Raw genomic sequence first — 72,089 nt, forward strand, 5'->3', positions numbered from 1 at the left:
GTTTAGTGTGCATAATGTATTCCATATTTCCATGTTGAGGATGTATGTATCAGATGGAACTCACGTACTGAGTTATGAGGATTTGGAATTGGAGGCAGACTTGTCTTATGAAGAACAACCAGTTCAGATTCTTGACAAAAAGGACAAGGTCCTGAGGAACAAGACCATACCTTTGGTTAAAGTATTATGGAGGAACAGCAGGGTCGAGGAAGCGACTTGGGAGCTGGAGGCAGATATGCAAGCTCAGTTTCTCGAGCTGTTCAGGTAAAATTTCGAGAACGAACTTTCTGTAAGGAAGGGATAGTTGTAACATCCCAAAATTACCTAATAAGGCTTAGGGCCTTGATTAGGAGGCCGGGATGGCCATATGTGAAAATATGTGTTTAATTTCTATGTTAATTTTAATTATGTGAATTACCTGATAATATGACTAGATGTGCATATTTAGGGGTATTGAATATGCATGTGGGCCGCTTCTTATTAGAAAAGCGACTTTGGTAATTTGGCCCGTTGTGGGCATAATTGCGTATTTATGTGCATATATGTGATATATGTGAGAGACCACATTATTATGTGGGTTAATTTGGGTTACTCGGCACGAGGCGATCCTAGGGAGCAAGTTAGCGGGAAAGTCACAACAGGACCCGATACCCGACTCGGGGCGAGTCCAGGGGTATTTTGGGTAATAGACATTTATTTGGGTAATTGGGTTATGAAAATAAATATTTGGAGATATATTTGGAGTTAGAGTGTTTAGGAGGGAATATTGGGGAAACTTACCATTTTTCCCTCGGGGACGTTTTTGGTACCCCGAGCCTTGGGATTAACTTAAGTAACTTAAGTTAGATAAGAAAAAACAAAAAGAAACACTTAGAAGCTCTGCCTAAAATCGACCTTCTCCCTTTTTCACTCTATTTTTCTCGTCAAAACTCTCTCAAGCCAACCATTGGAAACTAAGGGGATTTTGGGCTAAGACCACTTGAATTGAAGCTAAGGATTTGGGAAAGAACTCAATAGCAACTTGGTGGATTCATTCTTCAGTAGAGGTAAGCTTTTAACTATGGTTTAGCATTTAAATTATGGAAATTGCTGGCTGTTTTAAGGTGTTTATGAGCTTTTGAGTTTCAAAGATTGAATTGGAGTTTTGATGAGTTTTGAGTTTAGTTTTCTGTTGAGTTTTATTGCTGGGATCATATTAGAGCTTTTATGTTGGTTGAATTGTGTTGTTGGGATGATTTTGGGTTAAATTGGATAGGTTTTGGCTGCTGAAAGTGGAGAAATTTCTGGGTTCGAGGGGTCAAGTCGCGACCTTATTCTTGACAAGTCGCGACTTAGCCTGAACCAGGCACCTTGGGAGGTCTCTGCCTGGGGGCCGCGCTGCGACTTGATATGCCAAGTCGCGGCCCATGCCTCTGGACAGAGAGGGGGAAAGAGCCTATCCAGGGGGTGTGCCACGACCCACATGGGGCCAAGTCACAGCCCTTAGGGAGTTTGTTTTAGAATGAATTTTTTACTTAGTGCTCGAGATTGTTTTCACTACCCGGTTTGGTGGAACTTGAGGCGCCAAAGGCTAGGACTTGGTCCGGAAGCCTTTGATCGCTCGATATTAATAGAATCCTATTTTATGGTTGTGGCTTAGGGTATCACTAAGGGCTCGGAATTGGGATCGTGCTCGAAGGTCGTTCTTAGTTACACTTGCTTGGACCTAAGGTAAGAAAACTGCACCCAAAACGTGTTGTATGTGATTAGGGCTTGGCCCGTTTGTTATATATTAATATGATTAGGGCTTGGGCCCCAGAATTGGTTATGTTAGGATATTGTTCTAATTGCTTACTGATAAATGCTTAAGTGCTTATATTCGTTACATGAATTCTATGGTTAGGGCATGTGGTCCCGTTATATGAATATGCTTGGTCTTATGAAAATGGTTATCCAATGGGATTATATGATTAGTGTGAGTATGTGCTTAAGTATTGTAGGGATGCGTCTATTCACATCTGTTCCTTATAAGTAAGGTATGAAATCCTGGATCAGGGCTTGATTTATGAGTCAAGGACGACAATAGCACATGGTTATTTTAAGTTATAATTTCTGTTGTCGCGTGTTCTGTTTTCTTGTTGAGCCTCAGCTCACGAGTGCTTTGTGGGGCAGGTAAGGGAAAGGGAAAGCTTGACTAGCCATGAGTTGGAGAGCTTCAGTGGCGGCATGTACATATGCAGCTGCTCGACCGCCACAACCGGGATTATCTCAGAGGAACTAGGGTTGTAGCCCTATTTTGCCGCTTAGGCCGGCTGATGTAACTTTTGATATGTATCTATCCTTTTTAACAGTTGAGTTGTAATATTTTTGGATCCCATGTTATGTAAAACTTTTGGTGTAAAAGTCAATGGCTCTTTGACCAATTTTTTTTAATCCTAACCCTTGTCACTAACCTTAGTTACACGTGTTAAGCCAAATGATCTGATTAGCAGGTCTGACACAACAGTGTAACGGTCCTGGATTAGGAGGGCGTTACAGACTTGGTGTATCCATCTACTATCACCCACACCGAGTCATGTAGCCCCACTGTCGTGGGTAAACCTCCCACAAGTTCCATTGTAATATCCTCCCATTTCCAAAGGTTGTAGCAACCCCGCTGGTCGCTGATGCTCAGCCTTCACCTGCTGGCAAGTCAAACACTTGGTCACGTACTCTACCACATCCTTCTTCATCCCAGGCCACCAATAAAACGTCCGCAGATCCTGATACATCTTCGTGGTGCTTGGATGAAGTGAGTACGGCGTAGAATGGGATTCATCCAGTATCTCGTGTCTAATCCCCACATCAGTCGAAACACAGATCTGACCTTGATATCATAGCAAACCAACCTCAGAAATGGAATAGTCTTTAGCCGCTCCCGCTAAGACATTCCCTCTAACTTCTTGTAACTGCGTATCTACCAACTAACCCTCCTTAATCTGCTCTAGCAGTGTCGAATGCAAAGTAATATTGGCCAACCGGCCCACCACCAACTCTATCCTCGCTCTGGACATCTCTTCTGCCAACTCTCTCGATATTTGAGTAGAACTAAACAACTGTCCCGAGCCTCTCTGGCTCAAAGCATCTGCCACTTCATTGGTTTTCCTTGGGTGGTAAAGAATATCACAGTCATAGTCATTTACCAACTCCAGCCAACGCCTCTGCCTCATGTTCAGGTCCTTCTGGGTGAAGAAGTACTTTAAACTCTTGTGATCAGTGTATATCTCGCACTTCTCTCCATATAGATAATTTCGCCACACCTTCAGTGCGGATACCACTGCTGTCAATTCCAAATCATGGGTTGGGTACTGCTACTCATATTCCTTTAGCTGTCGTGATGCATAAGCTATAACCTTCTCATTCTGCATCAACACACAGCCCAAACCCTACCTCAACGCGTCACAATATACTACAAACTTTCCTCCCTCCAAAGGAAGACTCAACACAGGTGTTGTAATAATTTGTCGCTTCAATTCCTAAAATCTATTCTCACACTTGTCTAACCAAACGAACTTCAAATTCTTCCATGTCAATTATGTCATCGGTGCAGCAATCTTCGAGAACCCTTCCACAAACCGTCTATAGTAACCCGCTAATCTGAGGAAATTTCTAACCTCTGAGGTGTTCCTTGGCCTCGGCCAATCTCTCACTGCCTCCACCTTTGATGGATCCACCTTACTCCTATCCTCACCAACAATATGTACAAGGAATGTCACTTCTAGTAGCCAAAACTCACACTTCTTAAACTTGGCATACTACCGGTGCTCTCTCAACCTCTGCAAAACCTGTCGAAGATGTTGCTCGTGCTCTGCCTCTGAACTAGAGTACACTAGGATGTCATCAATGAAGACAATCACAAACTTATCCAAGAAGTCCTTGAGCACCCTATTCATTAGATCCATGAAGGCTGCTGAGGCATTGGTCAAACCAAATGACATAACCAGAAAGTCATAGTGCCCATATTTCGTTCGAAAGGCCGTCTTCGGTATATCCTCGTCCTTGATCCTCAGATGGTGATAACCAGATCGAAGATCAATCTTCGAGAATACCATCTTTCCCTGCAGCTGATCAAACAAGTCATTGATCCTTGGTAGATGGTACTTATTCTTGATGGTCAACTTGTTCAATTCTCTGTAGTCTATACACATCCTCAGAGTCCCGTCCTTCTTCTTCACAAACAAAACCGGAGCACCCCATGGCGAGTAGCTAGGCCTGACAAAACCTGAAATCCAGAAGCTCCTGTAGCTGCATCTTCAATTCTTTCAGTTCCGCCGGTGCCATCTTATATGGTACCCTCGACACTAGCTCTGGCCCCAGCGCCAACTCAGTGACGAACATAATCTCCCTGTGCGGCGGCAGTCCTGGTAGATCCTTAGGGAACACATCCAAGAACTCATGAACTAATCTGGTCTCTCCCGGCCCTATTGGCAACACTCTAGTAGTATCCACCACACTAGCCAAGAAACCTATACATCCTCCCTGTAATAGGTCCCTAGCTCTCAGCGCTGAAATCAAGGGTATGTGGGGTCCACATACCGCACCCACGAACACAAAGGGATCCTCTCCCTCAGGCTCAAACGTCATCATTGTAACGCCCTACCGCCTTAGATCCATTACTAAGTGAGTTTAAAACATGCAATTAACTCGCTAACTGAGGTTTCAGGTTAAAAGTGTAGCTAAACTATAATAAAAGTCATATAATTTGAAAATTTGATCATTTACTGAAAAATATAAAACGTTAAACATTTGGGATCCCAAAATACTGTTTGGAAATATTTACAACACAACAATATGATTAAAGTTGACTAAACGAAAAAATTCGGACTAATACAAAACATCTCCCAAAAATACCCCTGGCCGAGGCAACCAGGCAGGCCAAACATGTACACGTCGCTTCACGCTCTCCATACTCATGGTTGGTCGACCTTCCCCTTGCCCTTACCTACACCATAGAGCACCCGTGAGCCGAAGCCCAGCAAGAAAACTCCACACAAGCAATCAACATATGCATATCTATCAATAAGCATATAATAAAACCGCCAACAGGCCAAACACATAACGACCATGCTGTCCCAGGTGCTTTCCAAGCCCTGGGTTCGCGGTCTACACAATGAGGATATCCCAGGTATCCAATAGGGGTCTCACCCTGGCAACTCACACTCCGCGTTCTTAACACTGCTCTCAGTCGCTTGCTGTTCTCGACCTTTGTCGTTCTCGGCCTTTGCCGTTCTCGGCCTTCGCCATTCCCGACCCTCACCGTACATTTACAAATATGCAACACATAGCATAAACTTAACAAACACTTAAACAAATAAAATCATACACAATAGGGCTACGCCCTGCATCATAATCACATAGGGTCGTGCCCTGCAATACAAACTATAGGGCCATGCCCTGCTTTATGGGTACAACAGTTTTCCTACCTGTGTCCCGAGCTTTCCGAGCACCGATATCCCAAGCATAGTCCCATTGTCCGAGCCTCGCTGAAAACCTAGTCACAACGTATCAACAACATCCATCCATCAAGTTCTAATCCATTAAATAACTTTGGGTAATAATTCTAGGCTCCGGGACTTTGAATTCTATCAATCTGGGTTATAAAATCCATCCCGAAACTTAACTTTTGGATTCCCAAGCCTAAAACCTTCTTGGGGTCCAAAAACCCACTAAGCGCCGCGACCCCAATGCCTTGTGTCGCGGCCCCCCCTCAACCAGAAACCCAACCCTGAATTTCAGCCTATGCACGCCGCGGCCCAGCCTATTGTGTGCCGCGGCCCGCCCCTCTTCCTGGCTTCCCAACTGTTCTAGAGGGTCGCGGCTCAGCAAGAACAATGCCGCGGCCCGACCCTTCGAACCCAAGAAAATCCACAATTTTCACAACCAAAATGAAGCTAATTTACCCCAAAATCAATCCAACAACCTAACTTAATCACCACAATAGCTCTACTATAGTCTCAGCAACAAAACCTAACAAAAAGCTAGCTTAAAACTTCATAAAATCCCAAACTCAATCTTCAACCTCAAAGACCTAATAAAACTAAATCCCAGCCAATAACTTACATAATTTAATGGTCAGAATCACAGTTTAAAGCTTACCTTAGCCTCAGCTTGAATCCACAAGTTGAAATTGAGCTAATCCCCAAGTTTAAAGCTCCAATTCCTAGCTTAATCTTCAATGTTTCCCCTTGGTATGGTTTAGATAAAATGAGAGAGAGAGAGAGAGAGAGAGAAAAGTGTTTGGGTCGCTTTGCCAAGTTCTAAGGGTTTCCTTAGTTTTGTCTTACTTAACTTAGGTCTCTTAAGTTACCTCCAAGGCACAGGGTACCAAAAACGTCTCCTAGGGAAAAATAGTAAATTTCCCCGATATTCCCTCCTAAACATTCCAACTTCAAATATATCTCCAAATATTTATTTTCATAACCCGATAACCCAATAACATGTTAATGCTCGAAATACCCCTCGACCCGCCTCGAGTCGGGTATTCGACCCCGTTGTGACTTTCTAGCAAAACTGCTCCCTAGGACTGTCTCGGATCGTGCAACACAAATATATCACAAATATTACATTTATGCCCTTAGCGGGCTAAAATTACAAACATGCCCCTACTAACCAAACAGGGCCCACATGCATTATTAATTCACCTAAACATGCATCTCTAATCACGTACTCATCAAGTTCACATATTAATATAATAAATCACTTATTGCCCTCTAGGCATGCTAATTAAGGCCCTAAGCCTTATTAGCAAATTCGGGACACTACAACTATCCCCTCCTTACAGAAATTTCGTTCTCGAAATTACCTGAACAACTCGGGATACTGCTCCCGCATATCCGATTCAAGTTCCTACATCACCTCAATCTTGTTGTTCCTCCATAACACTTTCACCAAGGCGATGGTCTTGCTCCGCAAGACTTTATCCTTCCAGTCGAGAATCTGAACCGGCTTTTCCTCATATGATAAATCCTGGTCTAGCTCCAAGTTCTCATACCTTAATACATGTGTCAAATCTAATACATACTTCTAGAGCATGGACACGTGAAAAACATCATAAACCCCTGATAGAGCTGGAGGCATTGCCAACCTGTAAGCTACCTTTACACCCATTCCAAAATCTCAAAGGAGCCAACAAACCTAGGGCTCAGCTTGCCCCGAACACCAAACCATTTCACTCCTCTCAAAGGTGAAACCCTAAGGAACACATGGTCACCGGCTTGAAACTCTACGCTCCTGTGTTTCAATTTCAAGTAACTCTTTTAGCGACTCTGGGAGGCGAGCATTCGAGCTCTATTCTTTTCAATTGCCTCAATGGTCCTCTGAACCATCTCAGGACCTAAGTACCTCCTCTCACCCGTCTCATCCTAATGAATAGGTGATTTGCACTTCCTCCCATGTATCATCTCATACGGAGCCACTCTGACAGTTGCCTGATAACTATTATTGTATGAAAACTTAATCAAAGGGAGATACTTACTCCAAGATCCCCCAAAATCTAGCACACAGGCTCGTAGCATATCTTCCAGTATCTGAATCGTCCTCTCAGACTATCCATCTATTTGAGGATGATAAGCGGTACTAAATCGTAACTCCGTGCCCATAGCCTTCTGTAAACTCTCCCAAAACTTGGAGGTGAAGGTGGGGTCCTTGTCGGATACTATCGACCTCGGAGCCCCACAAAGTCGAACAATTTCCTTCACATATAACTCGGCATACTGCTCCATAGTATAAGTCATCTTGACAGGTAAAAAGTGGGCAGACTTGGTATACCTATCCACAATCACCCACACTGAATCATGCTGTCCCACGGTCTTCGGCAAACCAACCACGAGGTTCATGGTGATATCCTCCCACTTCCACTCAGGAATCCCTAGAGGCTGCAATAACCCTGCTGGTCTCTGTTGCGATATTTTTTTGCTATGCAAGTGCACACAGTCGCAATTTGTAATAAAATGGTAAAAACCAAGTATCGTCCTCAAGGACTGATTTATCAATTACCAATCAATCAATCTTTTTAATTTTATTTGATAAATTAAAATTCTTGATTTTTGTAGACACAGTAAAAGAAACTAAAAAGTTCAGAACAACAATTGAAAATTAAATGGAATAACAACTAACAGTAAAACTTTTGATTTAACCACTGTAGAAACAATTAGGATATTTAATCTCATCAACTATCCTCCCTATTATTCCCTAATGCAAAATATGAGTTCTTCTTCTTTTTGCCTAATTCAATTAGCAAGTTGATACAGCAACCTATAATCATACTATGAATTATAAACTCAACCTAGGTGACAATTTCCTATATTTCTATGGTAAATTGAACCACAAAGGTAGCATTAATCTTGACAACTTAATAAACAATTACACAATTAATTCAGATACTTTCGTTCCAAATTAGAATAATGTCCAATATAACCACAGCAGATTTAAATCTCACTTCTCAGATTTTGACTTAAAAACATATATATATGACTAAAGTTGGCCAATCAATAATCAGTCTATAAGAACAGGTTATATGGACTTGAAGAAGATTGAAGAAGAAGAGAATTGAAATTGCATTAGTTCATAATAGGGATTCAAGTGATTCAATTAAACATCCTAAACAGAAAATTAGTTCATAATCATAATGCTAATCACAACGAAAATTAAAGATAACATCAGAAAGTAGAAGAAAACACATGTAGATAAAAATACTCCAAGTCTTCAGCCTTCAAGCAAGAACTTCTCCCCCAGTCCGTACGTCTTTCTTATCTCTTTTTCGCCATATTAAAACCTAGGATTCAATTTTTAAAAGAGGCGGGCCGCGGCTCTACATACACTATGCCGCGGCCCGTGTCTAAATTCCTGGGCGAATTGTTCTTTCCATGCCGCGGCCCTAGTCAGCCATGCCACGGCCCGTGTCGACGAATTCTGGGTTGATGCCCATCTATGTCGTGGCCTTCTCTAGCCATGCTGCGGCCCGTGGATTTCCTTCAAAACAGTGGTTCTGTTTCACCACCTAGCCGCGGCTCTACTTTGCTCATGCCGTGGCTCTTAAGGGATTTCTCAATTCTTCAAGTTTTCATCCCAAAATATCACCAACACTTCCAAATTATGTTGAGATCCATCCTTTCTCAAAATATGTAGAAAGACTTGGTTATTTCTTCCCTTTCTTTGACATTTTCCTCCAAGTGCTCAATTCTTCCCGATATTCACAAAGACAAACAAACAAAGCATAAACCCGCACTAAATGAAAGAAAAACGAAATAAAAGACTACTTAAAACAACACCTAAACATGACAAAAACTAGACTCAACAAACTCCCCCAAAATTAACCTTTACTCGCCCTTGAGTAAAGACCAAGTTAAACTAACAAAAAGAAACAAACACAACACGAACAAGCTAAACCATCATTACCATCTACACTACTTTGCCAAAACTCATGAAATCTCAATTGCAATATTAATAACCAGAATTTCAGCTCAATTGCCTTAAAGTCCAATTTGTAAAGTTCAATTAGGGAAATCAATAATATATCACAAAAATGACTACAACACTTGGACTCTATCATATATGCTCAACTCATTCCAGACAATTCCACAAACCAATTTTTCAATATGCTTGCATTACTTAACCTTCTCCACTAATGTCAATAACACGTGTTTTGAAATCAAAAGGACTTTCACGGGCTATAGCGTTAGGCTTAGGCAAGGGTAGATGAAATTGTCATTTAGGCTCAACATTCACTACAAGAAAAAACAGTATTCATAACACTTAAAAACTGCTAACCGGGACTATTGATAGCACTTCTGAAAATGCTAACATAGCCCCTGTTATTAAAAGTCCAGTCTTTTCTATAACAGTTTTTGAATGTTATGTTTGGTGTTATCTTAAGCTATTCAATAACACATTTTTAGGTACTATAATATTGAAATAATAACATTTAGATAGAGTTTTTGGTTATAAATTTGAAATTTAATCTTGTACTTTTTTCATAACACTTTTCAACTGTTACATTTGATTATTTTGATAACATTTTTAATTTGTTATATTATATAAACCATAACGATTTTTTACGCTTATAATATATTTCTAAATCATAACATATTAAGGTTTTTTATTGTGATAATGGTACTTATAAGTTTTTTTTTAATTAAAAGATTTTCATTATTGTATTTTGATAAAAAAAAATCAAAATTAATCATAAAATATAATTCTTAATAGATTGATAAACCATAAGTATTACATTAAACAATAACTAATTCAAACTCTGAATGTGTCTATTTCATGAGATCTTAATTCTAACTTAAGTTTGAAAGCATAACATAATAAAGTTTTATAATCTTGAACATTTTTTACTTCAAAAATGAAAAACAAAAAATTACAAGATACACAAAAGTAAACCATGCATGAAACTTGCTCTATCCTTCAATTCATCATCCTTTGTGCACATGTCTTTGTTGTGAGTCCATTTGTTGTGCACTTGTCATATACCGGTTTCCCTTGTTTCCCTTTCTTTCACAGGTCCATGTGTAATCCTCTTTGCAATAAAGCCAGTTGTAGTCCACAAAAGGCCTATTGCTGTCAAGCTTATGTTAAGCTCCGTCTTTAGAGCACTATAAGCTCCAGTCACATCTACACACCTGTAATATTCGAGTGTAATAATGAAATCACATCAGCAATTACTTAAAGTGGTAATTCTAGGGCTTTTATAAAAAAAAAAACAGAACCAAATTGCCTTGTATTAATTAAAAATGCATGAAAGTTGTAATTCTAGGTTTCTATGTTGGAAGTAACGAAATTATAAGATTTTATCAGTCAATCCAAGTAAAGGTGTCAGTGTGTGCCTATGCATGTGTGTAATCAGTCACTTGATATATTATGTCACTGCACAATATAGTATATGATACAATTGGAAGATTAGAACTTATTAAAGTGGCAGCTATAGTCATCCATGTTGCATTAATGAAATTATTAGCTCTTATTAAATATATCTGTATTATACTTTCAAAAGCATCAATCAAGCAATCAAAGAATATGTACTATTATCTGATAAAAGTTCTATGCATCTGCCTTTATATAATATGCAATGTCCTAATGGGAATTTATATTTGGAAAGACAACCAAAGAAAAAAAGCTACTTTTTGTAAACAAAAGTAGACCCTACAAGCAAACAAAATTAACAGAAAACAGATGAAAATATTGAATACACCATAACAGATGGAAATACTCATCACAAGCTAAAATGACATGGTGAAAACTTATAAGAAATCAACCTATAGAATCATGCCTTGTGTAGTCATGATAGCAACAAAAAGGATTATGCCAACAGGTTGCACCTTAAAAAAATTCCAAGCTTTATGCATTTTAATTTCTCATTAAGACCTGGCTAAAAGCATTGAAGCAATCAATACAAACTCTTGTAATTCTTTTGTTTCTTAGTGAAGTGGATTTAACAATGTTTTAGTGTTTCCTTCCTTAACCAGCTTTACTCGTTATGTAATCTTCCTTTCATCTTATTGTTTGTTTTATCATTTTATTCTTCTTTTGACGATATGATTTTGACAACTTGTAAGTTTCAAATTAACTTCATAACTATTACTAATTTTTTAAAGAAAACATACTAATCTATATACTAAAATTTATCAAAGTGCACCAGACACTGTATAAGACTAAAAATATTCATGTCCAGTCATTTCTACTGAAATCCAGTCCAAAGGTTTATTTAAATAACTAACTTCTTCGTGTGATAGGAGAATACATACCACAAGCATAAAGCAAGCAACTAATGGCATACAGAACAGTTAGCTGAATACAGTAAGTTGTCCCCCGAAACCTATGCACACAAAGGAGCCAAAGACAACATATTATCAGGCAGTATAAAATGCTCCGAACTTACTTGCATTTTGGGTGTTGATCGCAGCCAATAAAGTAGCCGGCACCGAATCGACTGACTTTAAAAACCAATGTGCCCTCAAAACAGCTAAGAAGCAAAACCATGAAATAGACTAATTAAAATTTAAAAATAAATAAATAAGCATTTAATTAGGCAGCATAGACATTCCCCATTAAAGAGGAATAATAGAAATCATGCCCCCCCTAAAAAATGATTAGCGCTAACCTTGAAAAGGAAAAAATTTAAAACCATCTAAGAACCATTATGCAAAGAAGGAAAAATAAATGTAGAGAATTTTTGAAATGCAATTCAGAAATGTAAAATAGAGAGGACAAGAATATTTCTACACAATACATTTTGCATAAAACTTTGCTATTACTTAATGTTGAAATTATCATTGATTCTAGGTGATATTACAGCCGTATTTTACAGCTGTGATCAGTTATTAATTTTCTCATTTGTAATAATGTTGATAGTATGCTATCAGAATATATCTTTATAAGCAATTAATTAGGAGAAAACTCTTATATATTCAACCTTAAATGAATGAATAAATTGCCTGCATATGGAAGCGAATTTTCAATTATCAAATGGCCTGCATAGAGTTTAGATATCTTTTTTTTTTTGTTATAACTTGTGTCAAACATAGCAACCAAATAGATTAATAACATTACAGAGACAGCTGAACCAGCCAACAAGAACTAGAACAGACAAACTACACCAGGACCTAAACTTGGGAATTACACTAAAAACAAAGTAAACTAACATAATATAAAGGCTAACAGAATAGAGAAATAAACAACAATACAAAGACTTAAGACCCTAGCACACCAGATGTAAATGGATAATGGCATAGACTGACCTTGCTTAAACTCCTTGTGGTCTTGGAATATGCATGTAGGGATATGTTCATTGTTCAGCTCTCCATGGCATCTGTTCTTCCTGCCCATTTAGCCAGATTATGGGCTACTAGTTACAGCTCTTCGAAATGTACTGAACTTACACCATAGTATACGCCATAAGTTCATAACAATACATTTCATAGTAAATTTTTTAGAAATTTAACATAAAAAAGTAGGCTTCCAATGACAATTAATCTCCATGACCATCAATCTACAACATTGACTTAGTGTAGGGAAAAAATGGTTCAAGAATCATAATATATGCAAGCTGATACAGTACCTTAATCCAGGGATTACTTGTGTGCCCTAAGCTTATAAAACTGCTACTACTGATCAAAATCAAATGAACATACAACAATCAATATATATATTCTATGATCCCTCTTATATGATGTAACAATTAATTATGGTAAAGTGCTTTCACATTCTTCACTTCATATCCCAATACCTGTAACAATGTAAAACATTTTTAAGCTGATGAGCAAGTTAAAAAAGAAAAAGAGCATTAATGAATTGTTAATATCTGCATATACCTTCTGAACATAAAAGCATTATTTTCTGAAACAATTTTTTTATTATTATGGTTTGCCTTTTGTGTTTTTAGTACCTTCTAAGAAGAGCTTCGCTGACAGAATGCTTTATAAAAACTTATAAAACATTATTTATAAACTTTAAATATGAATGCTTGTTTTCAGCAAATTAACTTGCTAATTTTATTTATAAACTCTTTCAGGAAAGCCTGAAGTAAATTTAGCGTCAGGCAAGTTTCACAGTTGTTCAAATTTAGTGTTCACTGTTGTGTAACAAGTTTTAAATCTGTTTAATATGATTTCTTTTATGATTTTACTGTTGGCAACATGATTAAAGCTGGTTTCAATTACAGTTTCTCCTATGTTTTTACTGTTGGCAACATGATTTAAGGTTGTTTCAACTTTCAGTTTCAATAGCAATCATTTCAGATTCAAATTTACACCCAATAAGCATATTGAAACTGAAATGATTGCAAGTTCTATCAAATTCAAATTGTCATTCCACCAACCCTAGTCAAACATATATAATAAAATCCAAAATGTTGCATTTTCAAAACATATTAAAAATTTCCCACAAAACCTTTAAATTAAACTCTAAAAAAATTGAACCAAGCACACAGTTGAATTCAATTTCCTTTTCACGGGCAAAGACAAAGCAACAACAGACAAGAATGATGGCTTAACAGTTACACTAAACAACCACAGAAAATAATACAAGAGACTAAAAGGTAAACTGAACAACGCACAAAATAAAAAATAAAACAAAATAAGCTCCCCCCCAAACTTAAGATGCACATTGTCCCCAATGTGATAAAGAAATGAACAAAGGAAGAGAACTTACCTAACGCCACATCAGTATGGCGGAGAAGGTGGTGGAGGCGGCCACTGGTATGGAGAGTACTGCGGCGGAGGAGTGAAGTAATTCTCATCAGCAGAGCTCATAGTCCACCTCGTTACTAAGGCATTCAACTCCTCTATGTGAACCCGCCCATACTCATTTTGTTGCACCATGAAGTCATTATAATGCTGATTTTGCGCATGATGCGATTGGATTAAGTATTGATTTTGCTGAATAAGATAATCCAAGCGACCATGCGTGCGCTGCGTGTGCTCATCAATAGGCCCACCAATTTCCAAATTCGAAGGTGGATTACTAGGGCCTGCTTCATCTGCTTCATCCTCCTCAACTTGATCAATGTCAACTGGTTCATCAGCCCGTCTACACTTATAATGCTGGCCAGGGGAAGGCGGCGTAAGAGAAGCCGAAGGAAATGCCGTAAACATAGTCTGATTGATTGGCCCCATCGGCTTCCGAACTAGATCGCTTGGGTAGACTGGTACCTCATAAGTGTTACATAGGTTCGAGAGGAAAGTACCATGGGCAACACCAGCTGTAGTATTGAATTTGCTGATGTTGCGAATGCTGTAGCGAATTATTCGGCCCACATCAACTGTCATTTTGGTCATGATAGCATAAACCAACAAGCAGCGCTCTCTATCAACAGTAGAAAGATGAGAGGTCAGCAATAAACGTGAACTTACAAAATAAACCCATGCCTTCACAATTGGATTGAGCTGCCACCTGTTCATGTCTTTGGGCTTTCCATTATGATAATTGAACCGCGCACCTTCCATACTCAAAACTGCAGCCACAGCATCATAATCTGGCTCATCAAAATGGGCCAACTGCCAATGTTCGTCCTCTTGTGCAGACAATGTAGGGTGGTGCAGTAATTGGTTAAATGAATAAGATTCCGTAGGCACCATTTTACCCCTAACAAAATTTTGCTTTTCTGCATCAAGATATGGGAAATTGGCAAAGAATTCAAACATTTGAGAGTAGTTGGCCATTCCCACACAGGTAGAGTCGCAGAAGAAGCCCCAATTGCGTCTCATTATTTCAGCTCAGATGATATCATAAGCAAGGTTTTTCTCAAAAGGTTCCTCATGAAACTCAAATCTCCTTTCCCTTACCACAAATTTCTTATGAATTTTTTTGAACAAGTCAGCCGCTTCCTTATTAACAAATAACTGCGTGTCATAATCAACCGGGGGAGGTGGTGTTGGTTGAGTGCGGGATGAGGAGGCTTTCTTTGAGGAGGCATCTCTCGGAGGATTTCTCTTAGGACCCTTTTTTTTTTTTTTTTTGTACAATAACAGACTAATCCCCCAAATTAGTTTTCAAGAACTTGAGTACAACTTCTCCTTGGTTTCACTCCCCCAAAAATTACTAAGTGACAAAAACAAACAGCCCAACCACTAATCCAAGAAAAACAATTGACAAACCCCTTAAATGTCTCCCAAGAAAAACATAAAAGCAGTCCACAATACCAAAATGTAATCTATTCTCCAATCAAAAAGCACTAGAATAGATGTGAGATACTTACTTGAATATCACAAGACTTCTCCTTTTTGTCTCTTTGGCTGATGAAAGTCTCAAGAAGGAGAAGGGGTATGAAGAATTAAGAGAGAGCAATATGGTAAAAAGAAGATTGTGAAAGTGGATGAGATTGATGGCAAAATTAGGGCTTTTTACCCCTGATTTCGGACACGGGCCGCGGCATTACTTTGACCATGCCGCGGCCCGCATCAAATTTCCAGCATATAATGCCGCGGCATTATGATATCTATGTCGCGGCCCGCCTCTCTTTTCTGGGAAAACTGGGTTTCAATGCCGTGGCCCTCCTCAGCCATGCCGCGGCCCGCCCCTACTCTTCAAAATTCATGGGCCTCTGGAACCCCCAATGCTGCGGCATTATATGGCTATGCCGCGGCCCTTAAGGATTCTCCATTTTTTTTATTTTTTTGAGTTTTTTTTTATTTTTCACGTTTTTCACGATTCTAAAAGTCCAAAAATAAACCAAATATCCATTGTTTACAAATACAAAAGTAAAATAAATAACACATAAAACATAGGGTGCCTCCTACAAGCGTTGTCGTTAACGTCATTTAGCCGGACGTTGAACCCCTCTTCAGAGAGGCTTCAGAAGGAGGATAGACTTTGCTTGATCAAAATTACCACCCAAGTAGGGCTTCAATCTCTGACCATTGACCTTAAAAGAGTCACCTGAGTTGCCCTGAACCTCCACAGAACCATAAGGAAAGACTCGAACAATAGTGAATGGTCCTGACCATCTTGACTTCAATTTGCCAGGAAAAAGTCTCAGTTTTGAATTAAAAAGAAGTACCTGCTGCCCTGCTTGGAACTCTTTCCTGATTAAGTTCTTGTCATGCCAAGCCTTTGTTCTCTCTTTATAAATCTTGGCATTCTCATAAGCCTCATTTCTGAACTCGTCAAGTTCATTCAGTTGCAACAGCCTTCGTTCACTAGCGGCACTCCAATCAAAATTCAACTTTTTCATAGCCCAGAATGCCCTATGCTCCAGTTCAACTGGTAAATGACACACTTTACCAAACACCAACCTGTAAGGAGACATGCCTATTGGTGTTTTGAATGCAGAACTGTAAGCCCAAATCGCATCATCTAACTTCTTCGACCAATTTTTTCTTGAACTGTCAACGGTCTTCTCAAAGATACTTTTGATTTCTCTGTTTGAAATTTCAGTTTGCCCATTTGATTGAGGATGGTAAGGAAAAGCTTTTCGATGATATACTCCATAACGAGCCAGCAATGCATCAAGTTTTTTATTCACAAAGTGTTTCCCTTCATCACTAATAAGAGCTCGGGGAGTGCCAAATCTAGTAAAAATATGTTTATGAAGAAAATTAAGCACAATTTTACCGTCATTGGCTCTAGTTGCTGCAGCCTCCACCCATTTAGATACATAATCTACTGCCAATAGAATATATTCATTGTTTTAGGATGGTGGAAAGGGCCCCATGAAATCAATGCCCCATACATCAAACAGTTCCACTTCAAGAATCCCCTGTAAAGGCATTTCATTTCTCCTCGAGATATTACCAGTTCGCTAACATCTATCACAGGCCTTGACAAAAACATTGGCATCCTTGAATAATGAAGGCCAATAGAAACCACTTTGTAATACCTTGGCCGCCATTCTTGATGCTCCAAAGTGCCCTCCACATTGTTGAGTGTGACAGTGATTAAGAATGGACTGCATCTCTTCTTCAGGTACACACCTTCTGATAATCTGATCAACACAATGCCTATAGAGAATAGGCTCCTCCCAATAGTAATGTTTCACCTCATAAAAGAATTTCTTTAATTGCTGCTTTGACATTTCAGGAGGCATAATCTTGGCAACCAAGAAGTTCACTATGTCAGCAAACCAAGGGACAGCTAAAGTCTCACTTACCCCAAACAACTACTCATCAGGAAAGTGATCATTGATTTGCACTGCTTTCTTATTTTCAGTCTCCTCCACCTCAAGTCTAGAGAGATGATCAACTACCACATTCTCGCTGCCCTTCTTGTCACGAATTTCCATGTCAAATTCTTGAAGTAAGAGAATCCATCTAATCAGGCGGGGCTTGGCATCTTTCTTTGACATCAAGTATTTAATGGCAAAGTGATCAGTGTAGACAATCACTTTGTTACCAATTAGATACGGTCTAAATTTATCACAAGCAAACATAATAGCTAGCAACTCTTTTTCTGTAGTAGCATAATTCAGTTGAGCATCATTTAGAGTCCGACTAGCATAATAAATAGACCTGAATACCTTGTCAATTTGCTGTCCCAAAACTACCCCCACTGTATAGTCACTGGCATCACACATCAACTCAAAAGGCAATTCCCAATTTGGAGCTATCTCAATTGGCGCAGAAATAAGCTTTTCTTTCAAGAAATTGAAAGCCTTCAAACATTCATCATTAAAATCAAAGACAACTCCATTCATAAGCAGATTCGAGAGAGGCTTGGACACTTTAGAGAAATCTTTTATGAATCTTCGATAGAACCCAGCATGACCAAGAAAACTTCTGACACCTTTGACTGAAATTGGTGGAGGCAGCTTTTCAATAGTAGAAATTTTTTCTCTATCTACCTCAACTCCCTCACTCAAAATTTTATGGCCAAGAACAATCCCCTCTTTTACCATAAAATGGCATTTCTCCCAATTCAGCACCAGATTTGCCTTCTCACAACGATTCAGCACGTTCTCCAAGTTACCCAAACAGAGGTCAAATGATGAGCCAAAAACAGAGAAATCATCCATGAATATCTCAATACACCTTTCTACCATATCTGAGAATATAGCCATCATGCACCGTTGAAATGTTGCAGGGGCATTACATAGTCCAAATGGCATTATCCTGAAAGAAAATGTGTCATAAGGACATGTAAAAGTTGTTTTCTCTTGATCCTCTGGTGCAATAGCGATCTGATGATACCCTGAGTACCCATCCAAGAAACAGTAGTAGCTGTGGCCTGCCAATCTGTCAAGCATCTGATCAAGGAAAGGCAAAGGAAAATGATCCTTCCTTGTTGCCTTATTGAGCTTGCGGTAATCTATACAAATCCGCCACCCCGTTACAGTTCTTGTTGGAATGAGTTCATTGTTCTCATTTTTCACCACTGTCATACCACCCTTTTTAGGTACCACTTGCACAGGGCTCACCCATGCGCTATCAGAAATTGGGTAGATCACCCCAACATCCAACCATTTAAGAATTTGCTCTAATACGACTTCCTTCATGGCTGGATTGAGTCTTCTCTGGGCCTCTATGGATGGCTTGCTATTCTCCTCCAATAAGATTTTATGCATCACTGTCGATGGGCTTATTCCTCTAATATCCGCCAAGGTCCACCCAATGGCCAATTTATGCTCCCTTAAAACCCTCAACAGTTTCTCCAATTCTATCTTTGACAGGTCAGCTGACACAATGACAGGTAAAGTTTCATTCTCTCCCAAATAAGCATACCGCAAGTGGTCTGGGAGAACCTTCAATTCCAGTTGTGGTGGCAGCTGAATGGATGTTAGCAATTTATCAAGCACATCTTCTAATTCTTGAAACTTCTTCCAGTATGGCAAGAAAGAGTTGATCCAGTTTACACAATCTCTTATCTCAGCATCATCATCATCATCGACCTCATCACCCAATAATACTGCCTCTAAGGCATCACTACTCATCCTTCTCTGGGAGACTGCCTTCTCTATCGCATCTACACTATAACAACTATCACTAGCCACCGAATACTTCATGGCCTTGAAGACATTAAAGACCACCTCATCTCCTTGAACTCTAAGCTTAAGCTCTCCTTTGTGAACATCAATAAGAGCTTGGCCTGTGGCTAGAAATGACATACCGAGAATAATTGGTACATTCGTATCCTCCTCCATGTCCAGAATGATAAAGTCAGCTGGAAATATAAACTTATCCACCTTCACAAGAACATCTTCAATAATACCCCGTGGATGTGTCACTGATCGGTCTGTGAGCTGTAAAGTGACAGTTGTTGGTTTTGCCTCCCCCAAACAAAGTCTTCTAAACACAGATAAGGGCATCAAATTAATACTTGCCCCTAGATCACATAAAGCATGTTTGCATTCAAATTTTCCAATGGTGCAAGGTATGGTGAAGCTCCCCGGATCTCTCAGCTTTTGGGGTAGCTTTCTCTGTAATATCGCGCTGCACTCTTCAGTGAGTGCTACAGTCTCATAGTCCTCCATCCTCCTTTTCTTTGACAGAATCTCCTTCATGAATTTCACATAACTGGGCATCTGCTCCAAAGCCTCAGTGAACGGAATGTTTATGTGCAGCTTTTTAAACACCTCTAAAAACTTAGAAAACTGTTTATCTAGTGTAGTCTTTCTAAGCCTCTGAGGGTATAGAACTCGAACGGGCTGCTCATTAACAACTGGCGGACTCTTTTCTGAAAGCTGGTGGCCTTCAGTAACCTCTGAATCAGACTGTTCACCCATCTCTCCATTCTGAACCACTGCCTGTGGAGATCTAGACTGCTCAATTTGCTTCCCACTCCTTAGAGTAATTGCCTGAACTTGCTCCTTAGGGTTGACTTCAGTATTACTGGGCAAATTTCCCTGCGGTCTGTTATTGAGCATATTGGCCAACTGCCCAACTTATGTTTCCAGGTTTCTGATAGAAGATCTAGTCTCTGTCATAAACTGAGTTTGAGTATTGGTGAGGGTCAATAATGCAGCTTGCAGATCATTAGGCCTTTCAGGTGGAGCTTGATTCATTGATTGTTAAGGCCTAGGCTGTTGTGATGAAGAGGCTTGATGCATTGGTTGCTGGCCCTGAAACTGATGCATATTATTATGAAATTGACCCTAAAACTGAGGTTGCTGGCCCTAATTATTCCTCCAAGAAAAATTAGGATGATTTCGCCATCCAGGATTGTAAGAATTGGCGAATGGATTATTTACTGGCCTCTGAAAGTTTCCCACTGCTTAAACCTGAGCTTGATCCATCGGAGTGTTACTATTAATACTGGTAGGACACTGATCAAAAGAGTGAGGGCCACTACAGATTTCACACCTAGCTGCCATTTGAACCGCATTAGCAGATACAGTGCTCTGTTGTAACTGTTTTGTCCAGGAGGCTACTTGTACTGTTAGAGCAGTGATTGCATCCAGCTCATGCACCCCAGCTACCTTTCTGACTCCTGATGATCTTTCCTCAGACCACTGATGATTATTGGTGGCCATGTCCTCCAGCAGCTCATAAGCACCAGTTGCACTCTTGCTCATAAAAGTACCACCCGCTGCAGCATCAATAATGGTTCTGGTTGTAGGACATAAACCATTGTAAAAATTCTGTACTAGCATCCACTGTTCAATGCCATGATGAGGACATCTTCTCAAGAGTTCCTTAAACCGTTCCCAAGCTTCATACAATGACTCTCCATCATTCTGGCAAAAATTATTGATCTCTCCCCTCAATTTAGCAGCTTTGGACGGAGGGAAGAATTTTGACAAAAAATTCTGAGCTAGATCTTGCCAGGTGACAATAGAGTTTGGTTGCAATGAGTTCAGCCAACTTTTAGCTCTGTCCCTCAGAGACAATGGGAAAAGCCTAAGCTTAATAGCGTCATCACTCACCCCATTATATCTAAAAGTTCCACACAGCTCCAAAAAATTAGACAAATGGGTGTGAGGATCTTCAGAAGGAAACCCATTAAATTGAACAGAGGATTGCACCATTTTTAGAATAGCTGGCTTGATTTCAAAGTTGTTAGCCTCTACAGCTGGTGGGCGTATATTGTTTTGTACTCTCGTCAGAGTGGGCAGTACATAATCTCTCAGGCTCCTCTCAGCATTGTTCTGAGCCTGACCCCCTTGTACAATTCCAAGAATTAGAACATTTCTGCCATCCCCTTCATTCTGTGCCATCTTCATAGATTTCTGGGCCTCCCTCTTGTTCTTTCTAATTTGCTTGCAAGACTTTTCAATCTCAAGATTCAAAGGAACAAGACTGTCTGCTCCTCTTCTGCCACGCATATACCAAAATTCACCTGAGATAGACAAATTAAGCAACTAAACAAATTGGAATCAAGAGAAATTAAAATCAAATTAGAATAAAAATTAATTAGACTGATATTGATAATTATTTTCAGTCCCCGGCAACTGCGCCAAAAACTTGTTGCGATATTTTTTTGCTATGCAAGTGCACACAGTCGCAATTTGTAATAAAATGGTAAAAACCAAGTATCGTCCTCAAGGACTAATTTATCAATTACCAATAAATCAATCTTTTTAATTCTATTTGATAAATTAAAATTCTTGATTTTTGTAGACACAGCAAAAGAAACTAAAAAGTTCAGAACAACAATTGAAAATTAAATGGAATAACAACTAATAGTAAAACTTTTGATTTAACCACTGTAGAAACAATTAGGATATTTAATCTCATCAACTATCCTCCCTATTATTCCCTAATGCAAAATATGAGTTCTTCTTCTTTTTGCCTAATTCAATTAATAAGTTGATACAGCAGCCTATAATCATACTATAAATTATAAACTCAACCTAGGTGACAATTTCCTATATTTCTATGGTAAATTGAACCACAAAGGTAGCATTAATCTTGACAACTTAATAAACAATTACACAATTAATTCAGATACTTTCGTTCCAAATTAGAATTATGTCCAATATAACCACAGCAGATTTAAATCTCACTTCTCAGATTTTGACTTAAAAACATATATATATATATGACTAAAGTTGGCCAATCAATAATCAGTCTATAAGAACAGGTTATATGGACTTGAAGAAGATTGAAGAAGAAGAGAATTGAAATTGCATTAGTTCATAATAGGGATTCAAGTGATTCAATTAAACATCCTAAACAGAAAATTAGTTCATAATCATAATGCTAATCACAATGAAAATTAAAGATAACATCAGAAAGTAGAAGAAAACACATGTAGATAAAAATACTCCAAGTCTTCAGCCTTCAAGCAAGAACTTCTCCCCCAGTCCGTACATCTTTCTTCTCTCTTTTTCGCCATATTAAAACCTAGGATTCAATTTTTAAAAGAGGCGGGCCGCGGCTCTACATACACTATGCCGCGGCCCGTGTCTAAATTCCTGGGCGAATTGTTCTTTCCATGCCGCGACCCTAGTAAGCCATGCCACGACCCGTGTCGACGAATTCTGGGTTGATGCCCATCTATGTCGTGGCCTTCTCTAGCCATGCTGCGGCCCGTGGATTTCCTTCAAAACAGTGGTTTTGTTTCACCACCTAGCCGCGGCTCTACTTTGCTCATGCCGTGGCTCTTAAGGGATTTCTCAATTCTTCAAGTTTTCATCCCAAAATATCACCAACACTTCCAAATTATGTTGAGATCCATCCTTTCTCAAAATATGTAGAAAAACTTGGTTATTTCTTCCCTTTCTTTGACATTTTCCTCCAAGTGCTCAATTCTTCCTGATATTCACAAAGACAAACAAACAAAGCATAAACCCGCACTAAATGAAAGAAAAACGAAATAAAAGACTACTTAAAACAACACCTAAACATGACAAAAACTAGACTCAACAGCCTCTAATGTTCGGCCTTTACCTGTTGACAAGTTAAGCACTTAGCCACATAATCCACCACGTCCCTCTTCATTCCTGACCACCAATACAAGGCTCTCAAACCTTGGTACATCTTCGTTGTACCTGGATGTAAAGAATAGAGAGTGGTATGAGATTCATCCAAGATCTCTCGCCGGATACCAGCATCCATCGGAACACAGATTCGACCCTTGTGTTTCAGTAATCCCATCTCCGAAATAGAGAAGTCCTTAGCCGCCCCGACTAAGATACTCTCTTTGTGCCCTCTCAACTGGGGATCCTTCCCCTACGCTTCCTTGATCCTCTCAAGGAGTGTAGAATGAAGAGTGATGTTGGCTAACCGACCAACCACCAACTCTGTAACGCCCTGGATAGTCAGGACCGCTACACTGTGTACTTATAAAGGTGCAGGACTTGCTAATTAAGACATATAGTCAAAACGTGTCACTAAACCATAAATGTGCTAAGGATAAAATGGTTTTGGTCTCAAAAGATACATTTCATATACTTAAACAAATTTACATATGGGATCCCAAAAAGGAACAATGTTTAAAGGTTAGTTTACAAAATTTCCAAAATACAGACTACCATCAGCCACTCTAAGGCAAAACAGACATTCATAGCTTTTCTGTTCCTGTTATCCTCTCAACCGTGGTGGCTGAGCAGCTGGTCATGTACATTCCGCTCACAGAGCTCTCCAGGTCAGGGCTGATCAAGTTTGCCCTTGCCTTCGCCAGCACCACGTAGCACCCGTGAGCCAAGGCCCAGCAAGAAAACATATTACACATCTCAACAATCATATCAAGAGAATAATTCATCAAGCATGATCAACCACTTAACATTCCACATTAATCACATAGCATGTAATCAGAATCAAAGACGTAACCAACCATTAATAACAGTCAAATCACATAATAACTAGGGCCGACAACTTAGGCCGCACCCTCTGTTTACCCCACTGACTCCAACCTGCTTAAACCGAGCTCAGTGCATAATAAGTTATCCTCGGCTACCAGTGGCTGAGCCGCGCCCTATGCGCAAGTGTAACCTTTGGCACTCTTAGGTCATTGGTTCACTATTTACATGGCATAATACCATTCTTTTCAATGCATACATATCAGGGAACCCTTAGTCTCATTACAAATACACAACTAGGTGCAATTTTCTTACCTTTGGCTTCCAAGTGAACAAGTTACGAGCGATGCTCCTTGAGCGCGATCCGATCCCCGAGCCCTAGCTTAGCACCTAGTCACAACCAAGATAAAGGATACCATCAACAATCTTAAGTGAGCTTCTAGGAAAAGTTCTAGTCTCCGGAACCTTGAACTTCACCAAACATGGTAAAAGATTCAATCCCGAGCACCCTAGGTTAAATTCCCAAGCCTAGAATCTCAAAATCCCAAAATCCCTTAAGGGTCACGGCATTAGCCACCCATGCCGCAGCATGGCCCCAACCAGAGGCCTCCCAATGCACAAAAATAGGTAAGGGTCGCGGCCCTACTCAGACCATACCGCGGCCCGCCCTCCTTCCTCAACACCCATCAACTTCGAAGGGCCGCCGCTCACCAAGAACTATGCCGCGGCCCGACCCCTTCGAACCCAGAAAAACATCCATTTTTAACTCTCAAACCTCATGCAAACTCACCCAAAACTACCCCAATTCCACAACTCAATTACCCAAAAACTTCCCACAAGATTCCAACAACACAACCCAGCTGAAACCTAGACTAGAAACCCATCAAAACCTATTTCAATCACTGAAACTTTCTAACTCAAGAACACAAAACCCAGCCATGGAAACACCATAACTCAACCATTAAACCTTAAATTCGAACTTACCTCAGCTGCAGAACCAATCCTCTAAAAGTTTTCTGGCCTAACTTCCAAGGTTTCAGCCTCAATTTAATCTTCAAATCCAAAAACCCAAAACCTCTTAGAACACACTCAAAAACACAGAATTTCAACCACAGAAAATGGAATTCAATGGTTACCTCAACCTTGATTAAGTTCCTTTGATAATCCTTGAGCTATTCCTCTAAACTCCAGCTTCAACTCTTAGAATTCCAGCCAAAACCTCTAAGTTTTTGTGTTCTTCTTTGGGAGAGAAAGAGAGAAAGGAAGAGAGGGTCGGTTTGTTATATTCCACAGTTTTATAAAATATTCTTAAGTCTATCCTTAAGCAATCAAGTTAATCCTAAGGCTCGGGGTACCGAAAACGTCCCTGAGAGAAAAATGGTAAAATTCCCCAATATTCCCACCTAGACTTCCTTACCTCGAATATATCTCCAATTATTTATTTTCATAAGCCGGTAATCTAAATAACCACCCAATACCTAAAATACCCCTTGACTTGTCCAAAGTCAAATATTAAGCCCCGTTGTGACTTTCCCGCTATCTAGTTCCCTAGGATCGCCTCAAGTCGCCCGCTACAGATTTACCCACATAATAATGTGGTTCTCACAAACATAACATTTAATCACATTTATATTTATATAATCATACAAGCATGCATATCATGTAATCATGCATTAAATCAATAAATTCATACATGAACCAATTATGCCCTCCTGGCACACTAATCAAGGCCCTTAAGCCATATGAGTGATTTTTGGTTCGTTACAAACTCTATACCCGCTCTACTCATCTCCTCAGCTAACTTATCATATATATGCCTCGAACTAAACAATTTTCCTGGGCCCTTCCGACTCGATGCATCAACTACTACATTAGCCTTCCCAAGATGGTATTGGATATCACAATCATAATCCTTTACCAATTTCAGCCACCGTCTCTGGCGCATATTCAGATCCTTATGAGTAAAGAAGTACTTCAAACTCTTATGGTCGGTATATATCTCACACTTCTCACCATATAGATAATGTCTCCAAACCTTAAGTGCAAATACCACCGTTGCCAACTCCAGATCATGCGTGGGATATCTCTGCTGATAAGTGAATTTTAGATTCACTTATTAGTGTCATTTTATATCTAATTTGTAGGTGTTTAGGGTGTTTTGTTTGGTTTTATGCTTGTGTTGTGTTTGTGTAGGGTCCAAGGAAAAGTGGCACAAAATTTGTACAAAACGGAAGTGAAACGAAGAAAAATAAAAAATTCATGAAATAGGGCTGCATCGCTATATTCAGGGGCTGCATCACAATTTCTGGCTTGAATTAGGGCTGCAGCGCCATCATTAAGGGCTGCAGCGCCTGACTGAAACAGAGAGCTTGTTTTTGGCATTTTTGTAGCGCAGCAGCGCCTGTTTAAGGGGCTGCAGTGCCGGGAGCCGTACGGAAATCTTAAATTGCGATTTTTGAAGGGCAAAAGAGGTCTTTTTGCAAGGGATATAAAAGGAAAAGTTTAATTAGGGTCTAGGGACGTTTTGGAGGAGATTAGATCAGAGATTACATGCTTGGGAAAGAAGAAGAGGCTAGACTTCATCAAGATCATCACCATTATATCTAGTTTATTTCTTCTTCCTTTCATTTTTTAGTTTTTAATTATGAACAAATACATTGCTATTATGTTTATGTTTGTAATGGAGAACTAAACTCTTTTTGTGCTAGGGTATTAGATGAATCTATTTTGATTATTGAATTGTGGTTATTATTATTATTTCTATGAAGTTCTTCTCGTTTGTTCATATCTTCTTGATTTAATTTTCTTATATTAATGTTTGGCCATCGTTATTGTGAATTGAAATCTAGGGTTTATGCTTGAGAAAGATAAACGTAGATTGGACATAAGAAGATTTGACATAGAGTGATTGTGAGATTGAGAGATTCCTTAAACTCTATGAATTTGGCTTAGAATAACTATTGCTTAATGATGTCTTGATTAATTAATAGCGAATAGAGATATCATATTGATTAATTGAGATTAATTGCATATATGCTTGAGAGAGATAAATGCATTATATTAGAATTCTATAAATTACAAATGAGGAGAACTAATTAGGATAATAAAGAAACCATATTCATAATTGAATAGTGAAATCATTACAATAGTACATTTATCTTTTATTTAATCACTTTCCAAGAGCATTAGATTGGATTATCTTGTTATTTCATATTCTTTATTTTAATGTTTGATTTATTTATTGGCTTTTCTAATTAAAATTATAGACTTAACAGTAATAGTAATTAGTGACTTTAATATTTAATCCCTGTGGGTTCGACATCTTTTAAATTAAAACTATATTGCAATACACCGTACACTTGCAGTAGAAAAATCTGTATCAAGTTTTTGGAGCCGTTGCCGGGGATTAAAATTAATATTACTAATATTGAAACTTTAAGTCTTGATTTTAAATTAGATTTTTATTTGTTTTGTTACTAACGTTATAGATTGTTCTTGTGTTCTCAGTATATGTGAAGGACTAGGAGTTCTACACCTGTTGAGCCTCTGAATCCTGAAATTGAGCACACACTCCGTCAGTTGAGATCTAAGAAAAGGACTGAAGAGCTTAATATGGACAACAACGGGGTGAACAACAACGGTGGCAATGGCAATAATAACAATCAACCAGCAGCTGCTGGGGCTCCTCTTAATCCAGCGCAGTGGGCAGTGCATGATTTTTGCATGCCTGTTGTGAATGAAAATCTCACTGGAATAGCAAATCTAGCCATTGCTGCCAACAACTTTGAACTGAAACCTGCACTAATTAACATGGTGCAGCAAAATCAGTTTGGGGGACTAGCTACTGAAGACCCTAACATTTTCTTGGCCATATTTCTAGAGGTATGTGCCACAGTGAAGTTGAATGGCGTTACTGATGATGCCATCAGATTGCGTCTCTTCCCTTTCTCTTTGAGGGAAAGAGCCAGGAGTTGGTTGCAATCTTTGCAGCCTGGAACAATTACAACATGGGATGAGATGGCAAGAAAGTTCCTGAGTAAGTTCTTCCCTCCTTCCAAGTCAGCCCAATTACGTAGTGACATTGGGCAATTTCGACAGTTAGATCAAGAACCATTCTATGAGAGGTTTAAGGAATTATTACGACGTTGCCCACAGCATGGTTATCAAAATTGGATGCAAGTTCAGATTTTTTATCAAGGGTTGAATGCTCCAACACGAACAATAGTTGATGTTGCTGCAGGGGGTGCTCTATTAGCCAAGACAGCTAATGAAGCCTTCACTTTGATGGAGGAAATGGCCACCAACAGTTATCAGTGGCCCAATGAGAGATTAGGCCCAAGGAAAGTTGCTGGGTTATATGAAGTTGATCAGATGACAGCCATGAATGCCCAAATTGCTGCTCTACAAAACCAAATGGCTGCTCTATCAGCGCAAAATAATCCAATGGTTATGGAGAGTGTAGCAGCGGCTGCTGCAATGCAGGGGCAAGAAATGAGTCCAGAACAAGCCCAGTTTATGGCAAACCGCTCCTTCCCCAATAACTACATAAGCAACATCATGCCTAATTATTATCATCCAGGATTGCGCAACCATGAAAATTTCTCTTATGCCAATAATAAAAATGTGCTGCAACCACCTCCGGGATTCAATTCTCAACCGCAACAAGAGAAAAAGCAATCGTTGGAAGACATTTTGGGCACTTTTATTATGGAGTCTAACAAGAGGTTCGGAAAAAATAAAGCAAGACTCGACAATATAGAGACCCATATGACTAACATGGGAGCTTCAATGAAGAAAATTGAGACTCAAGTGGGCCAATTAGCTAATGCGGTGAATTCTAATCAGAAGGGAAGTTTTCCTAGTGACACTGTGGTAAATCCAAAGGAATCATGCTAAGCAGTTTGTTTGAGAAGTGGTAAGGTGCTTGATGAGGGCAATGTTCAAGCTAGTTCAAATGAGAAAGTTGAGCCAGTGGTACGAGAGGTAGTCAAAGAAGAGAAAGCCAAGAAGCAGAGTGGAAGTGACAAGAATGACATGAAGAAAGATAGCCTTCCAGTGTATCAACCTCCCATTCCATACCCTCAACGATTTCAGAAGAAGAAATTAGATGAACAGTTTGCAAAGTTTCTAGAAATCTTCAAACGAATTCACATAAACATTCCATTTGTAGATGCTCTTGAGCAAATGCCTAATTATGTGAAATTCATGAAAGAAGTCATGTCAAAGAAAAAAAGATTAGAATACTTTGAAACTGTGAAGTTAACAAAAGAATGCATCGCCATCTTACAGAAGAAGTTGCCTCAAAAGGTGAAAGATCCGGGTAGCTTTACTATACCATGCATTATTGGAGGGTCATTCTTTGACAAGGCATTATGTGATCTTGGAGCGAGTATTAATTTGATGCCACTTTCAGTTTTTAAGAAGTTGGGGGTAGGAGAGGTGAAGCCCACAACCATTACTCTTCAATTAGCAGATCGGTCACTTACTTATCCTAGGGGAGTGATTGAAGACGTATTGGTTAAGGTGGACAAATTTATTTTTCCTGCTGATTTCGTGGTTTTGGATATGGAGGAGGACCATGAAATCCCCATTATTCTTGGTCATCCATTCTTGGCTACTGGAAGAGCTCTTATTGATGTACAAGGTGGTCATTTGACACTGAGGGTTAACAATGAAGAGGTTAAATTCAACATTTATCAAGCACTACAGCAGCATGAAAACACGAGCACATGTCACCGTGTGGATTCTATTGAGGTAGTAGTAGAAGAGATGATGAGAAAAGAATTATGTGATGATCCTTTACAACATTGCCTTAATTCTAGTATTACTCAAGCTGATTTGAAGAAGGTGAATGGTGAGTTTGTGGGTGACGAAGTGGCTGAATGTGTGATGGCTCTCAGTGCTATTCCTCGTGCTAGTGGTACTAAAGTGGAAGAAACTCTTTGTCAAGCCAAGGAAGGAGAAGTCGAGAAGGAAGTGGTGGAAAAGCAAGATTTGAAACAACTCCCAGATCATTTGCATTATGAGTATCTAGGAGAGAATTTCACTTGCCTAGTGATCATTTCATCAAAACTCTCAGAATGTGAAACTGAAAAATTGCTAAGAGTTTTGAGGAAATATAAATCTGCCATCGGATGGGAAATTTCAGATCTGAAGGGAATAAGCCCAACTGTTTGTATGCATAAGATTCTATTTGAAGAAAATTACAAGCCTTCTATTGAGCATCAACGGCGATTGAACCCAGCCATGAAAGAAGTAGTGAGGACAGAAGTATTGAAGCTATTGAATGATGGGATCATTTATGCTATTTCGGATAGTAGTTGGGTTAGTCATGTGCAAGTTGTACCAAAGAAAGGGGGGATGACAGTGATCAAGAATGAAGCCAATGAATTGATTCCGACAAGAACAGTGATAGGGTGCAGAAGTTGAACAAGGCGACTAGAAAGGATCATTTCCCACTTCCATTTATCGATCAGATGCTTGACCGTTTAGCTGGCTATACACATTACTGCTTCTTAGATGGATATTCAGGCTATAATCAAATAGCAATCGCTCCTGAAGATCAAGAAAAGACAACTTTCACATGTCCTTACGGCACTTTTGCTTACAGGAGGATGCCTTTCAGACTTTGAAATGCACCTACCACTTTTCAGCGGTGTATGATGGCCATCTTCTCAGATATGGTAGAAGAGATCATGGAGGTATTTATGGACGACTTTTCTGTTTTCGGGTCGTCATTCGACCAGTGCTTGCACAACTTGGCATTGGTCCTTTGTAGATGTGAAGAGAAGAACCTTATGCTGAATTGGGAGAAATGTAACTTCATGGTTCAAGAGGGAATTGTGTTGGGGCATCGAGTTTCGAAGGAAGGTCTTGAAGTAGATCGAGCCAAGATAGCCATTATTGAGAAGCTTCCTCCACCGATGAATGTCAAGGGGATAAGAAGTTTTTTGGGGCACGTGGGTTTTTACAGGAGGTTTATTAAAGACTTCTCGAAAATCAGCAAGCCATTATGCAATCTCCTAGAAAAAGATACTGATTTTGTTTTTTATGAAGAGTGTAGGAAGGCATTTGAGTCGATAAAAGAGAAGTTGGTGTCAGCCCCTATTATGAGTGTCCCGAATTGGAGTCAAGCATTCGAGATTATGTGCGATGCTAGTGATTATGTGGTAGGGGCTGTCTTGGGGCAGCGAAGAAAGATGATTTTTCGAGCAATTTATTATGCGAGCAAGACTCTTGATGATGCTCAACGAAATTACTCAACCACTGAAAAATAACTATTAGCGGTGGTGTTTGCATGCGATAAATTCAGACCATATCTCTTGTGTTCCAAAGTTATTATTTACACAGACCATGCAGCACTACGTTATTTGTTTGCAAAGAAGGAGGCCAAGCCAAGATTGATACGTTGGGTATTGTTACTTCAAGAGTTCGACATTGAGATTGTGGATAAGAAGGGGAAAGAGAACTTTGTGGCAGATCATTTATCACGATTAGAGAATAAAGAAGCTGAATGTAAAGACGCGATCAAAGAATTATTTCTGGATGAGTTACTGCTGGCTGTATCAACAGAACTCCCATGGTATGCCGACATCTTGAATTACCTTGTTAGTGGAAAGCTTCCTCCTGATTTTAATGCACATCAAAAGAGGAAATTGATTCATGATTCTAAATACTACTTCTTTGATGATCCATACCTGTTCAAAATGAGTATGTCAATAGTAGAGCAGTGTCATTCGGCACCTTACGGTGGGCACTTCGGGCCATTGCGTACAGCAGCGACAGTTTTGCAATCGGGTTTTTATTGGCCCTCAATTTTTAAAGATTGTTACACTTTTGTCAAGACTTGTGATAGATGTCAACGAGTTGGAAATATCTCGCAAAGAAATGAGATGCCTATGAATGTGATTTTAGAGGTGGAATTGTTCGATGTGTGGGGCATTGACTTCATGGGGCCCTTTCCACCATCTTTTGGGAACTTGTTTATCTTACTCGCTATTGATTACGTTTCAAAGTGGGTCGAAGCGATAGCCACTACTACAAATGATTCCAAGGTGGTTTCTTCTTTTCTGCAGAAGTTTATATTTAATCGTTTTGGAACTCCAAGAGCGATAATAAGTGATGAAGGAACACATTTCTGCAACAAAGTTATTAAACCACTCTTGATGAAGTATGGAGTTCGACATAAGGTGGCTTTGGCCTATCACCCCCAGTCTAATGGCCAAGCTTAGGTATCAAACCGAGAGATCAAGTCTATCTTGGAGAAAACGGTGAATTTAAATAGAAAATATTGGTCTCAAAAGCTTGATGACTCTTTATGGGCCTGCAGGACAGCATACAAGACTCCTCTCGGTATGTCTCCTTATCGACTAGTATTTGGCAAAGCTTGTCACTTACCAGTAGAATTGGAGCACAAGGCTTATTGGGCGATCAAGAAGCTGAATTTTGATTACCAAGCAGCGGGTGAAAAGAGGTTATTGCAGCTGAATGAAATGGAGGAGTTTCGGAATGATGCATATGAAAACGCTCGTATTTACAGAGGACTAAGAAATATCATGATCAACTGATATTAAAGCGAGAATTTGTGCCGGGACAGCAAGTTTTACTTTTCAATTCTCGTTTGAGGTTATTTCCCGATAAGCTAAAGTCACGATGGTCTGGTCCGTTTATTATCACCAAGGTTTCTCCTTTTGGTTCTGTGGAATTAAGAAATAATGACGGTTCACTTTTTCAAGTGAATGGACAAAGGTTGAAACATTATTTTGGTGAAATTCATAAGAAGGTGGAGACGATGTATCTCCAAGACAGTAACTGAAGCTTCTTCAATGTCTAGCTAAAGACGATAAATTAAGCGCTTAATGGGAGGCAACCCATTGTTATGTTATTTTATTTTATTTTAGAAGACTTTATTTATTTATTTTGTAAAATATTAAGTATTATGAGCCGTGGAAATCGTGAAAAAAAAATTATTATTAATTTTGTTCCAGGGGCTGCAGCGCCACTTTCATAGCGCTGCAGCGCAATTCTCTAAGGAATTAGAGCCGCAGCGCCGCACCCTAATAGAGAGGGTGTTATTCGGTAGCCCCAAGCGCCGCAGCGCCATAACTAGGCGTTGCAGCGCTAATTCATTGGAAAAAAAATCTGGAGCATCAGGGCCTTTAGCGCCGCAATGCCATAACTAGGCGCTGCAGCGCCACTCCGAACAGAAAGAAAAAAAATATAGATTTTTAAACTCTTTTTCTCTAACCACCATTTTTTCTTCTTCTCTTCTCCCTACTCCGAAAAATCAATATCCCAAACACCCATCACTCTACTTTCTTTCCTTATTCTTCCATTTTCAAATCATCATCTTCTTCTCTTCTCCTCATCATTCCTCTATTCTCATCTATATAATTTTCATTTTTCCTTACCCTAATCATAAATACCACATCAAACTTCCATTTTTTTCAAGTTTTCACCTACTTCTCAAGGGGGCCGAATTTTATGAAGATAGTGGTGCATTGAAGATCACAAGACACTCACATTAATCAAGTAAGTCATTTACTCATCTCTTTGGACCACTTAGATTCTTGAATATATGTGTAAGTGGAAATTTTATGAGTTGGATGAATGTTGTGAGTTGCATTGTTGGAATTGATGATTCATGAATTGTTTTTGAAGTATTAGTGTGATTTTGGGGAATAAGATTGAGAAACAGTGGAAGGGAAGAGTGAGAATTGTTTTTGCCCACCAAGTGTTTGAAAAATTGCCTAAGTGACTGTTCTTGGTGATTTTTGATTAATTGTCATAAGAAAGAAGTGGTGAATTACGTTTGGTGGGATTGTTTAGTTGTTAGGGGGTTAATACGTGATTAATTGGGAGGTGAGGTATTGTTTGGGTGTTTGGCGGGTTGTTCCGAGTCACCATGGGACCTAAGAGAAATAGTTCAAGACCATCATCTTCAAGACCCTCATCCTTTAGGGCACCACCATTTGATACCACCAAAATTGTAAGTAAGGAGGCGGAAGAGCGATATATTTCTTTTGTGGGGAAACTGGTGCTCAAGGAAAGAGGTATTGAATATGCTCCTCAACCTAGTTCGTGTGTTATCTTTGAGCCAATTAGAGCCAATATAGAAAGTAGGCAGTGGGAATCTGTTGTGAAGCAACCAGAAACTAGAATGAATATATCTTGGGTGTATGAATTTTATGCTAATTTTTCGGAGTTGAATGAGAAGGGTGAATGTTTTGTGAGAGGAAAATGGCTACCTGTGGGGAGTTATAAGGCAGTCGATGATTTTTTAAATACTAAGAGCTTTGATGACGAGCATGATGAGTACCAATTGTTTCTACAAGATCAGCATGATTATGTTCTTATAGCGGAAACATTAGGTTGCCCAGGAGCTAGAATTGCATATGCTCATGATGAGCCTAATGGGATGTTTTTATGGCAACTTAATTAGGAAGCTCGAGCATGGTTCTATTTTGTGGCAGCCAAATTAATCCCTACTAGTCATGTTAGCCATATGACGAATGACCGGATGAGGTTGGTATTTGCTATCATGAAGGGGATGACTATTGATGTTGGACGAATTATTCGTCAGGGTATACGGTTTGTTCTTCGTGGCACCACTACTGGGGGATTTTCGTTTGGGTCATTTATCACAGATATGTGCGTTGTGTATGAAGTACCGAAGGAAAAAACTGATATAACGGTGCCAGTCAAAGGGAAACTTACTCAAGCAAGAATTGCGCGTTATCCGAATGCCTCTTTAGTAGCACCAGCCGCACCTCCACGAAAACAAGGCCAATGACGAAGGCGGGAGAGTGATGATGAGGACCTTGAAAATCAAGAGGATGACAATGTTCCGGAGAATGAAGAGGGGCCAATGAATGTGGATGTTCCTTTGGTTCTTGGTGGTCCAACTGATCTTAATATGCAATACTCGCATGACATGATGCGCTATATTTTTCAACAAAACACGATAACTCATAACTATTTGGCTGCTCGGGAGGCATATGAGCATAATCAAGTTGATCAGCTAAATTTGTTGGTGGCTTAGTGGACATTGAACAGAGGACAGAATAATTATTTCGCTTATCCTCCTCCGTTTCATGGGATGCAAGACCCACCACCACCACCCCCACCTTCTCCTTATCCGTAAGCATGGACTTTTTGTAAGTTTCTTTCCTTTTCTTTGTAGTTACACATTGGGGACAATGTTTGTTTCAAAGTTTGGGGGAGGGATTTTTTCGAAAGTTTTCTTTTATTTTGTAAATATGTGTTTAGAGTCGGGTTGTTGTGAGTCGTGCTTGAATCAAATCAATAATAAAAGTCAAGGTTACGTAATGAATGCTATGAACATAAAGTTAGGAAATAAAACCACTTTGCATCCGTGTGCTTGATTTTGTCTGATGCCATGATTGACTAATATATGAGGAAAGATTGAACTTTTTGCCATGATTGTTAAATTCGTGCTAATTGATTGTGTTATGCATGTTAAATGGGATTTGTGGAAAGATTTGGTTGATTACTCTAGAATTTGTGTTACTTGTTATTTGAGACGAAATCCTAGATAATGTGTGCTTAAGAAGAAGATGTAGGCAATTTTGTTTGGTCCGTTTGAGCCTTTCTAGCCAACCCGAGACAAAATTGTATCTTTAGTCACCCTAATTGAGCCTAGGCCTATTTTTGTTGAAACCCCAAAATTGTTGAAACCTAACGAAAATCTTATCAAATATCCTAACCATATTAATATCATGAGCATACAAAGATAATTTGGGATGGGGTTTTGTAATGGAAAGCATTTTGGGCAAGAGAGGAAAAGATGAATGAGAGAAAGTTTCTTCTTGAAAAAAAAAAAAGAGAAAAATTTTATCATGGAGATACACTCCCTTAAGGAAATATATTGTATACACAAAGTTTGGGGGAGTGAGTGTTGAAAAAAAAAAGAGATGAAAAAGAAAATTATATATAATAACTAAAGAAGAAACGAGGAAGAAAGAGAAATATATATATCTCATTCATGACAAGGGTTCAATGCGGGTGTTTGGGATTTATGTGTACATGGTTGTTTGAAAGGTTGGTATGCTTATGGTATTAGTGCCTAAATGACTTTCTTATCTACCTTACCTAAGCCATACATTTTGAGCCATTAAAGTCCTATTGATTCTTAAGCATGCGTTGTTTACATTAGTGGAGAATAATGAGTAATGCAAACTTATGGAATAATATTGATTGTGGTATGACTGTGAGAATTTGGTGTGCATAACTATGTCAATTACTTGAGTTTTAATCATTATGGTGAATAGTTAAAGGATGTGAATGATAATTAGTTGATTATGGCAATAGTTGAGATTGAAATTCTGGATTTGTTGTTGGGATATTTCGGAAGCTTTATGTGAGGATGGTATTCAGGAAATTGAAGCTTGACTGTTATTGTTGGTTTGATTCGCATTGTGTGAGTGTGTTTAGTTTTTATTTAGTTTGTGTTTTGAGTCGTTACTCGAGGGCGAGTAATTGTCAAGTTTGGGGGAGTTTGATAAGTGAATTTTAGATTCACTTATTAGTGTCATTTTATATCTAATTTGTAGGTGTTTAGGGTGTTTTGTTTGGTTTTATGCTTGTGTTGTGTTTGTGTAGGGTCCAAGGAAAAGTGGTGCGAAATTTGTACAAAACGGAAGTGAAACGAAGAAAAATAAAAAATTCGTGAAATAGGGCTGCATCGCCATATTCAGGGGCTGCATCGCAATTTCTGGCCTGAATTAGGGCTGCAGCGCCATCATTAAGGGCTGCAGCGCCTGACTGAAACAGAGAGCTTGTTTTTGGCATTTTTGTAGCGCAGCAGCGCCTGTTTAAGGGGTTGCAGCGCCGGGAGCTGTACGGAAATCTTAAATTGCGATTTTTGAAGGGCAAAAGAGGTCTTTTTGCAAGGGATATAAAAGGAAAAGTTTAATTAGGGTCTAGGGATGTTTTGGAGGAGATTAGATCAGAGATTACATGCTTGGGAAAGAAGAAGAGGCTAGACTTCATCAAGATCATCACCATTATATCTAGTTTATTTCTTCTTCCTTTCATATTTTAGTTTTTAATTATGAACAAATACATTGCTATTATGTTTATGTTTGTAATGGAGAACTAAACTCTTTTTGTGCTAGAGTATTAGATGAATCTATTTTGAATATTGAATTGTGGTTTTTATTATTATTTCTATGAAGTTCTTCTCGTTTGTTCATATCTTCTTGATTTAATTTTCTCATAGTAATGTTTGGCCATCATTATTGTGAATTGAAATCTAGGGTTTATGCTTGAGAAAGATAAACGTAGATTGGACATAAGAAGATTTGACATAGAGTGATTGTGAGATTGAGAGATTCCTTGAACTCTATGAATTTGGCTTAGAATAACTATTGCTTAATGATGTCTTGATTAATTAATAGCGAATAGAGATATCATATTGATTAATTGAGATTAATTGCATATATGCTTGAGAGAGATAAATGCATTATATTAGAATTCTATAAATTACAAATGAGGAGAACTAATTAGGATAATAAAGAAACCATATTCATAATTGAATAGTGAAATCATTACAATAGTACATTTATCTTTTATTTAATCACTTTCCAAGAGCATTAGATTTGATTATCTTGTTATTTCAAATTCTTTATTTTAATGTTTGATTTATTTATTGGCTTTTCTAATTAAAATTATAGACTTAACAGTAATAGTAATTAGTGACTTTAATATTTAATCCCTGTGGGTTCGACATCTTTTAAATTAAAACTATATTGCAATACACCGTACACTTGCGGTAGAAAAATCTGTATCATCTGCTCATACTCCTTTGACTGTCAAAGATGCGTAGGCTATCACCTTTCCGGCTTGCATCAGCACACACCCTAAACCTTGTCTGGAAGCGTCACAATAAACCACAAACTTCTCATTGTCTGTCAACAGACTCAATACTTGAGTGGTGATCATTCGTCGCTTCAATTCCTTGAAACTATTCTCACACCTGTCTGTCCACACACACTTAGTCTTCTTCCTCGTCAATTCAGTCAATGGTGTGGCTGTCTTGGAGAACCCCTCAACGAACCGCCAATAATACCCTGCCAATCCCAGAATACTCCTAACTTCAGGAACACTGCTCGGTATAAGCCAATCTCTCACTGCCTCAATCTTACCTAGGTCAACCAGAATCCCCTCCTTACTGACAATATGGCCCAGAAACGTGACTTACAGTATCCAAAACTCGCACTTGCTGAACTTAGCATATAACCTATGCTCTCTCAACCGCTGCAATACCGAACTTAGATGATGCTCATGCTCTGTCTCTGACTGAGAGTATACCAGTATGTCATCAATAAACACAATCACGAACTTGTCCAAATAGTCCTTGAAAACCCTATTCATCATGTCCATAAAAGTTGCTGGGGCGTTGGTTAATCCAAAAGACATAACTAGGAATTCATAATGTCCATATCTTGTGTGAAAAGCGGTCTTTGGTAAGTCCTCCTCTTTAATCCTTAGCTGATGGTATCCTGACCGGAGATCAATCTTAGAAAACATTGTCTTTCTCTGTAGCTGGTCAAATAAATCATCTATTCTAGGTAATGGGTACTTGTTCTTGATGGTCAATTTGTTCAGCTCCCTGTAATCAATACACATCCTAAGAGATCCATCCTTCTTCTTAACGAACAACACTGGAGCACCCCATGGCGAGAAACTCGGTTTGATGAACCCCAAATCCAGTAACTCCTGCAACTGAATCTTCAATTCCTTTAACTCTGCCGGAGCCATTCTGTAAGGTGTCCCGGATACTGGCTCAGCCCCTGGCGCCAACTCTATAACAAACTCGATCTCCCATTGTGGCGGCAACCCTGGAAAATCTACTGGAAATAAATCTGGAAACTCACATACCAATCTGGTCTCACCCGGCCCAACCGACATAACCCTAGAGGTATCCACAATGTTCGCTAGGAAACCTATGCAACCTTCTTGCATCAGGTCTCTAGCCTTCAGTGCTAAAATCATAGGTACCCGCGGTCAACTAACTGTCCCCACAAATACAAAAGGTACCTCCCCTTCTAGTTCAAAAGTCACCATCCTACGCTTGCAGTCAATCGTCGCCTCATACTTCGATAACCAATCCATCCCTAGGATCATATCGAATCCATCCATCACTAGCTCAATTAGATCAACAACCAATTCCCTACCGTCTATCTCTACTTGCAATGCTCTAATCCATCTCCTACACACTACCAGTTCCCCAGTTGGCAACAAAGTCTGAAAACCCCTAGCATACAAATCACTAGGTCTACACAGCTCATCTATCACTCTAGCAGACACAAATGAATGAGTACCTCCCAAATCAATCAACGCAGTATAAGAAGAACCAGCACTAGAAATCTGACCTATCACGACCGAGGGGCTAGCCTCTGCCTCAGTCTAAGTCAAGGTGAATACTTTGGCAGGAGCGAGGCTGTCGCCCTGCTTCAGCTCCTCTTTTCTGGCCTGTGGATAGTCCCTCTTCAGATGATTGATACTCCCACAAGTAAAACAGGCCCTGATCCTGCATTCTCCCTGATGTCGTCATCTGCATCGAGGACACACTAGAAAGCTTCTCTAATTGTCACTTCAGCCCTGGCGGCCACTAAAAGCACCCCGTGCTTTCCAGGAACCATACACCTCGGCTTGTCACTGATACCAAGTTGTAACGCCCTACTGCCTTAGAGCCATTACTAAGTGAGTTTAAAACGTGCAATTAACTCGCTAACCGAGGTTTTAGGTTAAAAGTGTAGCTAAACTGTAATAAAAGTCATATAATTTGAAAATGTAATCATTCACTGAAAATCATAAAGCGTTAAACAATTGGGATCCCAAAATACTGTTTGGAAATATTTACCACTAAAAAATATGATTAAAGTCGACTAAACGACAAAATTCGGACTAATATATCTCCCAAAAATACCCCTGGCCGAGGCAACCAGGCAGGCCAAACATGTACACGTCGCTTCACGCTCTCCATACTCATGGTTGGTCGACCTTCCCCTTGCCCTTACCTGCACCATAGAGCACCCGTGAGCCGAAGTCCAGCAAGAAAACTCCACACAAGCAATCAACATATGCATAACTATCAATCAACATATAGTAAAACCGCCAACAGGCTAAACACATAACGGACATGCCGTCCTAGGCACTTTACCAGGCCCTGGGTTCGCGGTCTACACCGTGAGGATATCCAAGGTATCCAATAGGGGTCTCACCCTAGAAACTCGCACTCCGCGTGCTTGACGCTGCTCCCGGCCCCTTGCCGTACTCGACCTTTGTCGTTCCTGGCCCTGGTCATTCTCGGCCTTCGCCATTCCTAGCCCTCGCCGTACATTTACAGATATGCAACACATAGCATAAACTTAACAAACACTTCAAAAAATACAAGCATACACAATAGGGCTACGCCCTGCATCATAATCACATAGCGTCGTGCCCCACAATACAAACTATAGGGCCACACCATGCTTTATGGGTACAACAGTTTTCTTACCTGTGTCTCAAGCTTTCCGAGCACCGATATCCCGAGCACAATCCCATAGTCCGAGCCTCGTTGAAAACCTAGTTACAACGTATCAAAAACATCCATCCATCAAGTTCTAATCCATTAAATAACTTTGGGTTATAATTCTAGTCTCTGGGACTTTGAATTCTATCAATTCGGGTGATAAAATCCATCCCGAGCCTTAACTTTTGGATTCCCAATCCTAAAACCTTCTTGGGGTCCAAAAACCCACTAAGCGTCGTGGCCCCAAGGCCTTGTGCCGCGGCCCGCCTCAACCAGAAACCCAACCCTGAATTTCAGCCTATGCGCGCCATGGCCCAGCCTATAGTGTGTTGCAGCTCGCCCCTCTTCCTGGCCTCCCAACTGTTCTAGAGGGTCGTGGCTCAGCAAGAACAATGCCACGTCCTGACCCTTCGAACCCAAAAAAATCCACCATTTTCACAACCAAAATCAAGCCAATTTACCCCAAAATCAACCCAACAACCCAAATTAATCACCACAGTAGCTCTACTATAGTCTCAGCAACAAAACCTAACAAAAAGCTAGCTTAAAACTTCATAAAATCCCAAACTCAATCTTCAACCTCAAAGACTTAATAAAACTAAATCCCAGCCAATAACTTACATAATTTAATGGTTAGAATCACAGTTTAAAGCTTACCTTAGGCTCAGCTTGAATCCACAAGTTGAAACTGAGCTAATCCCCAAGTTTAAAGCTCCAATTCCTAGCTTAATCTTCAATGTTTCCCCTTGGTATGGTTTAGAGAAAATGAGAGAGGGAGAAAAGTGTTTGGGTCGCTTTGCCAAGTTCTGAGGGTTTCCTTAGTTTTGTCTTACTTAACTTAGGTCTCTTAAGTTACCTCCAAGGCTCGGGGTACCAAAAACGTCCCCGAGGGCAAAAATAATAAATTTCCCCGATATTCCCTCATAAACATTCTAACTTCAAATATATCTCCAAATATTTATTTTCATAACCTGATAACCCAATAACATGTTTAATGCTCGAAATACCCCTCGACCCGCCTCGAGTTGGGTATTCAACCCCATTGTGACTTTCTAGCTAAACTGCTCCCTAGGACTGTCTCGGATCGTGCAACACAAATATATCACAAATATTACATTTATGCCCTTTGCAGGCTAAAATTACAAACATGCCCCTACTAACCAAATAGGGCCCACATGCATAATTAATTCACCAAACATGCATCTCTAATCACATACTCATCAAGTTCACATATTAATATAATAAATCACTTATTGCCCTCCAGACATGCTAATCAAGGCCCTAAGCCTTATTAGCATATTTGGGATGCTACAACCATCTTCTTCCTGCAATCAATGGTAGCCCCATATCTAACTAGCCAATCCATTCCCAAAATCATGCCAAAGTCCTCCATACCTAACCCAATAAGGTCTACTGATGGCTCCCTACCATCAAACATTACTGGCAGTGCTCTAATCCATCTCCTAGAAACTACCAGTTCCCCTGTAGGCATGATGCGTGTCGTATGCCGTATCAAATTTAATTATTGATTTTATTAATTCCTTATACCAACTATTTCAGTATAGTGATAAATAAGGGTCGAACCCACAAGGAATACTCTTCAATTTATTATTCAAAAGATAAAAATTAATAAAGAAGGGGATTTTTATTTTTAACTCAAAATTAAATAACATAAACTAGAAAGCAATTAAAGATTGATATTACGATATTAAGAAATAGTAAAAGGTTAATCTCCACACTCAACAATCATTCCCAATCACTAATAATAAATATTATTCAATTTCTCAATTAAACTATTAACCTCGCAGATAACGCTGAAGCAGTCAATTATACCAGTCTCCCTATTACAAGTAATCAAGGCGAAGCGCTCAATACTTAACTCTTTTAACTAAGCAATAAATCTATGAAGCATACAATCTATTTAACTTAGATAAAGCATTAAGTCCTATGGAAACAAGTTAATCTAGGCAATAAATTAATGAAGCATATAATTTATTTAACCTAGGTTCTATTTTTCATCACAATCAACAATTCTTTTGACATCACTATCAATTGCAATTTATCACATAAACTTAGAATCCTAAACTATTAGGTGAGTAGTAATTCTAAGATGATAATTGAATAATGTAAAACCTTAATTAGTTGGCCACCTAACAAGAAATCACAAAATTCATAACATTCAATTGGAAAAATAGAAACAATTTAATATTGAGAGAAATTAAAGAATAATACTCATTATCAACAATCAAGAATTCATGTCTTGGGTTTTGAATTAACCCTTAACCTAAAAAGAACCTACTCCATAATAGTTATCATAATCACAAACATAACTATAATTAAGATTAAAGAGATGAAGGGAAGAAAAGAAATTAGATTGATGAACAATAGTGTTGTAGTCTTCTCTCCAGCCCTTTCTGAGTCTTTTTCTCTCCTAAACCGTAATAAAAACCTCATCTAAAATTAACCCTAATAATCTTTTATAGTATCGATTAAATTTTAATTAAAAAGTAATTAAAAATCTAAAAACGATGTCGCAAGCCACGACCTGGAAAATTCACGTCGCGGCCTAAAACAAAATATGTGCAGAAATTGGTCACGCAGGCAGCGGCCTGAAAAAACTTAGCAGCGGCCTGTATGGAATAGAAAAAAACTAAAACGTCAATTCCAATTAAAGTGTCGTGGCCTGAATTTTATTAGCTGCGACCTATCTTCAATTTCTTTAATTCTTGACCTTAGATAGCTTGTACATTGCTGCCACTTCAACATTTCAATCCCGAAAGCCTGGAATACTCCTAAAACTTCATTTTAACTACACTTTCCATCAAAATGTCAGATTTATCATCATAAAATGCAATGTAGAAAATATGTTGTGGAGACATGAAATTAAGTTAAAACTACTAAAAATGTTATCATAACACCATCTAAGCATGGAAAAACTTATCAAATATTAATATAAAAATGACCTTATCAAGGAAATATAGTCCTTAACTCCGCAGTACATTACTCACTAGGTCTACACAATCTATCAATCACATTACTAGAAATAAATGAATGTGTAGCACCAGAGTCAATCAACACAGTAAAAGGACACCCAGCGCTAGAAAGCTGACCTGTTACCACCGAGGGACTAGCCTCGGCCTCTGCCTGCGTCAAGGTGAACACTCGAGCTGGAGTCAGACTGTCCACCTTCCTTGCTTCCCCTTTTTTCCCTGTTGGGCAGTCCTTCTTGAGGTGTCCAACCACCCCACATACATAACAAGCCTTCACCCGACATTTGCCCTGATGGCGTCTTCTGCACCTCGTGCACTCTGGGTAGCTCCTCCATGCGTCATCGCCTCCCTAGCGGCCACCCTGAATACCCTGACCCCTCCTATCAGGGCCAACAGTGATCGAAGTGTCAAGGGTATTCCTCTTCAGATCACTTGGGCCTTCGCCCCTACCAGAACCTGAGTATGGAGGCACCACCCTGCGAACCTCCCGTCTCACAGCGTCCTCCCTCCAAATCTTTTTCTCCAATTTCTCAGCAGTAAGAGCCTTCTCAACAGCCTGGGCATAAGTCGTCACCCCAGGTACTGTTGTAATTCTCACATGTCCAGCCAGTCTTCAGGAACCCCTAAACCTAGACCGCTCTAATACTAAGTTGTAACGCCCTAAATAACCAAGACCATTACATTGTGTGTTTATAATCGTGCAAGACTTTCTAATCAAGTCATTTAGTTGAAAACGTGACCCTAAAGTCATAATCGAGTTAGGGTTAAAATATTTTGGTCATAAATAGATCAATTTTCATTTAAATAAATGTTTGGTACATGGGATCCCAGAAACAGGATTAAAGGACAATTTACAAAATTTCAAAAGTCATATACAATCATAAGCCACTCTAATGGAAAAATATGCATTTTAGGTTTTCCGATCCCTATACCATCCCTCGGCCGTGGCAGACGAGCAGCTGACTATGTACATCCCGCCCCCAGAGCTCTCCAACTCAGGATTGGTCCACCTTGCCCTTGCCTTTACCTGCACCACGCAGCACCCGTGAGCCGAGGCCCATTAAGAAAACCATATAACATAGCATAAACAATCAAATGATTCATTAAGCAGTTATACAGGTATTTAGCACATTTTGACAGACACATAATCAACACTGGAAATCAACAAATCATAAGCCATTTAAATTAGTATTCAACAAGCTATAAGCAACAACTTAACAATAGTAAACATGGCATAGTCATCATACAATACTCATGGTCGACGCCCTTAGATTGCACCCTCTATTTAACCTACTGACTCCGGCTCGCTTAGACTGAGCTCAGTGATTCTTTAGCGCAGCTCTCAGTGGCCGAGCCGTGTCCTATGCCCAAATAACATTCCCGGCACTCTTAGGCCATTTATTTCATGCTCACATGGCATATCATAATCATACAACATTTGTACTCAATAAAAGGAACCTTAGTCCCAACACAACCACACAAAAGGGTACAGTTTTCTTACATTTAATTTCGATTGCTTTAGTTAATAAAAATAACCCTCGAGCACGATCCCGTTCTGAGCCGTAGCGTACACCTAGTCACAATCCATAAATGGTACTTCGATGTGTTTAAATTCCAATCTCACGCTCTCGGGACCCCCAATTCCACCAAACAAAGTGGTGAAACCGTCCCTCGAGCCCCTGAGCAAAAACCCTAAAAAGTACCCAAAAATCAAGTTCTGGAAGCTAAGTAGCACTACAGCGCTACCTATTGGGCGCTATAGCACTAGAGTCAAAGACTCTAGCTCCCAAAATCACAGCCTAGCAATGTAGCACTCCCAACCTAGCGTTATAGCGCTGCTACCAGAAATGCAATTTTCTGGGTTTCTCTCTTTGAATCTCCCCGAGCCAAAGCTCCAAAAATCCTCCCCAATCATCAGCCAAACACATAATTGAATCCATAAATCACTATAGCTCACCCAAAACAACCTAATAGCATCAAAACTTAGCTAAAAACCTCACCAAACACCGAAATCAAAAATGAGCTTTAAAGCTCAAGAACACTAACTAACAACCAGAAAACTTCTCTAAAGATTGAAGGAATCCTTACCTTTAGAGATGAATTCAACCCTAGGTTGCCTCCAATGCCACTCCAAGCTTCAATTCCTCAAATTTCCAAGCTTAAATTCCTTAAAAATTCATCCCAAAACCTAAATTCAAAAATCAAACTTAGCTAAAACTCAACAAATTTAAAGGTCTGAAACCTTACCTCAATGATAGCTAAATCCTCAACTTCAATCCTCCAATCCTTGAGCTTAGATTCCCAGACTTCCCAGGTGATTCTTGTCAACTTCCAACCTAAATCCAAGCTTAGTTTCCTTCAGCAAATTCAAAGCCCCAACACAAGAGGGAGTGAGAGAGAAAACGCGAGTGAGAGGGAAAGGGAGAGTTTTAGAGATTTCTAGTGTATTCTGATACATTCCCAACTCTTTTCCTGTGTATATCCTAAACCCAAAAAGACCATTTTGCCCCCTTAAACTTATTAGCCCTCAAATGGTTTCTAAGGGTAAAACGGTCATTATCCGATTCCCGCTAATACCTCAAGTGTCTCTACCATTTGCCAATTAATCTCGTCACATCCAATTAATTATCAAATACTTATTCATTACTCAATAAATCCCAAAGTATTCTCTAAATTCCCAAAATACCCCTAGGCTCCCCCGAGTCGGGCTGTAACGCCCTGGTTAACCAAGACCGTTACACTGTGTGTTTGAAAAAGTGCAAGACTTGCTAATCAAGTCATTTAGTTGGAACTGTGTATCTATTGACACAAAAGATTAGGTTAAAAAGAATTTTGATTTATGAACGGTTAAACTTTACTAAAACGGATGTTTGTTACATGGGATCCCAAATTAGGGTTTAAATATCGTAAATACAAAACTCTTAATTACAAATAAATGATCAAGCCACTCTAATGGCAAAATATATGTTTTAGGTTCATGTTCCTGTACAAATCCTTGACCGTGGCGGCCGAGCAACTGACAATGTACACCTTGCCCCCAGAGCTCTCCAACCCATGGCCAACTTGCCTTACCTGCACCATGTAGCACCCGTGAGCCGAAGCTCAGCAAGAAAACATAATATCACATCATAACGATATTAACAGCTAAACAGTTCACAGAGTATAATCCAATAACCACAAAGCATTACTCAGTTCTTTTAAGCCAGTAAGTCCATTCAAGACAACACACTGGTCAATAATCAATAATCCAGCTCCAGATACTCATTAAGTCATAGACAATATCCTACAATAGATATTCAGCACATACATTCAGATTCAAGACATAGTCAATCACATAATACACTCATACCACATAATATTCAGGGCCGACGACTTAGGCCGCACCCTCTGTTTAACCCACTGACTCCGGCCCGCTTAAACCGAGCTCAGTGCATAATAAGCTGTCCTCGGATACCAGTGTCCGAGTCGCGCCCTGTGCGCAAGTGTGGATTTCGGCACCCTTACGCCGTTACCACATGTCCCCGTGGCATAATACCACCTTATGACATTCATACCATTATAGGGAACTCTTAGTCCCAACATATTCACATGGTGTATCGCAATCACATAAAAATACATTTAAATATAGGGAACACTTAGTCCCATCCTATCCACATACACAGGTGCAGTTTTCTTACCTTGATTCCAAATGCTTTAATTAGAGAGGACGACCCCCGAGCACGATCCATTCCCGAGCCCTAGCTTATCACCTAGTCACAACCAAGATAATGAATTCCATTAACAATCTTAAATGAGTTCCCAAGCCAAGTTCTAGTACTCGGAACATTGAACTTCACCAAATATGGTAAAAGACTCAACCCCGAGCACCCTAGGTTAAATTCCCAAGCCTAAAATCTCAAAATCCCTTAAGCGCCGCAGCATAGGCAACCCATGCCGCGGCATGGCTCCCAAACAGAACCTTCTAAGGCACAAAAACAGGTAAGGGCCGCGGCATTGCTTGGACCATGCCGCGGCCCACCCTCCTTCCTCAGCGTGCAGCAACTTCGAAGGGCCGCGGCTCACCAGGAACCATGCCGCGGCCTGACCCTTCGAACCCAGAAAAAACCACCATTTTCAATCTCTAAACCTCACCATAAGCCATCCCAAAGTGTAGAGTCCAAGAACTTTACTTAGCTAAGATAGATAATAGTATGATAGTATTTATAGCATTATCTTTGTAACTGTGGATTTTTGGTTCAGACCGGGAATTATTTGGACACTCATAGTAGTACTTATAGATTTTCTAAGTTTAATCTATAGTTTAAGAATATTAAGTTAACCTAAGGTTTGATTAATGTGACTGATATTAAGGATTATATTTATTATACTATAAGGTTTAGATATCAACCAATAGGATTTTAAGCACATGTTATGAATGGTGATTAAGGATTAAGTATTTTTTAGGATTAAATTTAATAAGGAGTAAAGTTTGAATGTTATAGGGTCAGTCAGCAGCTTTGAATACGTTGAGGGCTTAGTCAAGGCTGTTTACTCCATTCAAACTTAGCTAAAAATGTGTAATTTCGTGTTTAATTATTCAGCGTGTGCCGATATATCGCAGCTATAGGGGGCGATATATCGCAGCACGTAGATACGGAAAACACGAAACGATGCACGGTCGCCTCGGGCATACTAGCCCAGGCGATATATCGCCTACAGGGGGCGATATATCGCCTCCTCCAGCATAAATTCAAACTCTTTTGAATTCATTTCCTTTCAGCCATTCAAACTCCTTCAACAGTCCAGCATCTTTTGAACGAGTCTTCAGCCTCTGCTGAATGATTATTCAAATGATTTTCACCTAAAAAGCCATTATTTTTATTCAAGTAAAATCAAGATACTTTCATTCCCAAACTCTATAAATAGGACCTAGTACCCAGCCATTATTCACCTTTTACTCTAAGTTCAGAAGCTGCTAGTGCTAAGTGAGTGTGAGAGTGTAAACACCTGGTTTGGGAAATCATAAGCTTAAACATCATAAGCTTATCAAACACTTTGGGAAGTGAGATTCTATAGTATTTCGGTTGTGGTGTAGATCTATCTTACAAGTCTTTGAGGTAACCAAAACTCTAGTTCATTTCTGTATTATGTTATTTTCTTCCTCATAGTCTTCTACTCAATCTCTAACCTTAATCTTCATTTTGGTTAGGGGATCTAAGTTCTTGAAGCACATAAGTTTGGTAAGTGTGACTTTCAATGGTTTAGTCTTTCCATCCCTTTCATTTCATCTCCTTTCTTCTTTAGACTCACTCTTTCTTATGGTTTTAGGAGTGTTCCAAAAAGTCCCAACTCAGTCCACATATCCCGGTGACTTTGGTAAGGAAAATAGGCTAGAATCTATATGCTTATGTTTATGTTATCTTATGTGTTATGTTATGATATGTTATGAATATGTTATGAATGTGTATGTTTGTAGGCTTGGGCTTATGCCCTTTTTGACTAACAAGACCCCAAAAAGATTGTGGGCATATGCCTATTTAGCTGGTAGGACCCCACTAATCTCATGGGGATAAGCTTGTTTAGTCTAAGGGACCCCAAGTAATAATGGCCATTATAATAAGTGTATTATGTGTTATGATATGTCTTTATGTTTCTTATGAAATTATGTTTATGACTATGTGTTAGATTTTCCTTGCTGGGCATTAGGCTCATTCCTTTCTGTTTATGTGTAGGAAATAAGCTTTAGAGGCGGAAAGATTCGTGACGCTTAGAGGATGTGTATCGATGGTGAATGGAGTCAAGGGGCCGAGCGTTATTCGATTCGAGGATGTAGTCTTGTTTATGTTTTTTATGGTTTCAAATGTATTTTCCGCACTTTCTATGTAACTCTTTTTACTTTAAGTTATTTTTGTTTTAAAGACAATGGGTACCCATATCCTACTTATTTTTATGAAAGTAACCTTTGTTTCTACAAGTTTATAATAAATTATGGTATTTTCGCAAATGTATGTTTTAGTAAGAATTTGTATGTATAGTTCGATAATGGTCCAAATAGACTAGATTAGTGGGTCATTACACAAAGCCTCCAACTCAAAACCAATTAATAATAACAACATTAGAATGATTTAAACAACACAATCCAACCAGAAATCCGCCTAAGACTCACTAAAATCCCAACTCCAATTTCTGAAATTTCAAACCCACAGAACTCAAAACCATCCATGAAAACTCTCAAATTCAACCATCAAACTTTAAATTAAACCTTACCTCAGCTATAGAATCATTTCTCCAAGAGTCCCCTGACCTATCTTCAAAGCTTCAAGCCTCAATTTCCACCTTAAACACCAAAATCACAATTATCTTACTACTCAGAAAACTCAAAGTTTCTAACCTCAAAAACACAGTTTGATTCTCACCTTGGCTTTGATTAAATGTTCCTTGGATAATCCTTGAGCTAAGCTTTTAAATCCCCACTGAAATCCTCTGAAATCCCAGCCTAAATCCTCCAAATTTCCTCTGTTTTCCTTGTGTTTTTCTTAGTTTTCTTGAGAGAGAGGAGGGAGAGAGAATAAGAGTCAGTCTAATATTTCTTTCCACTAGCTTCTGTTTTAACTAAGTCTATCCTTTATCCCGTTAAGTCAATCCCAAGCCTCGGGGTGCCGGAAACGTCCCCGAGGGCAAAATGGTAAAATTCCCCAACATTCCCACCTAGACTTCCTAACCTCAAATATATCTCCATATATTTATTTTCATAACCCGATAGTCCAAATAATTACCCGATACCTACAATATCCCTGACTTATCCAAAGTCAACTATTAAGCCCCGTTGTGACTTTCCCCGCTACCTGCTCCCTAGGATCGCCTCGTGCCGCTAATTACAAACGCACACACCTGTACACGCACATATATTTATCCATCTATCCACATAATAATGTGGTCTCAACAATTATCACCCACATTCACATTTATGCCCTAACGGGCCAAAATTACCATTATGCCTTACCAGCCAAACAGGGCCCACATACTTATTCAATACCCATATTCACACTTTCTTACCATTAATTCTCTTAACCTCCAATTATGCCCTTCCGGCACACTAATCAAGGCCATTAAGCTTTATTAGTAATTTTGGGTCGTTACACGGGCATTAAACCTCACTGTGACTATTTCGCTAATCTGCTCACTAGGATTGCCTCGTGCCGAATAATCCAAATACATCCACATAATAATGTGATCTTGCACTAATATCACATATAATCACATTTATGCCCTCAATGGGCCAGAATTACAAATATGCCCTCATAATCCAAACAAGGCCCACATGAATATTTAATACTCATAAACATGCATTTCACATATCCATATAATCATTTAATCATGCATATCATATAATGCATTTAATCATTAAATCACACATAAACCAATTATGCCCTCCAGGTACACTAATCAAGGCCCTTAAGCCTTATTAGTGATTTTGGGTCGTTACACTGGGTCTTTGAGGGAACTCACCTAGGGTGACCTACCTATTTGTGAATCTAGTCTCGAGGACAAAATGACAAAGTGTCCATTCTTTGTGATAGGAGAAAGGGCCAAAGAACCACTAAAGGTAGTATATTTAGATGTCTAGGGACAAATGAATGTTCAAGTGAGGGGTGGTTATGAGTATTTTTTCACCTTCATTGACGAAAATCATGAACAATATTCTTTTAGCATCACATATACATATTAAACATGCATACAATTATGCTGCCATCCAATTAACCTATCTAATGTGTCAAAAAATCACATACATGTATATTAACATATAAACTAGCAACCCTTGGCTCTGAAGCCAGTTGTTGGATCTCATTTATATAAGTCTATATGCATGCTCCCTATTGCACAAAATAACATACAATAGAAAAACATAAATGCATGCATAGAAATGATTTTCATACAGAGATTGATGCTTTCTACTATGTATATTGTTATGAATATATATTTATAGGGTGCATGCATATAGACTTATATAAATGAGATTCTACAGCTGGTGTCAGAGCCAGGTTGCTTGTTTATATGTTTATATACATGTATGTGATTTTTTGACATGTTAGATATGTTAATTGGATGGTAGCATAATTATTTGCATGTTTAAGTTTTATGTAAGTGTGATGCTAAAAGAATATTGTTCATGATTTTTGTATGCTTATAATTGTTTATGTGTGTTTTATTTTGTTGTATAAAACCCATAAACTATGTACATGAAATCAAAGTTTGAAAATTGCACAAAATATTTTTTGAGTATTTTTATTTAGCCTATGACTATATATATGTATATATGTTTTAAGTTATATGTATATATATATATATATAAATAACATAAAAAAAAAAGAGGTAAGTAAAGGTGGTTGCTCACCTTTGTGAATTTTTGTTTGGAAAATATTATTTATATATTTTATATATGGAGGTTAATTAATATATTTGATAATATATTTTTATATATGGAAGACATTAAATAAAAAAAATTTATTTATTTTGGATTTGTATTTTTAATGTCTTAATAAATGGTATAATTTTGTGCAAGTAAATATCTTTTTGGCAATTTTTTTTTTCTAAAAAGGAAATATAGATATTTTTCTCAAATGGGAATAATTGAATTAATTTTTATTTGATTAATATTTTGAAGATTGATTGAATTAAAATTAATTGTGATTAATTATTTGATGAATTTCATGAAATTGATTGATTAATATTTTTTTAGCTATTCATTTATTTTAGTAGTAAATGTGTGCATGCATAAATTAGTAACATGCCATATAGATTGTATGCTAGACCTATCCAATTAATAAACATGTCATGCATCATTATAATTGTCATTTTTGCAAATTTGTGCTTAGATGATGTACTTATAGTGATGACCCATTATTTTAGATAATGGGAAAAATGTCAAATAAAACATGTCATAATCTTGATAGGTTTTATTTGGGCCCAATTGAACACATAAAGTTTAAATTCCTCTCTTGTGGGTGGTTCCATATGTGAAGGCACATTTGTTTTGCATTACTATATTGGATCTAATCAATTGAATAACCATCAATAAAATGAAGGTTTAAATTCCTGCCTTTTGCGTTATGTATGGAAGTTAGGGGGCCTTATAGTGGGAATGACATACTGGACCCAACCCTCCTCCGTGCAAGCCCAAAATTGTTAAGGCTCATTTACCTAAGTTGGACATGACTATATTAGGTTAATTCTTATTGAACCTAAATTAATTGATTAGTAACACAATAATTCTAAATATTTAAAGTGGATTTAAATGGATGTTTTAGAATTAAAAGAAATTTATTCTATGGTTTATTAATTATTTTAAATAATATAAAAAACCTAGTTTTGTAAATTTCACAAGGAAAATACTAAATTAAAACAATGAGCTTTAATTTTTGAAATTCGATCTCCATCGTTAATTTAACAAGGTTAGAGTTTAGTGGGGCCTTATGGCGCTTTGATTACGTCTCCATACGGATGGTGTTAAATGGACTTTTAACAAGGTTAAATTTCTTAGGATAGATATTTATAAATCAAACTCTTATAGACTCATCCCTATGGTGACTATGAGAAATAACTCTATAATAATCGAAACTGTGAGTTTAGCTCATAAAGTTCGAAATAATTAGATTTTGTGACTTCGATCGAATAGGAAGGTTATTAATAGTAGTTTTAGACTATTATTGATTGAGATGTTTATTCTATTTAACTAAGTGAATTTGTGATTCTCGCCTACCAGGACACATGTATTTGTGGCTAGTTAAAATACCTTAGAAATAGTAGATATGCGTTTTTTAGTATTTTACATATCTATGCATATTCTATATGTTTGAGCTATTTCTGAATATTTATGTGATTAAATATTTATTAAACAATGCATTGATTTCTACTTATTGATAATTGTAGCTCTATGTCAAATCCCATTATCTCCCTTCTCTCAAAGGAACCTCTCACTGGAGAGAATTTTCTCAAATGGAAGTCAAACATTAACGTTGTGTTGATCGGCGACAACTCCAAGTTTGTTATGACTGAAGTTTTCCCTGACGTCCCCAGTGATTTGTCTTCAAAAGAATCAAGGGAGAAGTACGAGCATTGACTCACTACCAGCAATAAAGCCAAGGCATACATGCTAGCTAGCATGTCGAACACGCTAAGGACGAAGCTAGAGGATGTCGAAACTGCCTATGAAATCATGGAGCAACTTCAGGAAATTTTCGAACACAAATCTGGACAAGCTCATTTGAGGCAATGAAGAAGTATGCTAATGCCAAGATGGCGCCTGGAATGCATGTTCATGATCACTTCATCAAGATGACGTACTACTTTCAAGAGGTAGAATTTCACGGAGCCACCTTAGACGAGGAAACTCAAGTGGGGCTTATTCTGAATAGTCTTGCTCCCAGTTTTCTTCCATTCACCACCAACTACTTTCTAATCAAACTGAAGCACGGAATGACTCAACTCATGAACGATCTTCAAATGTTTGAAGGTATCAATGGTGGACCAAGTATGGGACATGACAAGAAGCCTACTACTGCTACTGAGGTCGCTCCTGGAGAAGCCAACTTAGCTTCATCCTCGAAGAGCAACAAGAGGAATAAGAGAAATAACACGAAGGGCAAGGCCACAACTACTACAAAACCAGCTGGAAGTGTTGCAAAACTTGTTGGGGTAAAACCCACTGCTAAGAAAGCCAAAGGAGCATGTTTCCACTGCAAGGAGACTGGGCATTGGAAAAAGGATTGCCCAACTCTCAAGGCTAGAGGAACCCAAGGTAATTGTCAATTTTTTGTCTTGCACAAAATAACATACAATAGAAAGCATAAATACATGCATGGAAGTGATTTTCATACAGAGATCATAAATACAATAATAAAACATTGATTACTTACGAGATGTGTAGCGGAACAATGACTACACCGTTTGGATTCCCTAACCCTTTGTCATTGTTGAATGGTAGGTATTGCAAGGAATCCAAATCCCTTTGAAATAAGACCACAGTCTTCCAAGTCTTTCTCTAAAACAACCTAGTAATTGTGTGGGCAAGTCTCAACACATGAGAAGAGAAATCCTAGAGAGAAAACTAAGAGAGATTGGGCGGCTAGGTATAGAATATTAGTAGTGAATTTTTACCTTGTCAAACTCATCTTATCTAATTCATTCTATAACACTAGTATATATAGGGAATTAGCTAGGAAATAAATAGGTTTTAGTTACCCATTTTATCTTAATTATTTAATAATTATAATTAATTAAATACTTGTCAAAATTAACCAATTATAATTTTGACCTTTATTTAAATCATTTTATTAATATTAATACCAATTTATTAATATTAACAAAATTGCCTATAATACTCTCTTTTGAGACTTTGCTATAAAAACCTCAAATTTTCTTCTATTTCTTTTCTTACAAAATTTCAATAAATAATTTAACATTATTTATTTTCATTGACCTAGTCAATATGATATTTTTATAATTAATAATTAAATTAATTATTCAAGACTACTAGGTTCATTTTGATAAGAGATGACATGGAGACCATGGATCCACGAACCCAAGCTCCAATAAGTTACCGTGAGTTTATTTATGACAAATAATCTCGCTACCTTATTAATTTCTCGTGACTCCCCTATAGACTCAGAATTTCACTCTTGAATTCAAATGTAAATACGTTATCCATTGCAATAACCATACCCGTCATTCAATCCTCTATGGATGACCTGCCGATGAGACGGGTGCAAATTACCGTTTTACCCCTATTGGTATTTTATCCTTAACTCCTATAAAATTTCTTGTAAATGATATTTTCATAAACTTAACTACATAAATGAGTACTTTATCATTTAACACTTGAACCAAGCTATAAGGAAATCATCGTTTCACTTTTTAAACAGAAGCTATAGATTTCATGTCTATGATAAATACTCCCACTCATTTATACTACCAAATCTCCAATATATAAGTATGAGCTACTCTGTAGGATAAGTTGGTAACGAACAAATTAAAAGACTTGAATAATACAATTAGCAGAATATTTATCACTCAGAATTAAGATTGAATTGACCTATGGTCAACGTTGTGATATGATTAGATTAGATAATAACGATACTTACTTATCTTATCAATATTCAATATCAGTCCAGTCCAATGTAACAAAATACATCCGATCTTATCTACTTGGTCAATGCCTTGGATAAGACATCACACCCCGAATGTGTAAGTAGATCATATCGTAGATTACTAGAACAGTGAAAATCCAATGCACTGACTTAATCTTAGGACTTGTTCTTTTGAACATATAATTACAATTATAATCCACTGTGACCTAGTCACTATAATTGTAATTATTTATATGTTCAGGATTTTATAAATGTTTGTATTATTCCAATAATCATGTAATAAAATAAGCAAGCAATACGGTTGTCAAACTAAATAATTTATACTTATTTTATTGACAATATAAAATTGCGTTACATGTCTGACATGGTTTTATAAGGGCATAAAACCCAACAAACTCCCACTTTCCCTTTAAAAACAAATGAGACATGTTTCTCAAAATCAATCATTCTACATGCTTCACAATTATTTTCTATGCTTATATCTTTATAAAGGGATATGAAAGATTTCTTTCCAATGCTATCTTCATTACCTTCACATCATGCCTTCTCCACACATCCCCGATAATGTGTTACTTTCTCTCTATATGTTTTTCTTTTGTGGCTTTGAGGTTCTTCCAAATTCGCTATTGCCTCATTATTGTCACTTGACAAAATGATTGGTTCATCCATTTTTTTAATAACACCGAGATCTGAATAGAACTTCCTCAGCCTGACTATTTCCTTAGTCACCACAGACGCAGCTATGTACTCAGCCTCCAAGGTGGAATCTAAAATGGCAAAAATCCTAACGCTTCTCCAAATCACGGCTACTGAGATGGCAAACAACCTATCGCTTCTCCAAATCATTGATCCACCCCCAAGAGTAAACACTTTTTTTAGAAGTAGACTTCTTGTCATCAACATCACTCTAAAATCTGAATTTGTGTAGCCTAATAGGTTCAAAGATCCACTTGAATAGACTAACATATAGTCTCTAGTCCATCTAAGATATAGTCTAACAACCTATCGCTTCTCCAAATCATTGATCCACCCCCAAGAGTAAACACGTTTTTTAGAAGTAGACTTCTTGTCATCAACATCACTCTAAAATCTGAATTTGTGTAGCCTAATAGGTTCAAAGATCCACTTGAATAGACTAACATATAGTCTCTAGTCCATCTAAGATATTGACCGCTATCTATTGTTCATTTCCAAGGTTTCATTGGCACTTTCTCACCACTCCCACTGTTATATTATTTTAAACAATATAATATTAGATTAAATAATGTGATTTGTCACACCTTGTAACATATTATTGAGAGTCACAAAAATTGGACACATGTGTGTGGCAAATGTGACATATTTTGGAGTTACAAAAAAAAAACTTGTAACTCCCAAATATTACCCAATAATGTGTAGATTTGATATTACACATTTTGATTTGAATTTCTCAAAATCCATAAGAGATATGGCTGTTAGAGATGTGATTTTAACTCCCATAATGTGTATGGAAGTTACAAAATCAAGTGGGAATGAATATGGAACGTTTTGGCAAATTTGGAAAATTGGTTGCTGAAAAAACGACTTGGGCCGCTGCCTATGTTTTTCAGGCCGCGGCCCAAAAGGCAGAAAACATTGTGGGTCGTGGCTTATGTTTTTCAGGCCGCGGCCTGAGCGGCTGACAACATTTTCCAAACTTCGGTTTTATCCGATTTTGAACATTTCCAACAGCCAAGTAACTCCCAAATCTCTATTTTAATTCCATAAACATCCAATTAATCATTGGTAACAGCCATGGGGGTTGGTGGAATTTGAAATTCAAAGGGTGTCTCAAAACTCTATAAATAGGAGCCTAATGCTCACTTGTAAGACACACCATTTTCCATCCACAAAGCACTTGGCTGGAGAATACACCTTGAGGCTTGATTATTCCAGAGAGATATTTCCTAGAGAGATCCCTCAATGCTTAGAGAATAGGGGGAAATAAGCTTTTGGACAAAGGTTTTGAACCTTGTTCAAGTTGGTGATCCCCACTACTCTACACTTTGGTTGTGTGAGAGTTTGTTCTTTTTATTGATTTTATTTTCATTCTTTTGATCTTATTGATCTTATTTACTTGTATTATTATTGTTTTAAGTTTGTAATCTTCTTCTTCTACATCTTTCTATTTACTTGTATTTTGAGCAATTGAGTTGTAATATTTCTTTAATCAATATTATCTTGTCTATTGCATTTTTGCATAGAGTTGTATTTTGATTTTTCCATATTTCCATTGAAATAAAATATATTCTCTAACAATCAAAAGCTTACTTTCCTTTTCAATGGAAGGAGAAACCATAGAGATCTTGTGAGGATCCAACTTTGAAAAGATGGTAAGATGAGGTAATGTTCTTCTTTAGTTTTCTTAGAAGATCTAATGGTTTTCATATAGTGATAGAAATGTGAAGAAGAAAATTTTATAAATGAGGTTCATTGTTTTCTAATCTCCTTGTTTTTTCAAATATAGTGGTTAGATTAGAAGATAATTTAATATCTTGAGTTTTTGTTATATGTGATTAATGTGTAAATAATCTAGTAGATAATTGGGTAATATGCTAGCATGTTATATAATTGTCTTATTTTGTGATAATTGGAAATTATTAGAATGGCAATTTTATGAGTTTTATATGACATGCATAACTATATTGATTTTGTGAATCAATAAAAAATATGAAATCATATGTGCATGATATTTGTAATTTATGTTTACATATTAATAAAGAGTCATGTGAGTATGATATAAGTCATATATGTTGACAACTATGTGAAATTATAATCATGCAAACATTTGTGAGATGTTAATAGGTTTTATCCTATATTATTGTTAGTATGTAGTTTGTGAATAAAATAATTATTTGAGAATTTAAAATTTTCTCATTTAAAAGATGAGCATCTCATTTTATGAGATAAGAAAAGATGAACCTAAGGGGGTTACATCTTTTAATGGTTGTGTTTTTCTATTGCAAGAAAAATGGATTAAGGTGGATCCAAAACTTGAGATAGCACATTGTCCAATAGACTTAGAGTCTAAAGTGTGGTCAAACAAAATATATTGAAGAATTATTTAGTGACAATAATTCTTAAATATTCAATGTCTCAATGAGGAGACATTTAAAATTTGGACAAGCAATTTGGAATCTTTACATCAACGGTGTATAAAAGAGAACTTTATTCATTTTGGTTAAAGATGGTAATATGTTTAAATTAATCTCAATGATGAGATAATTTTAAACTAAAACATATGAAATTAAAGTGTTTTAATAAATCAATGAAGATTTATTTTCTTTGATTTAAAGTGTTTAAAAAATTGACATATTCAAATTGATTTTGATGAGAAAATCAATGGATGTAAAATTGGTGTTTTCAAAAGAATCTCAAAGAGACTCTTAAGAAATACACAAAAATTGTTTAAGTGATTTTGAGATTATTTAGACAACTAAAATTGAAAATTTGTGATTATTTGTTTAAGAAATTCTCACATTACATTTGTGTTCGCATTTTTATTTTGTGAAATACATAAAAGAAAGAAACTAAGTGAAAGTTGCTCTGAAAGAAATATGCATTGCTTTAGAAAGCAAATAAATCAAGGTAAAACATTGATGTTTTTATCTTGATCTAATGAAAGTTTATCATGTGCCTTAGAGGACTCATGATGAACTTTGAGAATTATAAGTCTAAATTTATCTTGGAGGATAAGGGACTTAATAGAAATGAAGAGATTTCTATTTTTTTTTTTAACATGATATTTTATTATCACTATGGGAGAAATGTGGGGGTGATGCTCCAAAGTTAATCAATTTATTTTTGTTGATAATAATTGATTAATTTGGTCATCCTATCAAATAGGTGATTTGGAATTCCACATTCTAAATCATATTGGCTATATGTGTATAGAATGAACAAATATAGACATGCTTGGTGTCTAAAGTTATTATTTTGTAATATTTTGATTCAAGAAGGAATCAATTTAAAACATAAAAGAGAATTCTATAAAAAAAAATAGGTTTCTAGAATTAATATTCAAATGCTTATCTTGGATATTAAACTATAAATAGTGGGGGTGTTGACTATGGTCAAAATCACTATTTTAAAGAGATAACTATTTTAATCAAACTATGGCTAGCAACAAAGTTTGAATAAAATAATGAGAGTGTCTAAGTATGCATATATGAGAAAAAAAAAATGATTGAACAGGAATCATTTCTACATCTCAAGGGATGGGACTTAGACTCCCTAAAGAGATTCACGGTTGATGGTAACCTATCTTAATACTAGGAACCAAACTAGTATTAGGTTCAATAGGTAATAACAAGTCAATCAAGTGAATAGTAGTAGTACTCAAAATTTTGTCCCATCTGAGATATGAGTACTAGAGTGTTACCAAAATGAGGGTTAAAACCGAAAGGTTTTTTAATAGAACTTAGTCTTGAAAAGACAAGTATTTTAGGGTAACAAAATACTGTAAAAGTTCTACCTATATAGACCTAAGGGTGGTGCCGCCCCTCATGAGAATTGGGAGTCATTCTTAAGAAAATTCTATGAATGGAATGTGCACATGGTCATTAACGGTGCAAAAGTGAGACAATGAGGTCTCAAGTGAACATAGCAAAGATGTGTGTGTTATCACCGGTTTGTTATCAAGGGATAGTAGTTCAATGCTTCGGCAACCAAAATTTCAACAAACTTTGTGATAATTACACTAAGGTAAAATTCAAGTCGAAAGAAATTTTACTTTATGCACCAATGCAAAGGTTTCCATAGAGAGTCATTATTTAATCAAGTGGGGGAATATTATATTTTAATATAATGTTTTGATTGATTAAATAAGTGTTACAAAAAGTGATTATTTAATCTAAGTAGTGGAATATTATATTATTTTAAATAATATAATATTAGATTAAATAATGTGACATAATGTGATTTGTCACACCTTGTAACATATTATTGAGAGTCACAAAAATTGGATACATGTGTGTGGAAAATGTGACATATTTTGGAGTTAAAAAAAACAAACTTGTAACTCCCAAATATTACCCAATAATGTGTAGATTTGATATTACACATTTTGATTTGAATTTCTCAAAAAGCCATAAGAGATATGGCTATTAGAGATGTGATTTTAACTCCCATAATGTGTATGGAAGTTACAAAATCAAGTGGGAATGAATATGGAACGTTTTGGCAAATTTGGAAAATTGGTTGCTGAAAAAACGACTTGGGCCGCTGCCTATGTTTTTCAGGCCGCGGCCCAAAAGGCAGAAAACATTGTGGGTCGTGGCTTATGTTTTTCAGGCCGCGGCCTGAGCGGCTGACAACATTTTCCAAACTTCGGTTTTATCCGATTTTGAACATTTCCAACAGCCAAGTAACTCCCAAATCTCTATTTTAATTCCATAAACATCCAATTAATCATTGGTAACAGCCATGGGGGTTGGTGGAATTTGAAATTCAAAGGGTGTCTCAAAACTCTATAAATAAGAGCCTAATGTTCACTTGTAAGACACACCATTTTCCATCCACAAAGCACTTGGCTGGAAAATACACCTTGAGGCTTGATTATTCCAGAGAGCTATTTCCTAGAGAGATCCATTAATGCTTAGAGAATAGGGGGAAATAAGCTTTTGGACAAAGGTTTTGAACCTTGTTCAAGTTGGTGATCCCCACTACTCTACACTTTGGTTGTATGAGAGTTTGTTCTTTTTATTGATTTTATTTTCATTCTTTTGATCTTGTTGATCTTATTTACTTGTATTATTATTGTTTTAAGTTTGTAATCTTCTTTTTCTACATCTTTCTATTTACTTGTATTTTGAGCAATTGAGTTGTAATATTTCTTTAATCAATATTATCTTGTCTATTGCATTTTTGCATAGAGTTGTATTTTGGTTTTTCCATATTTCCATTGAAATAAAATATATTCTCTAACACCCACTGCATAGCAGATCTCCAGTCGCAACATACAACATAGCATGCAGTAGACTTCTAATTGCAAATGCATAAGGAATTCGTTTCATCTATTCTTTCCCTTGAGGAGTCTGTGAAGACTACTGCTTAGAAATATAAATTCCATGTCAAGATGCTAAACATCATTTCTCATAATTTGTTACAGTTTAACGCCCAAGCACATGGTTGTATTAAATGATCAAATCAAAGGTGCGCATAAGAATATATGGACTCATTTTAATAAATATTAATATCAGCCGGGATCATATACATATATAAATATTAAATCACATACAAATAGATCAGGGATTACCTCTTGTAGCCTATCAAGTGTCCTTGAGTCTTTTTTATAAAATAACGATCTTCCTATCCATTGTTCTAAGATCTCACACCCTGACATTCCAGACCAATCCTCAAACACACAAGGACGTGTGTGGGCACGTTGGATTCAAAATGTTTATTTATGTAACTCCGTAGATGTACTCAACACATGAGATCTATAGAGTTTTGACAGAGAGAATGTTTAGAATAGTTTTCAGGTTTAGAGAAAACTATCACTTTAGAGAGATAGTCTGATTATCCATCATACTTCTGAATATCACGTATATCAAATTTATAAAGATATTTAATCTAATTAATTAATGTTTATTTAATTAAAATATAATTCAAACTAAAACTGATTTGATATTTTCAATTAATTATCTATTTAAATCATATTTAAAAAGAATAATTAAATAACTGATTAAACAAGTTTATTTAAAATTCAAAATTCAAATCCCAGGGATAAAATCCCTTATGCTAGGCGCCACACACTGTACTGTACAGTGTGTGTCGCCCATCCGTATTAGGGTTGCCCTAATTTTCTCATTTGTTTATTTAATCAACTTTCAAAACAAGATATTTATTCCAACATAAATATTAGTTAATTCAAAATTAATTTTATCTTTAAATGTCAATTTTAAATAAAATAAATAAATATCATGTTATAAATAAGATATTTGCTATTTTCTCTCTTTATATTAATCCGAACAAGATTAATATTAATTTTAACCTATAGTTTTTCAAAATATAAACTATATAGTTAAATAATTAATTAATTCACAATTAATCAATTACCTATAGTTATCAAATAATTATTTCCTTGCCCTGAAAAATTAATTCCTTTGTAATTTAGTCATTTCTCTTAACAAATCTTTCTTTTGACATCCTTACCCTTGATAGTGTAGGACATAGGTAATCTAGAGACCATAGACCTATAATACGAAGCTCCAATAAACCAGATTATTAATTAAAATCTTTAATCTAATAATCTTATTTATTAATTTCATGATTACTCCACTATAAATATGAAATTGCACTTTAAGTATTTATAGAATTATATTTACATAGTTTTCTGTAGTAGTCCATTGATATAATCAATATATGTAGTTCTGTCCTCCATTATTGGTTCGTTAATTAGAGCTGGTCAAAATTATCATTTTACCCTTCTAATTACTTCTTGATCCTTAAGTACTATTAATTCACTAGCGAATAATTAATCTATAATCTAATTATAGATTTGACCTCAATAACTATTCAGTTCTAGAATCAACCCTTAAGGGAACCAATATTTGATCTGTTAGGAAAGCATGGATTCCAATATTGTAATTCATGTTCCCAAACATCCATGATGTTGAATCTCCAAAACAAAAGTCATTAGCCTCATTATTCTAAGAGATCTTAACGAGTGAATCAAAAAATCCAATAAACATAAACAGGAGTTCATGAATACTCAGGATTTAGACTGATCTACAAATGATCATCTATTATGACAAGAATTAAATCTTTACGTCAAACAACAAGTTTATAAAGATAATTAATTATCATCGGTCTTTTCATATATAATCTCTATTATATACAACACATATACTAAGATGTCTATCTACAACAGTAATCTGAATCTAGATTACTTGCATCTCGTATGCTTAGCAAACTGCACTAGTAACCCTTCATTAAAGGTTCATTACTTTAATATGTTACTGACTATTTTATTCATTATATATGATCTTAATTCTCTCGTACTAATACTAGATCATATTCTCATGAATGAATAGGGAGTTTTCGTGATATTATTATATAATTAATTTAAACAATAATTATAACATTCAAATATAATAAAATTGTTCTTTTATTTAAACCAATAAAATGTCTTTACATGCTTTTAGGGCATTAATCCTAACAACACCTCACCCAAGTAGGCTGCTTGAGTTAGAGCTAGAATTCAATTCTTTCTATATATGATCTGGATACCAAGAACATGACTTGTTACAACGAAATCTGGAATTTCGTTTCCAGCCAGTTCTTTATGTCTGATAATTTCTTCACATTGTTTCAAATGAGTAAGATATCATCTACATAAAGGATTAAGAACACCACAATGTATTTTTCCTTAAGTTGGTTAAACATAAGGGTCATCTATATTTTGTTCAAAACCACAGGTCTTAATGTTTCCATTAAACTTTAAGTTCTTGGAGTGTGAAGCTTGTTTTAAGTCCATAGATTGACTTACTCAACTTGCCGACTTTCGTGTCCAGCTACTTTAAATTCTTCTTATTGATCCATGTTAATGGTCTCATCAAGATAGCCATTAAAAATGTTTCTTTGATGTTCATTTGTCTTATCTTTTAATCAAGAGTTGTGGCTATGGATAAGGGTATACTAAATGAATTTTAACATGACTACCGGAGAAAAAGTTTTCTCCAAGTCAACTTTCTCTCTCTGCCACGATTCAAGCCTTAAATGTCTCGACCTTTCCATCACATGGTCCCCAGATCACCCCTGATATACACTGTCAAGGGTAAGGATGTCAAAAGAAAGATTTGTAGAGAGAGGGACTAAATTGCAAAGGAATTAATTTTCTAGGGAAAAGAAATAATTATGTGATAGTTATGGGTAATTTATTAATTGTGAATTAATTAATTATTTAACTATGTAGTTTTTAACTATATGTTAAAATTAATATTAATCGTGTTTGGATTAATATAAAGAGAGAGAATAATAAATATCTTATTTAGAATATAATATTTATTTATTTAATTTAAAACTGATATTTTAAGATAAAGTTAATTTTAAATTAACTGATATTTATGTTGCGATAACTATATTATCATAAAAGTTGTTTAAAACAAACAAATAAGAATATTAGGCGAACCCTAATAGGGTTGGGTGACACACACTGTATAATAAAGTGTGTGGCGCCTAACTTAAGAATTTTTATCTAGGATTTGAATTTTGAATTTTGGACAACTTAAATTAATGATGTAAAAGTGTTTATTGTTATTGATTGATAATTACAGTGTTTTTTAATTATCCTTTGCTTATTTGTTTTCTCTTCATTTTAGTTTCTGTAGTAAAATATTGGGCCATTTATTTATTTTCATTTTATGTAGTTATAGTTTTATTTTGTTATAATTGGGTTTTTCGTCTGTTTCTTGATTATTATTATTATTGTGTTGCACTTTGTTTTTCTTTCTCATTGTTGGTTTGTTCGGATTATATAATTTTGAACCTGCATTTCAGGATTTCAACACATGGTCTATTCTTGACATCTTGGACTTGGAGTATCTGACATTGAAGTTTGATGACAGTCAACTAGCTGACCCTCACTTGGAGTATCTGGGGCGAAAGGAACAAAGCAAAGCATGGATTGCCTATTTGCTCTCCACAACATCTGGTTCTTTGGAAGACTACTACAAGGTTTGGAAGCAAGCACAACTTCCAACTTCAAACAAGAGCCAAAGTCTTAGCCTTTCCAGTTCAGCTTTTTGGAGGCCTCCTTTTTCTGGATCTTTGAAGATGAATACTGATGAAGTTCTAGCCTCCAATGAGGACTTAATCAGTGTTGGTGCTATCATTAGAGCCGATGATGGTTTCCCTTTAGCTAGTTTTGCTGAAAAGATCCATGGCTGATTCAATGTGAAAGAGGCAAGAGGCAGAGGCTTTGGCATTCTTTTTAGTCTTTGATGGGTTCAAGAGTTAGTTTTTTCGATTTCTTTGCTTGAGAGTGATGCAGAATCTATTGTTCTGGCTGTCCTTTCCATTCTTTTTCCTCGTTCTCAATGGGGGCTAGATCCTAAAGGATATTAAATACTTGTTATCTATACGATAAATAATGAGTTTATTTTAGTAGAAGAGAACCATACATTGTAACCACTGCTTGAGGATTCCTATAACTGAATGTGTGATTTTTTACATGGAGGTATGTTTTAAAAAATGAAAGTTCATCACTCTCTAGCCATTCTTTCCATTGCGCTGCAATGTATCACTTTGTACTAGATTAGAACTAAGACTTGTACCATGAATAGAGGAAATATCTATTTGTATTTTTGTTAATATACCATTATTTTCATTGTGTTTACTGTATATATTTTTTATTGAATTTATTCATGGTCATTATGTTCAACAATATTTGATTTAAATGGGCACATTTTATTTAATTAATCACAAAAATGTTATTCAACCAATCCTGTCATTCATTGATTTAAAAGAATACAAAGGGAAATTTCACTTTTAATGCTTAATGATGCCTAATATTACCAAAAAATCCCAACACTAATAATATTTTCAATTTGATGCTAAACATTCCTCTCATACCCAAAATACCCCTCCCATTATATCAAAAAATCAGAAAACCTTCTCTTCCTCTCTCTTCCCTTTCTCCTCCCTCTCTCTCTCTCTCATTCTCACGAAATCATCCATAAAACCTACAGATTTGTATAATTTTCTTGTCAAAATCATTGTTAGCCATCTCCACTGTCTCTGTGAAGTCGTTAATATCAAAGGAAACATCTATTTTGAGAGTTTTTGGAGGAGAAAAACCATGGGTAATAAGATTTTACATTTTATGTGTTGGGTATTATTTGTTTACATTTTCTTGGCTATTTTGAACAGATTCGAGGCTATATTGGTGTATTTTTCAGGATTTTTAGAGAGATCCCACGATCTGTGTTTTCTGGGTTTTCTGCAACTTTTTTGCTCGATAGCAGCTCGATAACGGTTCGATATGAGCTCGATGATACGTAGAAGAAGGTCTTGTATGAGCTCAATGTAGCTCGATGTGAGCTCGATAGGTTTGGTTTTTAGTGCTCGATTGTGCTCGATGGAAACTCGATAAGGGTTCAATTGGACCCTACAATATTTGAGCTCGATAGGTTTATGTTTTCTCGATATGTGCTCGATAGGAGCTCGATAGGGTTCGATGGAGGGTTTGGTTAGGTTTTATGTTCAATACATGAAATGGTAGCTCGATGCTAACTCGATAAGAGCTCAATGCTAACTCGATAAGAGCTCAATGCTAACTTGATAAAGCTCGATGTTAGCTCGATAATGTTCTTTTTTAATTTATTTATGAAAAAATGACAGTTTTCCTGACAATGTTAATGTTTTTTTTTCCAATACAAGCTCTATTGTCTACGTTTTTGTATCCTACAATGGTGCTTGGGAATTACAAGGGAATAAGTGGATTTTCAAGGACCCTCAATGCATGGTGATACCGATGGAGGATACTGTAACGTACTTGCAACTTCTTGACATATTGCACAAGGAACTTAAAGTTGATAAACAGATGTATGAGTTGAAATTGGAGGTTCCTTACACTTGCGGCGACCAACCGTTTACACCCGTTCATGTTGAAAGTGATCTTGGTGTCCGTGCATTCTTAGGAGTAACATCTAAAGAAAGGTTGGCCTTGTGTGTCACTCCTGTTAAAAAGATTGTAATTGCAGACCCATATTTCACTCCCGGACCTGAGGGAGCAGCCAGTACTTTAGGATTTCCTATTGGTGACCTGAGGGACAACTAGTATGAGTACAACCCCTATGTGAATGACGATCCAGTAGCTGAACACAATGAGGACTTAGGATACAATTCAGTGGAAGATGATCTAGTACCTGAACATTTGCAAGTAGAACAAGCACAAGAACAACCAATACGTCATATTGCACGGACGAACGCACCAAGTCAATGACGTCGAACACCTGGCACCAGCTCTAGTCGTCCTGGTGGAACAAAATATAACTATACAGGGAACATTTCAATATGTTCAACAGAAGATCACAGAAAATGGAGTGCTCCCATGTTTACAAAAGAAGATATCATGGCTTGTAGTCGTTCTGAATCACCCTCATCCGGTGTAGCGTTGGGGGAATTGCATCTTGGGAAGACATTTGAGAACAAGTTGGAATTGAAAACCAAAGCGGCTCTCTTTGCAATGAAGAATAATTTTGAGTTTATGGTTAAGAAGTCTGGTACTGATGTGTTGTATATCACCTGCAAGGATCCTGATTGTGGTTGGAGAATAAGAGGGAAAAAAGTAGCGCGATCGGAGATGTTTGAGATCACTGTTTATAATAGTGTACATACTTGCTCACTAGAATTGCGATAAAAAGACCACCATCAAGCAGCACCTTCTGTCATTGGGCACCTTATCAAGAACAAATATGCTACTGATGGCACTAGCTATCCACCAAACAGCATAAAGGAGGATATGAAGAATAATTTTGGGATCGATATGAGTTATATGAAGGCTTGGAGATGCAGAGAGAAGGCACTCGGTTATTTCAGGGGGACACCTGAAGAATCGTACTCCAAGTTACCTTCTTACCTGTACATGCTACAACAAAAGAATCCAGGTACAATAACTGATTTTGTCACATATGATGGTCGCTTTCTTTACTGTTTCTTCTCACTCGGAGTTTGTAGAAGGGGATTTACATCATGTCATCCTGTTATATGTGTGGACGAAACTTTCTTGAAGTCAAGGTACGGTGGCCACATGTTGTGTGTTGTCGCATTGGATGTGAATAACCACATTTATCCAATTGCATTCGCGATTGTTGACAGTGAGAATTATGCTTCTTGGAAGTATTTCATGATGAAATTGAAGGAAGCCATTGGAGTTGTTGATAATCTGTCTTTTGTATCAGACAGGCATGCTAGCATTATTCATGCTCTTGAGTTGGTATTCCCTAATGCCTACCATGGCGCATGCTACCATCACATAAGTATGAATGTAATCGCTAAGTTCAAGACCAATCACTGTCACAAGGAGATGTGGAATGCGACATATGCATTTCGGAAGTCAAAATTTCACAGGTTCTTCAACAATATAAAGCAAATGGATCCTACCATAGCTCAATATCTCGAGGGTATTGGCTTCGATAAGTGGACTCGTGCTTACTTTCCTGGGAATCAATACAATGTAATGACAAGCAACTACGCTAAAAGTTTCAACAACAAAACCAGAGACGCAAGAACCTTCCTAGTCACTATTTTTGTGGAATTCATTCGTTTCACAATTCAGTCATGGTTTGCCGCGCGTCGTGAGGAGGTAGAGAAGTGCGCATCCAAATTAGCAACAATATATGAGAAAGATGTCTCAGGCATTGCGGATGATGCAAGGTATTTGAAAGTCCATCCTCTTGGACAATTTGAATTTCATGTGGTAGACCCAGAAGGTGATGGTGAGGTGAATTTGATGACCAAATCATGCTCTTGTGGTCAGTTTCAAATAATGGGTTACCCTTGTGTTCATGGTGTGGCTATGGCCATGTTGCGCAGTGTCAACATTTACTCACTGTGTTCACCATATTACACTACTGAGATGTGGAGGGAGTCTTATAAAGAAACAATTTACCCAACTGGCAACGAGGATGATTGGGAAGTTCCCGGGAACATAGAGAAAATGCAAGTTGGGGTTCCCGTTGAAAAACAACTAGCTGGTCGACCGAAGAAGAATAAGGTGGGAAGAAGGAAGACAAACCGCACTCCATCGAATAGAGAAATCATTCACAAAGAGCGCAAGTGTAGCATGTGTGGTGGTCTTGGCCACAACAGGGCTACATGCAAAGCTAGGCTTTAAACTATTTTTTCCCATTTGAACTTGTTGTATTAATAAACTCTTTTTATTTGATTTTTCTTAAAAGTTATGTTAATGGTTCGATATGAAAATGATATTGCTCAATTACAATTCGATAACAGTTCGATATAGCTTGATATTAGCTTGATAACAGCCCATGAAATTTATAAAAAATGATAACAGTTCGAAACTATACATGTAAAGACCCCGTATACAAGATTATCATGAAGGTAACAAATTTTGATAATTCGATAACAGTTCGATATAGCTTGATATTAGCTCGATGACAGCCCATGAAAGTTATAAAAAAATGTGAACAAGAAACTGTACATGTAAAGACCCTGTATATATACAATCATCAAGGTAACAAATTTTGATACCACAAGTCTGTGGTCCACTTGTTCCTGAACACCTCCATATTTTCATCGCAGATAGTTTCCAATGGAAGACCGACCATTAGATGCTCAATATGCTTGACAACATACACACCACAATCCCCACTGTAAAAAAAAAAGTAAATATTAAGTGCACATTACTATAATTTTAGGTAGAAACAAAATTAGTATGAAGATGATGTTTGTTACCTTCTCTTTGACTGAGGGAGCTCGTGTTTCTATTTGCGACGCCATGTGAACTGATGCGGCCTCTTTCCTGCTGATGGAATCTTCAACATCAAGCTATCAGTAAACAGTTTACTCTGCATTAACAGAGAAGGAAGCAAAAAGCACCATGGACTCATAATATCCTCAAGCTTTGCGTCACTAATCATCGAGTTGTCCGAATCTTAAACAGTCAGAGTCCAACTAGAAATGGAAGCCTCAATGGCAAACCAATGTTGTTGTCCATAGTTCTGGCACCAATATACATCCACTCCTCCCCAAGATGCCAGAAACTGTTGCTCGATCCCGGTCAACATGGACATAACGTCAGCTTCCCAAGTATACTTTGTTTTGTCGACTGTTTTCTTGCACTGATCATATCGGGCAGGTATCACTTGTGAGAAATAACTGTTCATCACAACTGCATTCTGTCGATATATATTGGGAAGATACTTGCGACGCATAAGAAGCATGTGTTCTGCCGCATCAATATGCTGCAAAGAGAGAACGATAAAAAAATTAGCAAAGACCATCATAAATTGCTGCTGTCGAGCTCCATCGAGCTCACATCGAACTACTATCGAGCTCACATCGAGCCAATCTGAAACAGTAAAGAACAAGCATATTTTAACATCCCTATCGAACTACTATCGAGCTCCATCGAGCTCACATCGAGCCAATCTAAAACAGTAAAGAACAACTATATTTTAACATCCCTATCAAACTCCTATCGAGCACACATCGAGAAAATCTGAAACAGTAAAGAACAACCCTATTTTTAACATCCCTATCGAACTCCTATCGAGCTCCATCGAGCCAATCTGAAACAGTAAAGAACAACCCTATTTTAACATTTCTATCGAACTCCTATCGAGCTCCATCGAGCAAATCTGAAGCAGTAAAGAACAACCCTATTTTTAACATCACTATCGAACTCCTACCGAGCTCACATCGAGCCAATCTGAAACAGTAAAGAACAACCCTATTTTTAACATCCCTATCGAACTCCTATCGAGCTCCATCGAGCTCACATCGAGCCAATTTGAAATAGTAAAGAACAACCCTATTTTAACATCCCTATCGAACTCCTATGGAACTCCATCGAGCTCACATCGATCCTGTAAACTCCCATCGAACTCATATCGAGCTATCATCGAGCTCATATCAAGTCAGTAAAAACAAAACATGTAAAATTGAATTAAATGATCCATAATTAGGTATAAATGGCTTACCCCATCATTGAGCCACGACTGGGGTGTCAGAAACCACGCTGGACCGTGACTCCCAGTCTTTACATCCCGCGGGGTCTTGTTGGGCATGTCTCCAAGTAGCCACTTGCACATTGTCCTATACTGTTTGGGATCTGGCTTCTTGAGAGGGTCCAGCACCTGTGTAGCCTCCTGTATAGCCTCCTCTGCTGGTGCAGCTGCATCAGTGCCGCAAGGTCTTTTCCTCGTGGGATCGGTGTAGTCCTCAAACCAATCTGGCTTGCGTCTTTGGCGTCTAGTCCTTTGAAACTGAACCCCAGCAACATCCTCAGGGTTGACAATAACGACTTCTGGAGTCCCAGCATCAGGTGTCACAATGATGGTAGGAGGCGTGGTTGGATCATCAACATAGTCTAGAGGAATATCCAATGACTCTGAGTCTGAATCTTCATTGGAGCCCCTCGGTTTCTCCTTAATAAATGTTAGGATCTGACTGACTACGTCCAAGATCACTGACTGGTTCTTCAGGAGGGTCTCCTGTCGACCCTCGACTTTGTCCAACCGCTCAATCAAGTCGGCGAGCTCAGGGGCTAAGGCTGAGGCTGGTGTTGGGGTTGGTGTTGGGGTTGACGCTGAGGCTGGGGC

General features: G+C 37.6%; 1 protein-coding gene and 1 non-coding gene across 2 annotated transcripts; both read left to right on the plus strand.

The window, feature by feature from the left end:
* Positions 1-21,047: 21,047 nt before the first annotated feature.
* On the plus strand, positions 21,048-21,154 carry LOC133813475 (small nucleolar RNA R71). Its single transcript, XR_009884484.1, has one exon. It is a non-coding gene; the product is annotated as a small nucleolar RNA R71 (small nucleolar RNA).
* A 6,585-nt stretch (positions 21,155-27,739) lies between these two features.
* Positions 27,740-30,556, plus strand: LOC133824098 (uncharacterized). Its single transcript, XM_062256966.1, has 2 exons — positions 27,740-28,999; positions 29,048-30,556. The coding sequence occupies exons 1-2, from the start codon at positions 27,740-27,742 to the stop codon at positions 30,554-30,556; spliced, it is 2,769 nt and encodes a 922-aa protein (XP_062112950.1).
* The last annotated feature ends 41,533 nt before the right edge of the window (positions 30,557-72,089 follow it).

Source organism: Humulus lupulus, chromosome 1 (assembly GCF_963169125.1).
Source record: "Humulus lupulus chromosome 1, drHumLupu1.1, whole genome shotgun sequence".
NCBI classification, from domain to species: Eukaryota; Viridiplantae; Streptophyta; class Magnoliopsida; order Rosales; family Cannabaceae; genus Humulus; species Humulus lupulus.

What these genes read in the sequence shown, in the direction of transcription:
- LOC133824098 (XM_062256966.1), top strand. Translation starts at nt 27,740, where the DNA reads ATGGACAACAACGGGGTGAACAACAACGGTGGCAATGGCAATAATAAC. An exon ending in GTTTTCCTAGTGACACTGTG is followed by an intron (nt 29,000 to 29,047) that starts GTAAATCCAAAG and finishes AGAAGTGGTAAG; the next exon opens with GTGCTTGATGAGGGCAATGT.